At 47.1% G+C, this 70,975-nt stretch overlaps 3 protein-coding genes across 10 annotated transcripts in view; all 3 read left to right on the plus strand.

Annotated features, from left to right (window-relative positions):
* The first annotated feature begins 3,863 nt into the window (after positions 1–3,863).
* LOC133108183 (synaptojanin-1-like) lies at positions 3,864–28,629 on the plus strand. The gene is given in 29 exon segments (XM_061217620.1): positions 3,864–4,137; positions 4,961–5,123; positions 5,870–5,956; positions 6,390–6,657; positions 7,162–7,387; positions 8,047–8,130; positions 8,542–8,603; positions 9,884–9,980; positions 11,250–11,425; positions 12,013–12,094; positions 12,574–12,726; positions 13,454–13,619; positions 14,617–14,808; positions 15,021–15,105; positions 16,012–16,152; positions 16,863–17,055; positions 18,063–18,221; positions 18,515–18,671; positions 18,802–18,898; positions 19,714–19,917; positions 20,555–20,633; positions 21,324–21,495; positions 22,316–22,516; positions 22,705–22,781; positions 22,783–22,828; positions 23,334–23,383; positions 23,580–23,739; positions 23,892–24,499; positions 25,696–28,629. Coding segments are annotated over 28 exon segments (4,890 nt in total). The 5' UTR covers positions 3,864–4,137; positions 4,961–4,999; the 3' UTR covers positions 26,440–28,629.
* Positions 28,630–30,311: 1,682 nt separating this feature from the next.
* Positions 30,312–41,124, plus strand: LOC133108295 (spermatogenesis- and oogenesis-specific basic helix-loop-helix-containing protein 2-like). The gene is made up of 11 exons (XM_061217766.1): positions 30,312–30,583; positions 31,445–31,656; positions 32,413–32,480; positions 32,568–32,666; positions 33,131–33,236; positions 34,653–34,754; positions 37,253–37,397; positions 38,181–38,248; positions 39,242–39,318; positions 39,746–40,647; positions 40,999–41,124. The coding sequence occupies exons 1-11, from the start codon at positions 30,542–30,544 to the stop codon at positions 41,014–41,016; spliced, it is 1,839 nt and encodes a 612-aa protein (XP_061073750.1). The 5' UTR covers positions 30,312–30,541; the 3' UTR covers positions 41,017–41,124.
* A 6,275-nt stretch (positions 41,125–47,399) lies between these two features.
* Positions 47,400–70,975, plus strand: part of dclk1b (doublecortin-like kinase 1b) — a 74,578-nt gene continuing 51,002 nt past the window's right edge. For 3 of the 8 annotated variants that reach the window (XM_061216888.1, XM_061216894.1, XM_061216895.1), the window contains exons 1-4: positions 47,563–47,777; positions 47,939–48,243; positions 48,807–49,199; positions 51,864–52,216. In XM_061216888.1, the coding sequence (XP_061072872.1) occupies positions 48,210–48,243; positions 48,807–49,199; positions 51,864–52,216 (780 nt within the window). In that variant the 5' untranslated portion in view covers positions 47,563–47,777; positions 47,939–48,209. Of the gene's footprint in view, positions 47,531–47,562; positions 47,778–47,938; positions 48,244–48,806; positions 49,200–51,863; positions 52,217–70,975 lie in introns of those variants that run through there. The other 5 variants (XM_061216889.1, XM_061216890.1, XM_061216891.1 and 2 more) reach the window with 5 other exon arrangements.

A 70,975-nucleotide genomic window follows, 5' to 3' on the forward strand; every position in this document is an offset into this window, starting at 1 on the left:
GATATGAATGCACAATGTGTGTTTTGAACAGGCGAACGGGCTGTGTTACAAGTGCTCACCATTTTGAGTGTTGTGTCTAAGGTTTTGAAAATTGGGCGCAAGCTTGTGAAATTAGGGTCGAAGTTCCAGTTACATTTATATTTTAAATAAATGCGCTCCCTTAAATGCACCACAACGCTGTATCAGAAAAGGAAAACAGTGATGTCATTGTGTCAAGTCTCTCTTAGACTGCAGTGAAATGTACTGGCCTGTGCTCTGAAAAGATGCTGTAAACCCAGTCTCTGGACTCTACTGCAGTGCAGACGACAACAGAAAACATGCTGTGTTTATTTCCCCCAATCCTCTGCATGGTGAGAGAAATAGTGTGTTAATGGCACCTCATCACCGTGTTTTTGACCAACAACATTTCTGAACAGCAAAATAGAATCGCTTACTGATATTTCTTGGTGCTTTTCATTTCTCAGTCTCAAACAGTTTTGCCAAAACCACATGTATTTCAAACCACGGCTCGAGAAGAAAAAATGTCGCCTTCATTTTTTGGCTGTTTTTTGTCAGTCGACGAGGGGCTGGGCGGTTTAGCTGTCCGTCTCTTCTCCAGAAACAATGTCCTCAGTTTCCGTAGCCTCTTGGGGGCCTACGGTTCCCCCAGCGCTGCGCACGGATAAGGGTTTGACTGAGTCAGCATCATTTCACACTGATGTGATAATAGGCACCAGAGCATTGAGGAGCAGCCCCTCGCAACAGCAACATTAGCCCGCAGTCGTGGAGGACCTTGCGAGTCTGTGGTCTCCCGGAACAGTCTTCCGCCAAACCGCAGATTGCAGGGGCTGTTTTTGTCAGTTCTGAAGACCCTAAACAGACTAGCGTTTGGAGGAAAAACTAACAAAGCAGAATGCTTGCAATGCAAGCGTGTTCTATTTTTAGGTAAGATTGGACTGTCACTGCTCATTGGTCCTCCACTGAAATCCTGCAACACAGCTCAGGATGCTGAGCACTGACTCCCAACTGTTCAAACATTAGCGGAGCTGTTCTACACAGACCGCGTCTCATATTAACAACTCGACTAGTACACACTGTACACTGTCAGCTATGCTTCTCTATGCCTCCCAGGACTGCACTTTCACCGAGCTGCAGCAGGCAGACTTCAGGCATGTGAAGTGCAGAGGGGGACATCCTGCCAACCGAAACCCTCCCCTCAGGCACTGCTACGGTGTCACCAGCACCTGTATCTCAGCCGCGGCAGACAGAGAGAGGCAGGACACACCACTGCATCAGGAATGAGATCTTCAGAGCTTCCAGCTGGGTGCTTATCAACACCCAGTTCTTTTCTTTACACTTTTATAATGCAGTGTTAATTTTTGCAGGCTTGCAGTGAAATCATTTATGCAAAATGTCACATCAATAAACCCTTAATGCTTTGAAGAGTAGTTTTTTTGGAATGTTTTGAGTTCTAAAAAACTCTATTGCTTTTAATCACCACTAGTGATTGTTACATCAGTTGAGAACATTCTAATTGCATATTTGTGATTTTACACCAGGGTAACTAACTATTTTTTTTAGCTGTAAAAGTGTATGCCGACGTTATAGTGAAATATTTGATTGTTTAAACATTTAGGAAATAATATTATTTTAAAAAGTGTGTTCTGCTATATATACAGTACTGTGCAGAAGTATTAGGCACCCTAGACATTATTATATATATATATGTTTATTTTGTGGTGTGTGTTAGTATAAAAGAACACATTTGAGATTTCCAAATATTCATTTTCCAAAATTACCATTCATTTTTCATTTAATTATTATCTGTACAGAATGTTATACAGGTGCCTAAGACTTTTGCTCAGTACTGTAGATTCAGAGAGGTGGCCTTGTTTCTCATCTTAGAGGTGTGTGTGTGTGTGTGTGGGGGGGGGGTGTCCTGGTAGAGGACAGTGTCTATCACCGCAGTTCAGGATTTTTTCCCACTTTGTACCTATAATTTTGTTGCTATGATTACAGTTTTTTACAATTGCTAAAAACTCAATTTTTCAAAACTCTTCATACAACTCTCTGCATTGCACCTTGACCCCGCTCGAATCGTGACATCACCGTACCCTGACATCATGTATAGCTGTCAATCAGATATCCAGTTGGAAAATTGTTGATGCCCACAAATTTGTCCGTTTAATTTAACGGCTTGTTTTCAATGTAAGCAAACCAGCTGTTACAGATCAATACAAAAGGGAACATGGCCAGCATCTGATTGATTAGAGAATGTAACTTTATGTAAACAAGATGGACACACCTACTCTACTCACTGCAGAACACATTTGGGGAGCCAGGCTGAAACAGCCAGTGCAACTGCTCTTTAAAGAGTTTTAATACACACCATCATCATTTTTTTTAAGCACGTGGAGTGCATTCTATGTATTAACGCTCCAAACAGCAAGGCAAGATCTTAACACAGACAGGGTCGAGAGTCGCTTGCCCCATCAAGGCCATGGAGAGGGGGCAGAGTCATTACATTACATTACATTATTGGCATTTGGCAGACGCTCTTATCCAGAGCGACGTACAGTTGATTAGACTAAGCAGGAGACAATCCTCCCCTGGAGTAATGCAGGGTTAAGGGCCTTGCTCAAGGGCCCAACGGCTGTGCGGATCTTATTGTGGCTACACCGGGGATCGAAACACCGATCTTGCGTGTCCCAGTCATTTACCTTAACCACTACGCTACAGGCCGCCCCCTGCAGCCTGAGTCCTGCAGTCAGCAGGAAGCAGAACCCAGGAAACCAGGACACAGTGGTGGTGTACAGGCTGCTGAAGCCAATCGAGGCCACCCTACACTCCAGACTGGTGACACTGGCAAACAGGGTCCCTGTGGAGAGTGCCAACTGAGGTACCTCTGAGCGCGTCAGTCGGCTAAGACTTCCAGCATTACTGCCCTTTCATGTGTACAACCCCAGGGGTCCTCCAGCATTCTGGATGTAAACAGTCTTTAATAGCCAGTTCATCAGAGATGCAATGGAAAACAGCGAACTGATGTAATTAAATTCACACCACTTTCAAAATGTTTTTTTTATTTATTTATTTTTTAGTTTAATAACACCATCTCAACACTGTGTTTTCTACATTCAAACACAAGCACATTAAAAGCTGTGGGAGCCCTTTGGGTCACTGGCGCACAACATGACCAATGTTTCAATCCCTGATACCATAACTGTCCAGTAAAAACACACCCTGTTTAGGCTTTGAGGTGATCTTTGACATCATGAAGAATAAAACTGGTGTAGGCATCATGGCCAGGACGTTCACACTCACTGGGAAAGGAAAAGCAGGAAAAACATTTTTTTTAAATCCCTGTTCAACAAAGCATTTTTTGTTTAAACAACTTAAAGTGAGCATGGCGCAAATACTGTATTGGATACTGTACTGTTTCAAACTCACACTACAAGATTTAGTGTTGTGTAGGTGAAATGTTCCCTATTGTCCCGCTACTCTGAAATAGCCTATTTAAAGAAAACGCACAATTCGATTATCTTTATTTATTTATTTATATCTTTTATTCATTAATATATGAGTTAACATTGTTCTCCTGTAGCTTCCTGTATCGTCACTCAGCTCAGAAGACAGTTTCACGGTCAGCTGATTTCGCCCACACTGGGTGTTGAATTTTCCTCCAAAATGAAATAGACTAACTTTAGGACCTCTGCGGTGAGAGAGAAACGCGGGGTTGATACGTCGAGTGGGTGGGACGTCCAGTTCTGTGTTATCATTGAAATCCCACGCTGTAGTTAGGTGGTGAGGAGATAAAAAATAAGGGGGTAAGGCGTTTAAAACGTATTACTTTTTGTTTTTTCAGTTTGTTTTAGGAGTCACCCGGTCATGGACATTAAGGCTAGCGGCTTTTAACCGCGATTATGTAACTTATGTAAGAGGACATAGCTAACAGTTAGCTACAGAACTGAATGTGCCCGGACATTGCTAGCTAACTTAACTTAAGTTAACTTAACGTTGGCTATGCTGGCGCTGGTTCAAAGTTTACTGATGCCGGAAGACATTGACTGTTTGGTAGCGTACTTGGCAGCAAGTTTACTAATTGTGTGAAAGTATATTAGCTAACTGATTAGCGATCTACCCGGCCAGCAATCTAGCTAAGTAAGCAAAATGACTTAATTTCGTGGAATTATTTACAGATCTCTATGATAAGCGGTAGCTTGCAAGTTAGCTAGCTAACTAGGCAGGCTAGTTATCTAGTTCATTGATTATTCTCTTTGGCTAACGTTACCTGTGTGTTAGCGAATGTGTAAATCACTGTGACTAGTAACGTTAGCGTTGATATCGTCACTGTAAAGTATTGTTTACACTAGGACTGATTGCATGTAGCTAAGGTAACTTCATGTGCTGTCTAGCTAAGTTGCCTAACTTACTCGTGGTTGTGCCGTTACTAACGTCAGCTAGCTAGACCAATTAACTGCTCTTAACGTATTTTGCAAACGCATGACTACGTTTGAACGTTTGCTCCCTCGATTCCTGTAGCTAACGTTACAGCACAGTGAAGTGTATTCTGCATTTGGGTTGTTATTCTGATTTTTTCAGATGTGGCTAACTCCCACATTTATTGTGTCAGAAGAAGCTTTGTGTACGCTCTCTGAACAGCATCTATTATATTATGTATGCAGTAATGCAACTAAGTTCATTACATGAACTTATCTTAATTATTGGTATCGTGATGAAGACCTTTCACCACAGTTGCAGTGTATGCTTAATTGGGCAACTATTAGGCCATGTCTTGGTACAGTAGCTAGCTAGACCGAGAAAGTCTGTATGCTGTATTCACCTCCCAATTTGAATGAATCACGACAGAAGGGAGCACGATAGCTTTAGTCGTGAATAGTTTGTGATTGTAGACATGCAGACTTAATTTTCACCCCAACTAAACTTTTCATGCACTGACGAGCTGCGCACCTTTTTTTGATAGGCGTGACCTAATTGGTCCAGTCATCCCAGAGGCACAGCAATGGCCTTCAGCAAAGGATATCGCATATACCACAATCTGGACCGTCTCCCTTATAGTGTGATTGTGGAATCAAGGAGCCAAGAAGAATGCCTGCTGTTTGAGTCAGGAGCTGTTGCTGTTCTGTGTAAGAAACAACATTTATTTGTCAAGGGCTTTCAGAAGATGAGGCAACACCAAAAATTGTAGCATGCGTTATTCAAAGTTTTCACGGATTGCAAAACATACAATTTTCTTGAGCTATGCACTACAAAAAAAACAACCTAATACCATTGCAAATCAGATGACTAATTTCACGATTTGCCAATGGAATAAGAATTTCACTTGTCAAGCAAATCTCATTTCAAGTTTGCCGATGAAATAAAAAATAAATAAAAAAGAATCACTTGTCAAGTAAACTTGACAGGTGATTGTTGCCTTGCTGGGATGAGGCATGTGTGACATATTGCCTGCCAGCTGGTTACGTAAAGAGTGATCATCCAGCTGATAACTTCAGTAACCAGCTCCTGGGGGTTGAATGGGATCCTTTGCCAGTGTGTGCAGGAGATGTGTTAATCTGAATCTGTGTGACATCATCCACACAGATAACCTTGAGAAAGGAACAGCAGCCATGCCTGTTGAGAATTCTTGTTCCCCGTGTGTACTTGTTCTGCTTCCCCCCTCTGTCTTTTGCCCGGTTGATCTCCTCACTGGCCAAGTAACCTTTACGTCTTCAGCGCCTTTGGATTTAAACAGTTATGGCGGGGTTTGCTGCCTGTCCTTTCTTAGCCTTGAAATTCAAATGTCAAATCGTTGCGTTGTGTTGCTACTGGCAACGTATAGTGGGCTAACCCTGGTGTCAGCGACTTCTCTTTGACCCCGCTGTTCTTGCAGCTGCTGCAGAGAAAGGGACCATTAAATCCACATACTCTAAAATGTTGGATGCCTATGGTATGCTGGGAGTCCTGCAGCTCAACCTTGGTGAGTAAATGCAGTTAACTGTGTACACAAAACATGTCATTCACTTTAACAGGTGGTGGAATGTCCGCTGTAGAGATTTCTCGCATCAACATGTGATAAGAATGCTGTAGAGGCGCAATACATCCGCTGCCTGATATTTAAAGTTAGGCTGATTGGAGAGTCTAAATTGCCCGTGGGTATGAGTGTGTGAGTGAATGCTGTGTGTGCCCTGCGATGGACTGGCGACCTGTCCAGGGTGTATTCCTGCCTTTCGCCCAATGTATGCTGGGGATACGCTGCAGCCCTCCCTGCGACCCTGTTCAGGATAAGCGGGTTAAGGTAATGGATGGAGTACCTACGGAGCCAGAAGAGTTAAAAGGGACATTTTGGGATCTAATCGAATCTTTCGGTTACCTGTGATAACCGATCTGCAACATCTCCTCCCATCCTGCAGAGGACACTACGCTCCACAGCATGGTGCTGGTGACGGGGTGCAGCTCGGTGGGGAAGGTGCAGGACTCCGAGGTGTTCCGGGTGACCTCCACCGACTTCGTGTCCCTGAGGAACGAGCCCTCGGACGAGGACCGGATTTCGGACGTGCGCAAGGTCCTGAATTCGGGGAACTTCTACTTCGCCTGGTCGTCCGGCGGTGTGAGCCTGGACCTCAGCCTGAACGCCTATCGCAGGACGAAGGAGAACGCCTCAGATAACCGCTTCTTCTGGTGGGTCACGATGTGCAGGAACTTTCCCACTTTTTTGTCTCTTTGTTGAGTTGATAATTTTTTATTTTTTTATCAATATCAAAATGCAAAACCTGAGCTGCAATGTGTCAAACCTGTTCACTTTAAGAATGAACTGTCTTCGATTTATCAGAATACGCAATCAATCAATGTAAAGAATCAATGTCTACCGGACATAAGAAGTACCGTACACAGCAGCTCTATAAAACCTTAGCTGTGTTATCTATGCAGTCTAAAAAAATCTGGGTCATTTATGACTGCAGTAAGCAATACTGTATGTAACTTTGCTTTCTGGGTTGATGACCATTCTGCTTGAAGTCAATCGACTTGAAATGTAGTTTGTGAATTGAAAAGCATGCCCATTGTTCCTTGAGGATTTGTTTTCAACGAATCAGTCGAGTTTCAGTTCATTTCTAGAGTTGACTAGACTGAAATCGGAATTGAGACCAACGCTTTGCTGTCCCGCGGTCTTGTGGCCGGTCGCAGGAACCAGTCGATGCAGCTGCACCTGAAGCACTACGGGGTGAACTGCGACGACTGGCTGCTGCGGCTCATGTGCGGGGGGGTGGAGGTCCGCACCGTCTACGCCGGGCACCAGCAGGCCAAGGCCTGCGTCATCTCGCGCCTCAGCTCCGAGAGGGCCGGCACGCGCTTCAACGTGCGCGGCACCAACGACGACGGCCAGGTCGCCAACTTCGTGGAGACCGAGCAGGTAGCGCCCTTTCCTGATCGTCTGCGACCCGGTCATGACCGAAGGGACGTATTAAGCCTGTGGTTCCCGACCTTTTTTGGCTCGTGACCCCATTTTGACATCACAAATTTCTGGCGACCCCAGAGACTTTTTTTTTTTTTTTTCTAGAATTAGTTCTTGATCATGTTTGTTATACTGTGTTGCAAATACAGAGTAGCCAGATTAGTGCACAAAGTGACATTTTATTTTCCCTGATCAGGAAATGCATGTACAGTTAGGTGAGCCAAAAGGCTCGATTAAAAAAATAAATAAAATAAAAATAAAAAAGAATTTAATCAATTACTACACATTTCAGGCGACCCCATTTGAATTCCACGGGACCCCATGTGGGGTCGCGACCCCAAGGTTGAAAAACACTGTATTAAGCGGTGACAGAGACCGGCTAGCCACTCGCTAATGATGGTTCATTTTGCATTTGCTTGTTTTAGCCAGAAGCGTGTCTTGTGTTCTTGGTCTCTTTTTGGAGTAGTGATTGATTTTATTTCTTCAGTCTTCAGTTTTATTCCATCTCTGTATTTGAGCCTGACTGTTGAACCAAGGCTGGTGCCTGAAAATAATTTTGTGTTTGGCTGCCTCTTTCTCTGCTGAATATTATCTGTGTACTGTTGGTGCATTTGCAGGTCATCTTCCTAGATGACAAGGTCTCGTCTTTCATACAAATCCGTGGATCTATACCTTTGTTCTGGGAGCAGCCTGGTATTCAGGTAAGGTGTGACTTTCTCTTAAAGCTGTCATTATGCAATTTTTGTGCATTTTAGGGAGAGAGCAAGATAATTTTGTGTTGCAAGATAGTTTGTGGTTCGGCAAAGGAAAAGAGTGGATTCTGTTAAATGGGTTCACAGTATATGTCATCTGCCAAATTTCTCAAATGCCATTTGTGAAATTCCCTTGCCTTTTAAATGATTAACATATTGATGTTGCTCTTTCATAATGTGGCAGCAATCTAATTTTTAAAATTTTTTCATTTTATTTCATTGAACATGTGTGTTTTTGAGCACCTGTAATTTAGCTGAACGCTGCATTCGGTGAGGTGAGAGATGTGGGCCCACAATAAAATGAGTTATTTTTTAAAAATGTTTTTTTAATGCCGAGTGGTCTGGATCTTCTCTGCACAGGTTGGCTCCCACCGTGTGAAGCTGTCCCGTGGATTTGAAGCTAACGCACCAGCTTTTGAAAGGTAATTTCGATGAGTATATCCTACCGGTGAGTCAGCCAGGATGGGAGAGGATTACGTTAGATCAGAGAACGCTACCTGCAAAAACACCTTTTCAAGGTGCCTCTTTAACAAAGGACCAGAGCGTACAACCTCCATAGGAAATACCATCAGCATATATATGATGCAAACAGGCCAATCGGCCTGCCTAGACTCATCTTGCACCCGTACGGTCTAGAGACATGCCTGATCTTGATCACCCTGAGGGTCTGTGCCTCGACCACATGATCACTACCTAGTCCCTGTGTGGCTACATTTCCGTGTGTTCTCTTCCATAAGCACTGCATGTATTCTTTACATACAGCTGTGTATTTTACCTAAAGAAATCGGCTCAACAGCACTGCCTCACCGGGGAACTGAGCCTGCACTCCTGAGTTGCCAGATTGTAATGCATGTTTAAAAAAAGAAAAAACACAACCATCACTGTAGAGTAACCTCACATTGTGCAACTAGTTTTTCTCAGTTCTCTAAAAATAAGAAGAGCAAGTGTTAGTAACCGACTGTGTGTGAAGCAAAGCATGCACATCATGCCGTTAGAATTGGATGGAAGACATTGCTATACAGTATACACTCTGAGCACTTTATTAGATAAAGCTGTACACCAGCTTGTTAATGCAAATATTTAAGCCAATCAGCCGTTGGTGCCAGACAGGGTGGTTTGAGTATGCTGATCTCCTGGGATTTTCACACACAACAGTCTAGAGTTCGCTGAGAATGGAGCGAAAAACTAAAACATCCAGTGAGCAGCAAATCTGCAGGCGAAAAACACGTTAATTAGAGAGGTCAAGGGAGAAGGGCCACACTGGTCAAAGCTGACAGGAAGCTGACAGTAACGCAAATAACCACACAGTACTGTGGTATGCAGAAGAACTTCTCTGAACACACAATGTGTCAAACCTGGATAGGCTACAGCAGCGGAAGCCCAATGAGTCTAAAAATAATAAGTCATAAATACCTAATAAAGTGCTTACCGAGTGTGTGTGCGATTTGGATTGCGTTACAGGAAATGCTTACAAATTGGCATACAAATCTGTGACTCATAGTTTGTCACGTATCGCACCCTGTACTTTGCTCTCTCCAGGGCATGCCTGAGATTCGTGTCCGTGCGTGTGCGTTCTTATTTACATGTATCCTCAGCCGTTTGGCTGTACGTCCCGTGACCCCTGCTTGTGACCTCCGAGGGCGTGTCCTTATAAGGCGGGCCCGCGATTTCCTGCGCCTGATCCGATTGGTGCTTTCCACAGGCACTTCAGTGAACTGCGGCGTCTCTACGGCGACCAGCTGATCGTCAACCTGCTGGGGGCGAAGGCGGGGGAACACCTGCTGACCAAGGCCTTCCAGGTGGGACGGGGCCACTTCTCTTTCTGTTGCTCCTGTTGTCAGGCCCGGCGCGTCCGTGCTGTACTGTGAGGGTGGTTAAGTTGGCACCGATGTTTGGCAAGTCCAGTCACTTCCAGAGATGCGCTTTCATAATGATCTGTTGTCTGTTACTTCTTCAAATGAATCATAATATGGTGTCGGCGGGCTTCCTGCTCACTTGCTATTCAAAGCCTCGGCCATTGACCTACATCGTGGTTTAAATTTGTGAGGAACGAAGAAAAGAAACCATCCTTATTATCCGTAACTTCCCTCTAGAAATGGGGACCACTTCTTTAGTTGGAGGTAGGGCGGCCTGTAGCGTAGTGGTTAAGGTAAAGGACTGGGACCTGCAAGGTCGGTGGTTCGATCCCCGGTGTAGCCACAATGAGATCCACACAGCCGTTGGGCCCTTGAGCAAGGCCCTTAACCCTGCATTGCTCCAGGGGAGGATTGTCTCCTGCTTAGTCTCATCAACTGTACGTCGCTCTGGATAAGAGCGTCTGCCAAATGCCAATAATGTAATGTAAGGTACGGGATGGGCACTAACCTGGAAGCCCAGCCTCGTTTGGTGTGTGTGCTCCTCCCACTCTATATTTTCATGCGTTTTCTTTGGCCTGCTAAGCAAGCAAATGCGATCACCCTCTGAGCAGGGCTGCCCAACCCTGTTCCAGGAGACTGTCCTGTGGCTTTTCGTTCACCGTAATTTGGTACGCCTGATTCTACCAATCAACAAGATCTCTCGCTGTATGAGCAGGTTTTTGTCAGGGTTGAAGTGAAAACCTACAGGCCGGTAGATCTCCAGAAACAGGGTTGAGCAGCCCTGCTCAGAGGGTGATCACATTTGCTTGCTTAGAAGGCTAAAGAAAACGCATGAAAATGTAGTGTGGGAGGAGCACTCGGTAGAATGAGCTGCTCTCTTTTAGGGTTGATGTGAAAACCTACAGGCCGGTAGATCTCCAGAAACAGGGTTGAGCAGCCCTGCTCTAGCTGCAGAATGAGGTGTGCTTTGTCAGGGTTGAAGTGAAAACCTATAGGCCGGTAGATCTCCAGGAACAGGGTTGAGCAGCCCTGCTCTAGCTGCAGAATGAGGTGTGCTTTGTCAGGGTTGAAGTGAAAACCTACAGGCCGGTAGATCTCCAGGAACAGGGTTGAGCAGCCCTGCCTTCGAGGCCGAGAGGCAGCGGGCAGCTGCTCATGCGGTGGACGGACCGGGCGCGCGCGTTCCACCGGTGTGACCGTGTTTCCCCGCAGGGCCACCTGAAGACCTCGGTCCACGCCTCGGCGGTCGGCATGGTGAACTTCGACTACCACCAGATGGTGCGCAGCGGCAGGGCGGAGAAACTGCACAGCGTCCTGAAGCCTCAGGTCAACAGGTTCCTGGAGGACTGCGGCGTCTTCTTCTACTCCCAAGAGGGCGGTGTGCAGAGGTGAGGAGGTGCCTGGTACCCCGCTGCCCGTCCGTTCTGACGGGCACGCCAGTGCCTTTGGCTGAAAGCCAAATGCCTGATCCTTCAGTACCCACAGGGCAGAACATCTTTTAACATGGGCCTTTCGTTTTTAAATCCTCTGAGAGCTTATGCTGCATTATTTAGTGATGTTATGATGTCCTTGAGCATAGAGAGAACCCTTCTCCTGTTTGACACAGACTTGCACATGCACGCACACACCCTCACTCACTTGCACACACTCTTACGCACACACACACACTCTCATGCACACACACACACTCTCATGCGCACACGCACGCGCACACACTCTCACGCACACACACACACACTCTCACGCATACACACACACACTCTCACGCACACACACACACACACACACACACTCTCACGCACACACACACACTCACGCGCACACACACACACACACACTCACTCACTCGCACACACACTCTTACGCGCACACACACACTCTCACGCACACACACACTCTCACGCACACACACACACACACACTCTCACGCACACAAACACATTTCCATGTTGTAATGCTGTTCTTCCTTCCTCAGGTGCCAAACCGGTACCATACGTGTCAACTGTCTGGACTGTTTGGACAGAACCAACAGTGTCCAGGCCTTCTTTGCCTTAGAGGTACGAAAAGCCCAAAGCTAGAACCAAAAAAAAGAATACACTTGGGCAGTTTACTCGACCTAATATGGATTGTTGCGTAATGTTTGATAATGCCCATTATGTAGTTATGTAGTATCTGCAATGTAATTTCAAATATCAATAACCCCCCGCTGGCCCCTCCCATCCCTTGCTGTCCACTGCCGGGGCCAGTTCAGGCAGAGCAGGGGCATTCCCTCTAGACTTCTTTATTCACTGTGTTGCTGAAGACCACAGTAGCTAGTATGACAGTGTTTCGCTATGTGGACGTTAGCTTTAGCCTTCTATACGTGCTTTACCGCTAAAGACCACCATAACCTTTAAGACAGCTTTAGCCTTCCTTACTCAACATGGTGCTGCGGACCACAGCTTTAGCTTTAGCATTAGCTTCAGCCTTCTTTACTCAGTAAAACACTACTGCAGCCTGCCTGATGGGTATTTTTTTTCTGCCCCCTGCTGTTCAGATGGTGCCGCAGCAGCTGGCAGACCTGGGGCTGATGGAGAAGTCTCAGCTGCTGGGCCGTTTCCAGGAGGCCTTCCGCACCATGTGGTCCCTGAACGGGGACTCCGTCAGCAAGATCTACGCTGGCACGAGAGTCCTGGAGGGGCGGGCGAAGGTCAGAGCCTGGAAACCCCGCAAACATCTCCTCAACCGGGGAGCACTGACGAGGCTACACCCAGACTGCAGCTAAAAGTGCCGCAATTCTGTGCAACTTGTGACACAGTTCTGTGTAAACCACAAATGACCGCATCCGTTCTGTTCGTGGAAAGCCAAGCCACTTGCATGTAGACTCGCGTGTAGAACCACCAGATCAAAAATGTTTTGGTCACAAGTTTATTTTTAATGGGCTGGAGGTGGGAGCTGTGTTTGTGCAACAGGCTAAAGTGCAGCGGACTTGCGGTTGCAGTTTGTTGCACAAGTCCTGCCAAAAGCCAAGTTTGGCCGGCTCTCGTGGAGCGGCATAATTGGCTCGCTGCTCCAGAGGGAGGGACTTAGCAGGGTTAAGGGATCGCCGTGCACAACAGCACCCCGGGCGCCTCGGAATCACGGTCACGAGCATGAGACGAGACGAGACAGCTTGAAGAAGGCGGGTCGCTCTCCTTCGGGCTGCCGAGGGACGGGGTGTGGGTGGTGTATCCCCCAGCTAACACTAATTGGATTAGATAGGGTACAATTGGCTACCAAATTTGGAGAAAAAGGGATCTGAAAAATCTGAAATAAATAAAATAGAAAAATAAAAAAAGGCCTGGGGATTCACTTGGTCAACATAGGATTGGTACAGAGGGTCACACGCGGGTGTTTAGATGCTCCTGGTTTTAATGTTTCGTGTCCGTTCCCCGCAGGGCGGGAAGCTGAAAGACGGCGCTCGATCGGTCACCAGAACAATCCAGAACAACTTCTTCGACAGCTCCAAGCAGGAGGCCATCGACATCCTGCGCCTGGGAATCACCCTGAACTGCGACCTGGCGGACAAGGCCCGAGCCTTCCTGACCACCAGCACGCCCCACGGTACGCGGGCGGAGGGGCTCCACCTCCGGGACGGCGGGGTTTTCCCTCATGAAGTCTGCGTGGGGCTCAGTGCAGTCACTCGTGGAAATGAAGTGAAATTAACGAGTTGGAAAAAATGCCTTCCGTGTTCTGTTGGCGATGTTTTCGGGGCGAGTAAATCAATTCGATTGATCCTGACGGTGCTTGTGCAATGCTGCCATTTTAATTATTCAGTAACGGGCTCTTCAGGGGCTGCCCAGTTCAGTGTAATAACATCCTGAGTGTTCAGAGTCGTTGCTCTAAGAGCCCGTCTGACCCACTGGCTGTGGAACGTCTGCACTTCTCCCTCTCTGTTCCTCCTCTTGATATTATTCTCTCTGTCTCCTTCCTCTTTCCAATGCTTGCAGCAGTAGTTTCCTAGTTATTGGTGCATTCAGGTAGGTTGCCTTAACTGCTGTCCAGTGCTGTGCTGTGGCGTGTTTTTGTACTCTCCATTTTGATGAAACATTGAGGGCTCTCACTGTCCTTCCGAGACCTTGAAAGAATGTAATTTCAAAAACCTCATGGAAAGGTTATTGAATGTAATCTAATATTTATTTGAAAACGGTACTGGGATACGCTAAGATACTTGGCTAGCAGCCTGACTTTGCTAACATCCTGGCCAGCTCCCTAGCATTCCTAAAATACTGGCTATCTCTTTCATATTGCTAGCATACTGGCCAGCTCCCTGATGTTGCTAAATCTATTGGCTAGCACTCTGACATTGCTAGCATATTGGCGAGCTCCTCTTTACTTACTCCTGTACATTTGAGCATCCCCTCAGAAGCCCTAGGTGCAGTAATGGCCATATTTGCTGAAAATGTTAAACCTAAGTTGTTATTGGATAGGTCATGGAAAAATATGAATATTTTAGTTGGGAACCTTTGTGACTTTTTTTCATATGGACCAATTTAAGACCGTTTTCCCGGGAGTTCTTCTGTTACTGTGATCTGAAAAAGGCCCCTCTCTCCCGCTACAGCGTCTCCCGGGGTACTCCTGGGAATGTGCCAGAACCATCACAGGTACACCCGGCCCAGGCAGGTGAGGGTGTGCGTGGGCACCTGGAACGTCAACGGGGGCAAGCAGATCCGCAGCGTGGACTACCGGAGCCACGCGCTGGACGACTGGCTGCTGGACGCCCCCCGCAAGGCCGGCCTGCCGGCCTCTCAAGGCAAGGACCGGGGCGTCCATTCTGTCAGGTGTAATGTGACATCCGCATTTCCGTAAATTATTGTAGTATGACGGTATGTGAGCTCAATTAAACGCATGTTGATTCCGGAATTTTTTGTTTGTTTTTCGTTCGTTTCTTTTTTTTCTTTCTTTTCTTTTTTCTTTTTTTTTCCTCTCTGCCACATTTAAGATGTTTTTCTGGTTGTTCCGTAGGCAGTAAAGCCAGCCCTGTAGACATCTACGCCGTTGGGTTTGAAGAGATGGTGGAGCTTAATGCTGGTAACATTGTCAGTGCCAGGTGAGAGACTGTTCATTCTGGTGGTTCCTGACCTGCATTGTGTAGAAATTGGAAAGGAATGTTTCAAGAAACATGTATTTTACTCACTTAAATTCTTCTATTTGATTCTGAGAGCCTATGTGGGGCGAAAGCTTCTTCTATTAACCCATTTTAATCAGTATCAGGATGAGGACTGTTTCTGGATATTTCCTCACTATATTTAGAGACTTATTGCATGCTGACTACAATTATGAAATATTATTTGAGTTCTCAACTCAAAGCCCGCCAGTCAAATTTGGTGTCACTTAGAAGGGAGGGCACAAAAAGACATCCTGTTATTCTGTTAAAATGGAAGACTTGGGTTTTTATTTTGCCTTACGTTTTTCCAGTAGTGGAATGGTAATTTGGCAAACTTGGCTAGTTACCTTGATAACTATCTACACATAGACTGGCTTTGAGGTTCTTTCTCTAGCCGTTGACAATAAAAAGACTTGAATGATTGAAGTGTTATTAATTAATTTGTTTTATTAATGTGCGTGGGCATTGAGTACCATTAAATGGTAGACAAATGGTGTGGGTTTTGGTAAACCAGCGATTTGAGTTTCCTTGATCGTTAAAAGCGGTTATTTTGAAATGCGTGTGGATGCATTTAGGGATGGCCTGTAGCGTAGTGGTTAAGGTAAATGGCTGGGACACGCAAGGTCGGAGCTTCTAATCCCGGTGTAGCCACAATAAGATCCGCACAGCTGTTGGCCCTTAACCCTGCATTGCTCCAGGGGAGGATTGTCTCCTGCTTTGTCTAATCAACTGTACGTCGCTCTGGATAAGAACGTCTGCCAAATGCCGATAATTGAATGCATCACACAGAGTGTAGGCAGCGTTCAGACAGCCTGCCTGTGTAAAGCCAGGCTCCTCTGCCACCCGCAGCACCACCAATCAGAAGCTGTGGGAGGAGGAGCTGCGTAAGACGCTGTGCAGGGATTACAGATACGTGCTGCTGGCCTCCGAGCAGCTCGTCGGGGTGTGTCTGTTCGTCTTCGTCAGGCCCCAGCATGCACCATTCATCCGGTATGTCCGCCTAAAAACGCGCCTCTCTCTCTTCTCTCTCTCTCTCTTCCTTTTAGTTCCAGTTTAATTATCTTTCAGTTAAACTGACTTACGTTTCTTTCCGTCTCCAGTCTCGGTCGGACCAGAATGTTCTTTTTAAGAAATGAGTGTCAAAGGGAATTCGCCTGCATTTCACCTGCCGTCTACAGTATAAATGTTGCAGAATATTGACCTGGGCTTGGGAATGCATTTGAGATGGTGTATTTATGGAGCGGGACTTGTCTTCATGAGTGAGATCTGCTGGAATTGGGATTTGAACTGGAGGCCGCAGTGCTGTCTGTGGAATGGTGGTCTGAGCTCATTCATGAATGACCGGGGGGCGACATGGCTCAGGCAGTAAGAGCAGTCGTCTGGCAGTCGGAGGGTTGCCGTTTCGATCCCCTGCCTGGGCTGTGTCGAAGTGTCCCTGAGCAAGACACCTAACCCCCAAATGCTCCTGACGAGCTGGTCGGGGCCTTGCATGGCAACCAATTGCCGTTGGTGTGTGAGTGTATGTATGAATGGGTGAATGGAGAAGCATCAATTGTACAGCGCTTTGGATAAAGGCGCTATATAAATGCCTGCCATTTACCATTTTACCATTCTCTTTGATGCCGTTACAAACACAGCTGACGGGGCCAGGAACAGGAAGTGATGCGAAGCCTGCTGTTTTTTGCGTTGTTGTTTTTCAGAGATATCGCCGTGGATACTGTTAAGACCGGCATGGGCGGAGCCACCGGGAACAAAGGAGGCGTGGCCATCCGCATGCTCTTCCACTCCACCAGCATGTGCTTTGTCTGCTCCCACTTTGCCGCCGGCCAATCACAGGTCAAGGAGAGGAACGACGACTACAGCGAGATCTGCCGCAAACTCAGCTTCCCCATGGTAACTATAGCGTAGCTTCACGTGTGGGACATCTGTGGGACCTGGGCCTGCTAACAGGATGCAAGAAGTTTGAATCCATTACCTTACATTACATTTATGGCATTTGGCAGACGCTCTTATCCAGACCAACGTACGGTTGATTAGACTAAGCAGGCTCCCCTGGAGCAATGCAGGGTTAAGGGCCTTGCTCAAGGGCCCAACGGCTGTGCGGATCTTATTGTGGCTACACCGGGAATTGAACCACCGACCTTGGGTGTCCCAGTCATTTACCTTAACCACTACGCTACAGGCCGCCGAATCCATGGTGGGATAAAAGCCATTGTCCCCTTGAGCAAAGAACTTAACTTGAATTGATTCAGTAAATGGCTGTGATCATTAAGCATTAGCTTAGCTGTGTGGTTTACCCTGGATAGAACACAGACAGGCAAGTTAAATAATCCTGTATGTTCTGACATCTTCCTTTTTCTCCTGGATCTGTTTAACCGGTGCTTTTGTAGATTATTTTTAGAAGGTGTTCCATCAAAGGCCTGAGTACCAAAGTTGAAAGCGGAACCCTTGCAGTTAGCAGAGCTCAAATAGCTCAGCCTTCAGCCTGAAGATGTGAAAGTCTGCTATGTGCTGCTCTTAAATACACAGCTCTTACCTCTTGTGATTTATATCCTGTGTGTGCGTGTTTGTGTGTCTGTGTGTGTGTGTGTGTGTGTGCGTGCACCCTATGTGTATCTGTGTGTACATCTGTGTGTGTGTGTGTGTGTGTGTGTGTGTGCGTTGCGTGTGTGTGTGTGTGTGTGTGTGTGTGTGTGCGCGCGTGTGCGTGCGTGCGTGTGTGTGCGCGCGCATGTGTGTGTATCTGTGTGTACGTCTGTGTGTGTGTGTGTGTGTGTGTGTTTCCTGTCTGTGTCTGTGTGTACATCTGTGTGTCTGTGTGTGTGTGTGTGTGTGTGTGTGTGTGTGTGCGTGTGTGTGTGTCTGTCTGTCTGTCTGTCTGAATCCTCCACTGTCTCCAGGGCAGACAGTTGCAGTCTCATGATTACATCATCTGGTGCGGAGACTTTAACTACCGCGTGAACCTGCACGGCGATGACGTGAAGGAGCTGGTCAAACGGCAGAACTGGGAGGTGCTGACGGCCAAGGACCAGCTCCTGGAGCAGAAGGAGGCGGGAGCGGTGAGATCATAATAATGATTAAAAATGAATAATTATTGACAATCTTTATTTGTATAGCACTTTTCGAAAGTACACTTACACAGAATATGATAAAACAATAATGTGATAAACTACGAAAACAAGAACGTAGAAACCCCCCCCCCCACACACACAAAGGAGTAACTAATGATGGACAGAATAAAAAGTGAGAATAATATAAATAAATAAATACACTCGTACTGGAGCGTCTCCACGCCTGCTCCTACAGTGTACAGCTGCCCTCACTCATCGTTTTCCCGCCCTCGTCTTCTCAGGTGTTCAAAGGTTTCATCGAGGGGCCGATCGACTTCCCGCCCACCTATAAGTACGACTTCATGTCGGACGAGTACGACACCAGCGAGAAGTGTCGAATCCCCGCCTGGACTGACCGGGTGCTCTGGAAGAGAACGCAGTGGAATTTCGAGAATTCCGGTAAGGAACGGGGGGGGGGGCCTTTTACGAGCTGAGCCTGCGTACCCTACGTTTGGGGGTTAACGGAGTGCACTGTGTGAATATCGCTGATGCATGCTTTATTCGGCGAGCGCTTTCGTGTGTCCCGCAGTCGAAGAGGATAATCTGGTGAACACGACCGAGTACGGCGGAAACCCTGGGACCCTGCTGCATTACGGCAGAGCGGAGCTCAAGACCTCCGATCACAGGTGTGAAACCGGATGAGTTACGGAGGTGACACTGGATGAGTTATGATACTGGATGAGTTATGGAGGTTATACAGGATGAGTTAAGGAGATGATACTGGATGAGTTATGGAGATGATACTGGATGAGTTATGGAGATGATACTGGATGAGTTATGGAGGTGACACTAGATGAGTTATGATACTGGATGAGTTATGGAGGTTATACAGGATGAGTTAAGGAGATGATACTGGATGAGTTATGGAGATGATACTGGATGAGTTATGGAGATGATACTGGATGAGTTATGATACTGGATGAGTTATGGAGGTGACACTGGATGAGTGATGATACTGGATGAGTTATAGAGATGATACTGGATGAGTTAAGGAGATGATACTGGATGAGTTATGATACTGGATGAGTTATGGAGGTGACACTGGATGAGTTATGGAGGTGACACTGGATGAGTTATGGAGGTGACACTGGATGAGTGATGATACTGGATGAGTTATAGAGATGATACTGGATGAGTTATGGAGATGATACTGGATGAGTTATGGAGATGATACTGGATGAGTTATGGAGGTGACACTGGATGAGTTATGGAGGTGACACTGGATGAGTTATGGAGGTGACACTGGATGAGTTATAGAGATGATATTGGATGAGTTACGGAGGTGACACTGGATGAGTTGTGGAGGTGATTTCATCGCGTGTCTCCGATGTCTTTTCATATGAAAGTATGTGTGTCCGTGGTTGGTTGGATTGCATATCCGCGCAGTCACAGGGTGTTTGGCGGGTGGCGCGGCGCTGACCTGGGCTCCCCGTCTCCCCAGGCCCGTGGTGGCCATCGTGGACGTGGAGGTGCTGGAGGTAGACCCCGAGGCACGCCGGCAGGTGTACGAGGAGGTGGTGATGGCCCAGGGGCCTCCGGACGGCACCGTCATCGTGTCTCTCTGCGAGGGGGGCGCCATCGACGACGCCCTGATCGACCACCTGCTGGCTGAGTTCGAGTCGTTCGGGGAGGTGGTTCTGATCAGGCGAGTTCTCTTCCGGCCCGACCCAGTGAGCTTTGAGCCGTCAGCAACTTTAACTGCTCCTTTTATGATCTAAGCAAATTTATAAAAACTATTTGTATTTTTTTTTGCATGCTACTTTCCATCAGTGTCTGCAGGTTTCTGTGGCTTCTCTTCTCTTCTTTTAGGATCCTAGTATTAGCACTTTGGAAGCTAAGAGTGAGGACTCAATAAATAATTTAAAGAATACACATAAATGCTGAAATGCCCCAAAGTCCAATACACTCTGTGATGCTCCTGGACTCACTGAAAATGCCAAGAAATAAGTAGATTATGAGGAGCATTTTTGTATTTGGGCATACATTTTATTTCTGCTATTTATTGCTGAATAAAACAAAAAGATGAGACCGTTATGAGACTTATTTCAGGATTTACCAATGTGGTAAGAAGGTGTCACTTGTCAAGAAAGGGTGACTTGAATATTTTCTGCTCGAGAGAAAGAAATAAGATTTGATTACAAGATTAAAACGCTTGTTAATACAGAGTGAGACTTGTTTATTACTGTGCTGGAGTTTTGAGTCCCCTCCTCCACCCCAGTCAGCAGCATAGGCAATGTTTGCCAACCTGGAGTGTGACTCTGGGCTGTTCCCTGGTCCCTCAGGATTGTGGAGGAGAAGATGTTGGTGACGTTTCTAGAAGGTTCCTCCGCTTTGGCTGCCCTGTCGCTCAGTGGGACCACGGTGAGTCTCTGCCTCCGCCAGCAGTAACCAGACATATTTTGAGGGGGGGGGGGGGTGAATGGAATTAATTTAAGGAATGAATAAACAAAATGAGGAAGCTAGTGTGAGGAAGGTTGGAGCAACGATCGGAGGTCAATTTGCTTAAACAATGCTTAACATAAAAGCAGGCTGGACTGGTTTACAACCAAATAAACAAAATGGTGGAGAGAGAAGACATGCCTCTCTCCCTCTCCCTCCTCATCTATCTCTCCCTCTCTCTCCCTCTCTCTCTTTCTTTCCTTCTCCCTCTCTCTCTCTTTCCCTCTCCCTCTCTCTCCCTCTTCCTCTCTCTCTCTCTTTCTCCCTCTCCCTCTCCTCTCTCTCCCCTCTCTCTCCCTCTCCCCCCTCCTCTCTCCCTTCTCTCTCTCTCTCTCTCTCTCTCTCTCTCTCCCTCTCCCTCCTCTCCTCTCTCCCCTCTCTCTCCTTCTCCCTCCCTCTCTCTCTCCCCCTCTCTACCCCTCTCTTCTCCTCTCTCCCCTCTCTCTCCCTCCCTCTCCCCCCCCTCCTCTCTCCCCTCTCTCTCTCTCTCTCCCTCCCTCTCCCCCCCTCCTCTCTCCCCTCTCTCTCTCTCCCTCCCTCTCCCTCCCTCTCCCCCCTCTCCCCCCTCTCCCCCCCCTCCCCTGTCTCTCCCCTCTCTCTCTGCGAGGGCAGGTCCTGGAGAAGAGCATCCAGATCCAGCTGAAGAGCCCCCGCTGGATGGAGAGCCTGGAGCAGGAGATAAGTGCGGACAGCGTGTGCGGAGGAGTCCTCTCCCCCTGCGGCTCTGCCCTGCTGGCCGAGGACACGGAGCTGGTGGAGGAGGAGGACTACGAGGAGGAGGAGGGTACGGAACGAGAGGGCGGGGCGCGGAGCGACGCAGACATTCACAGACCTGGAAGTCAGGTCTCCACACTCCACACTTGCCTGTCTGTGTTCTATCCAGGGTAAACTACACAGCTAAGCTAATGCTTAATGCTCACAGCCATTTACTGAATGAATTCAAGTTAAGTTCTTTGCTCAAGGGGGTGGGCTTTATCCCACCATGGATTCGGCGGCCTGTAGCACAGTGGTTAGGGTACATGACTGGGACCCGCAAGGTCAGTGGTTCGATTCCCGGTGTAGCCGCAATAAGATCCGCACAGCCGTTGGGCCCTTGAGCAAGGCCCTTAACCCTGCATTGCTCCAGGGGAGGATTGTCTCCTGCTTAGTCTAATCAACTGTACATTGCTCTGGATAAGAGCGTTTGCCAAATGCCATTAATGTAACATAATGGAAGTGGAGGTGCAAGGCTGTGTAGCTTTTCCAGTCTCTTGTGAGTTCTGGTTGTTTCCAGAGGTTTCATTGCCATAAGCGGTAGACTGCTGTGGCAGAGCTTCACTAAGAAGGCAATGAATAAACCATCAAATAAAACACAAGAATAAGATTGATTTCATCGACTTAAGTGGGTGAGCTTGTAACATTCCTTGTAGTGTAGAGCAAAGATAAAGCAACGCTTGAAAATAAATCAGTAAAATATTTTTACAATTTTTAAAAAAATAAACAGCCTTCAGTGGAACTTTATTTGGTGATTATTAGGAGTTCCATTTCAGCTGATCCTGCACGTCTCAGTGTGACTGAGGAAATAAGATTGGCCCCAGGTTTTTGAGGTGTGGCTGTGGTTGCAGATGATGTCTATGAGGACCCTGGAGAAGAGGAGGTGGAGGAGTATCTGTCCCCCACCACGCAGCCCGGCCTGGGGAGGGGCCCTGGGTCCTCCCCCGCCTCCTCACCCAGGACCAGCCCCTGCCCCTCGCCCACCCAGGACCCCCCGGCCCCCTCCACCTGGTACATCCCCACACCCATCTCCTCCTCTGGACCTCCACAAGGTGCCATTTTACTATATCAATCATCCCTAAATAGGCGTGTTTTCCTCATGTCGTTGTGTGTTTTGCAGGTTTAGACGGATAAGTCGAACATCTTGTTGGTGCAGTATGTGTTCTGAGAGTTGTAGCTGTAAGCCCTGTGAAATGCATGAGAATCGTCTGACCTGTGGTGTTGTGTGGTTTTGTGTCAGATCGGCCTGCGGACCTCAAGCCTGTCAGCGCCCCCTCTGTTGAGCCCAAACGGCCCCCTCCCCCTCGCCCCAACGCCCCCCCCCGCCCGCCCAGCACCACCCCAAAGGCCCCCGCCTCCCTCAGGTAACAACTGGGTTTTTATCTCCACATTACATGGGTAACGCAATATACACAGCTATTGCAGCTATGAACAACATTTTAATTTACTGGCTAACTGTGAGCGAGCCAGCCCTTTCACATGCAGGAACTGGAATAATTGAGCTAACTTCAGCAAGTTAACTTGTATTCAGAGCAGCAAATTAAAATATTGTTGCCATGGCTACCATGAGACTCCACGTCGCCCGTGGTTACGCTCAACTGCTCAAAGGTATTGATTGAATTTATAGTGAATATGCAGATCACGTTGAACAAAAGCCAGACTGTAGAACTACATTTTGAAAAAGGCCTGTGTGTGTGTGTGTCAGTGTGCGCACGCTGAAAGCCTGTTAAGTCCCAGCTCATGAGTCTCCATCTGCCTGCTCCAGATAAGAAGGCTCCTGCTTGATAACTGACAAGTTTATCTCAGCCCTACCAGTGCTGCTCCTTTGTGTTACGCAGTTGCTAAAGGGCGGACTCTGTTCTGTTTCAGGTTGGGGACAGCCCTCCACAGGGCCTGTTCCAGGAGCAGGGTCGAGATCGGTGAGTCTTCAGGTTTGTCGGGAATCTCCAACACAATGAACTTTTGTGGTTCAGAACTTATTGGCCTTACCAGACCAGAGCCTGGAAATACCCTGTAGATTTTTGTTTATGTTATTCTTGCACTTATGAAAGGTCAGTGAAAGTTAATGTGTGTGTGTGTTTGTACGTGTGTGTACGCATGCGTTTGTTCTTGTAGACCCTTCCCCCACGGCTTGGAGTCACAAGGCCTCAGCCATCAGTCCACCCGGGGGCCCCAAGACCTATCCCTGGGGCCCCGAAACCCATCCCTCAGGTTCATCCTGGGGCTCCACATATCCTCCCGGAACCCCAAACCACCCCAGCAGGGCCTCCACAGGGTGAGTTCACGTTCATAGCCAACTGTTCTCCTCCTCCACACTTAATCCTGTTTAACTGCTAACATGTTCAGTTCTGCACTCTCCACATAGGTCTTGTGTGTGTTTGAAACTGAACCTCAGAGATTCCTAATCCTTTAATGTTTGTGTGACAGAGCTGCCCCTGCTTCCTGAGCCATTGAAGCCTCAAAGACCATCTCCTCAATCCCCCCAAGATCCTATACTCCAACCACCACCACCAAGACCTCTCCAAGATCCTATACTCCTGCCCCCACCCAGACCTCTCCAAGATCCCATACTCAAACCCCCCCCATCTAGACCTCTCCAAGATCCTGTACTCCTGCCCCCACCCAGACCTCTCCAAGATCCTGTACTCCTGCCCCCACCCAGACCTCTCCAAGATCCTAGACTCCAACCCCCACCAAGACCCCTCCAAGATCCTCTACTCCAACCCCCACCAAGACCCCTCCAAGATCCTCTACTCCAACCCCCACCAAGACCCCTCCAAGATCCTCTACTCCAACCCCCACCAAGACCCCTCCAAGATCCTCTCCTCCAACCCCCACCAAGACCCCTCCAAGATCCCATACTGCAACCCGCACCCAGGTCCCTCCCAGACCCAATCCTTCCCGTGCCCCTGGTTCCCTTTCCCGCCCCCCAGGCGGCGTCTCTCCCCCCTGCCCTCGCCCAGACCTCGCTGACCCTCCCCGCTCGCAGTCACCCCTCGTACGCCCTGCCCCCCGACCCCGGCGCCGCGTCCCAGGTGAGTCTCTCCCACACACAGCGACAGGTTCCGCAGTGTCACCCATGCCGTACGTGTCAGGCTGGCGGTGGTGAGCAGGGACTGCACTGCTTCTGCAGGTCTGTAAAGTGTAGTCCCATGTCTCTAAAGCAGCCCGCCGTGCCTGCCAGACATTTGCTTCAGCCTTGCGCTACACCGCCTGGTTTCACTCATTATCTGAACCAAGCGGGTGAAACAGTTGGTGAAATAAGGCGGTGTAGCACACGGTATGAACCAGGACGTGGAAGTTGAGTAGCGCTGCTATTTTTTTTTACAATTTTTGTTGGTAGTATTTGATATCTGTCAGTATTTACCCGTGAGTTCCATTACGCTGGTGTTTTCATAGACCTTCGGTGAGTTTTTTTCCCTTTTGTTTGTTTGTCTCTCTCTTTCAAAAGCAGGAGCAATTCTGAGGGTAGCAGGTATTTAAGACCCATTTTAGCCTGTGTGTTACTTCCTGCTCTACAATGTCTACAGTTTCAGTTAATGGCATGTTCTCTCACTGAAGTAACCTGCATACCAGTATGTTAGCTTACAGTTTCCCTCCTTTTTGATTTTTTGATTTTTATTGTTTTATTGTCTTGGTCTATTTTGCCTCAGACAGCCATATTTTAATACATCCTGCCCTTCCATAAGCTGTTGTGTTCATTGGCTTTTGTGTTTTCCAGTTAACACTCTTGATGGAAACATGACGCTTTCCAGTTCAGTCTTTGTGCAGTCATCGCTACCTGAAACGTCTGTCTTTCTATATGTTTTGACGTAAAACTCCTCTCCCCATAAAAAGACTAAAACGTCTCAAGGTACATTCATGACTGTAGAACTGTGGTAACCAACCCTGTTCCTGGAGATCTACCATCGTGTAGGTTTTTATTTCAGCCCTATTTTGGCACTAATTATTAGCTCAAGAAGATCTCTAGCTGTTTAAGGAGGTGTGTTTTGTTAGCGTTTGAGTGAAAACCTACAGGATGGTAGATCTCCAGGAACAGGGTTGGTTACCACTGGTGTAGCGAGTAATTGGCCCAAACGCACTGTCAATGTGTCTTTCGTGCTTGGGAAAGCTAGCCTTTGCTATTATGGTTCTGGATATGGCCAGTAGGGGGAGCAGAATTGTAAACTGCTAGGCCAAGACGTTACAGTGCTTACAGACACTGTTAACACCAATAATTCTTCTGCCACAGACCAATGGGATGCACAGAAGCCAGAGCGACGCCCAGTTGGGAGCCAACCCTTTCGACACGCTCCCCTTTTCCTGGCACAACACCCAATCGCTGACCAGAGGCTCCTCCCTCAGGCCCTCCCACAGCCCGCCCTTGGCGGCCATTCCGGCCTCCCGGTCTCTGAACTCCACCCCCCTCTCCGCCCTCCAGGGGCTCCCTGCGGTCCCGGAGCCCGCCTGGCTGTCCCAGCTGGAGCCCCCCCCACCCTCCCGCTGCCGGTCCCAGGAGGCCCTGCGCTCCTCGCCCAACCCCTTCCTGTCTGGCAGCCAGCCAATCGGCACCAACCCTTTCACCGGCCAGCCCGCGGTCGCCAAGCAACGCTCGCTCACGCCCGACTTGGCCGCGCAGCAGCGGGCCCTGCCCCCCGCGCCCCTGCTCCAGCCCACCCGGGTAGCGTTCGGCCCGGGTGCCTCCTCATTGGCCGCCCCGCCAGGGCCCGCCCCGGCGGTCCGGCTCCAGCAGTGGGTGACGTTCGACGATGATTCCGACTTCCCCGTGCCCGGGAAGACCACGGCGGCCCTGCCCCCGGCCCTGCCGATCGCCGCCCCCAGGGCGAACCCCAATCCAGCGCAAACGCACGGCGCCTTCCCCGGCTCTGCGCTCGACTCTGCCCTCACCTGGGCACCTGCGCCCACCTCCGCGTTCCCAGGAGCTCCACCTCCTATCCCAGCCAGGGCCAACTCCGGAGACCCCAGGGACCACTGAGCTCTAGCTTATCCTCAAAGGAGTTGACGGAAAGATAGATTTTTATTTTCTATGTAAAGGTATAGGATGTATCTCTACGTATAACTATAACCATGAAATTTGCACACAATCTCGCATCTTCAGAAAGCGGAATCCAGTTTTCTTGGTGAATTAGAAATGGTTGATGATGCATTTGTGATACTGGCTATTGACACACTGAAGGTCCTTTTCTTTTCTCTATGTAAAATCCAGATTTCATGCAAGTTATTAGTTTTAATTGACTTAACTTTTGTCTAGTGGTTTACTCACTACTGTTGATGTATAATTTATTCACATAGGAACCAAGCCCCTAACTATATCTACTGTACGTCTGTATAAATGTTGTTTTTATTTTATTTTTATTTTTTTTGGAACCAATATATACCCGCTTTTTTCCCCCCCCTTATTTTCTTACATTTTGGAATGGCCAGGCATATGGAGGCTGATGTCATAAGCAGCACAGGAAAGCACTGATGTCCTCTGAGTGCTTCAGGCTCACCGTACCGCTGGGCGGGGCTTCAGGGCTGCAGGTTCTCAGCTAACCAGAGGGGGCGCTGTCATGCAATAAGACGCCTGCGACTGAAACCCCGGCCCGGAACTCCGGAACTTTCTCCGCACCGAGAACCTGGGCTTTTCCGGCACAAACGGCTCTCTGCACCTTTACGCATTTTCATCTATGCATATAATGACCATCACAACTGTGTGAGTTAAGTGCAATATGTCATTTGTATGACTTGTGTGCAGGTGCTTCGTATTGCGTATTTACCCAAGTACTCTGTGCCTAAATATCGTCTACCTTCCAGCATCAGTTGCTCGTGAGCTCTGTGCTTAACCCAGTCTTTAAAAAGGCAGGCTTTGCATCCGCTGCACTCTCCAGCTGACATTTTGCTTCGGGATGACGGCTAGTACACTGGGCTCTCTCGATGTTTTTGGGAAGAACAGGTGCATCGGCAACCCGTCGGCTATTCCTCTCCCCCACCCGTTAACCAGCACTGGGATCCTTCACCTGCATTGGCTCCTCAAACCCAGTCTAGGCCCTCAAAGACTTTTTGTGACTCGGCAGATCCGTCAGACCCTGCAGCCTGTTAGGACCAGAGTTGAGGTGCCCTAAACTCAAGGTATCTAAGGAACAGACTTGAGTTCCTTAGATGCCACTAAGGGCTCCAGTAAGGGCTATAGATAAGGCTGCGGGATGCCCGGTTTTGGGGAACAGAATATCCATCTGTGTTCCTCTGGGTCCCCTTTCGTCTCTGGGCGCCCATCGCAGCAGCCTCCGCTCCCCTTTCTGGAGAGTCCACACGCGCACGTGCTCTCCTCCGAAGCACACCATGTCAGTCGCCATTTCTCATCGTACCAGAGTTTACTAAGCAGACTCACACAGACATGGGTCAGTGGAAAGTGCTTCATGTGCAGTTTCACAGGTACACAGTCGACCAGCAGGGGTCGCTGGTCTGCGATCAGGCACCACCATCCCCGCCGCCTGAATCCCTCTCATCTCTGCATGACGCTAGGGCCAATCGTGAGTGGTCCTGGGGGGGGACTTCAGGCCACAGTCGACTCTGGCCTAGTCCAGATACAAGGCTGTGGGGCCCATACATACGTGTGCTGGAACAGTGCCTTAGCAGGATGGGCCACTCGGCCATCCTGTCTTCAGTCTATTTGAATGTGTGTGTTGGATGGGCGTCTCCTGCAGTTGGTAAAGGGTTAAAGGGTTTGAATGTAGGCGAAGCAGGAAGTAACTCAATGCTAACTCAATGCTATTCAGGGATGCATATAGTTGTTCAGCACTGTACGGCTTCTTTTCTTTTTTTTTACACTGGAATTACACATTTTATTACAGGACTCTTGTAGCTGCTGTCTCTCAGAAATGCCTAAGATGTGTGCCTGGTTAATATCCACCTTCCGCTGTTTTCCTTTGTGTGCATAGTAACCTGCCAATATAAATAACGTGTACGCAGATTTTAAGATGGATCTAAGCAGGTTTGAAGGGCTGTCCAGGAAGCCACAGAGATGCTACAGAACATGCCCTCTGTAATATATGAGATTATTTTTTATTGCTTTTATACATATGAATTTAAATTATGCACAAAAGAGGAATAACGCTTTTATAAATGTAGCTGTCTTTAATGGTGTGTGGGTGTGGTGGAATAAACGTCAGAATCCCCTTTCTGATAGCTTTGTGTCCCCTCTGTCTATTATTTCAATATATTGTTATAGTACAATATAAAGATAGCCGTAGAAAACAGGAGGTCTTTGTTCAAGTACTGAATTAGATAATTCTGCAGTTACGGTAAGTTGCCACTGGAGGCACTGGTAAGCAAAGTTGTTGCAGCCATGCATAATTGTGACTATTCAGTTGTTTGTTCAAATTGGATTTATTCTTTCCATACGATAACCTAAGGTGTTACACGTTGAAACACAAAATGGTGGCCAAGTATATTGTGTACAAGTTTCCCAACCTTGCTGCATTGCACGTTAGCTGATGATTTTGTGCCTGAGATGAGTAAGATTGTTCCATTTCACTTTGACTTCAAGCTGGAAGAGGGAAGCGATTTAGCCTGAAGTGAAACCCCATTAGCAGGGGCTTAAGTTAAGCCTTCATGGGGAAAGCAGTACTACCAGATGGCCTCCAGTTTTGTGATTACTTTTTTATTTTCAAAAGAACCCTTACATTCACACACTAAATAGCTGGCTGACATTCACATTCTTACACTTCATTTAAAAATGTACATTTAAAAACGGTATTTGCTACTGCCTACTGCTACACCGCATTGTGGGAAGAGGACTGAAATGTAGCTCAAATTCTCAAAGGGTTTAGTGTGCATTAAGTTTATGGTGTCCTCCAAGTAATGATTCAGATTCTCACTACTTCCATCTTGTCCTCTGGCTTTATAGAATATCTTTGGAATGTAATTTGATGCAGTCTTCAACGTCCCGCCATTATTTGTACTGTATTTTAAATGCATGTTCAGTTGGTTTATTTCCATGTAAGCTGACAATTTACTGTTAATTTAACAATACGTTATAACAAGGAGTAAAGAATAGTTTGCCAGTGTGTTACCTGAACTCATAAGAAAACCACTGGCAGTTCCACTACCACTACAGCCCTTCACCAGAACAAATGACTGAGGTCTTAATGTTTTCTGAGGCACAGGGTGTCAATGGATAAAATGCAAAAATCACATTTTAAAATACCAAAAATAAAATACCAAAAGAATAAACATACTTTACAACATTAAAGGGCAGCTTTCTGGATGAGGCATTTATTACCTTTTTAAAAAGCAATCTTCTATTTGACTTAACGCATGTTACACTTCCTACATGCTTCTGCCGTCTACATTCAGACAGTACCACCTGCAGTCTAGCATTTGCCATTTAAAGCAGAGCTACTCAACGCCAGGTGCAGGCGTTTGCTCCAGCCATACCATACAGCACCCACTTTCACTAATACTTTTACCTCATTGGTTGAGTAGTAACTATAGGTGAAATTTAGTGGATACCCGCAGACGCCACGGGCCTGCATGCACCCACTCCCGATTAGAAATTGCGGAGTGGAAGCGAACACTGTTGCGGTTACACAATTACGTCAGGAGATGGCGCATAAATGTTCCGTTCCGCATGCAAGAGGTTGCTTGAACTATAAGCTTCAATTCTCAAATACATGCTGGCCATATTAAAATGAATACGACATAGTGCATAGCGAAGAACCCGAAAACTACCGTACCAAAATACAAACACAATTTCTTAAAATAATGGCAGAATTTAAAGCAAATTAAAGTAACAATGGACAAGAAAATGTGTTGATACTGACTGACGGAAGCCTGTAGTTCTATATATTCCGATAGGCAATGATATCACGAGAATGTAGCTATATCAAATACAACTTGTCGCTAGCAAGTAGTAGGCACAGTATTCGTGGCGGTATTAGGGTCTATAATCACCTGCAGGTGCGTTCTGCGGACACGGACTGGCAATATGTAGGCAAATCACAGTAATTGAAAAGGGGGAAAGACACGTGCGCTGCCGTGCAGCAACGAAGTTACCTTTCGACAAGCGTGAACCTGCATTTCCACGAGGCGTGAAAATGACCGCTGCTCACGAATCCAAAAAATGTAATTCCAACAAGGTAAGCTGAGCAATTTTTCACGTGTTTCACCCAGTATGCAATTAAGAATAAATAGCGTGTGGGTCTGTTTTCTTAGTTTTAGTTTTTTTTTTTTATACACAAACGTCTGCTTTGTTCATGCTATTTGTCTCTAATATGCAGAGTGGACCTAATGTTGTTTCAGTTATCCACTATGCAACTAGTCTCAAATAAAGTAGAGTACTGGTTTATGTATGGTTTCATTTTGAGGGTTTTGGAATAACACAGGCCTACACGAGATCGTCCACTGAGCGCGCTCGTTATCCCGAATTGATTTCTAGAATATGAAATAAAATTAGCTTTTGGGTCTCAGTGAAGCCATGACGTGTAATGTATAATAAAAAAAATAACTCTGTACGAAATGTTTTGGGAAGCCCCCGTATATTTGTAACAAATGAAAAATAGTTATACCCCCTATCCTGCCCAGGACAAAGTTTCCAATTTTCCCCCAGCCCCCTATCTGCAAGCAACCCTAACCTCGGTCACCAAAATCAGAGGTTCAGAAAATAAAAAGTACTCCCCATTATTTTGTTGCAGTCACCTGGATTTACTTATTGGCACAAATCTTCAGCCAAGAGGTAGAAATATAAAAGAAAGCAGTTAATTGTGTTCATGGGTGGAAGACACTCATGGCAGGAGTTCAATTTCTGACCCCTGGACTTTACACCTCTCACCAAAACATCTCTTTATACGTGTCTACAAAGTGCACATTTGATTGACACATGCAGGCTTTTCCAGTACCCAAAGGTATGTCTAAAAAATAAAAAAAAACATTGAGATATTCAGAGCATTTGATAATCGGTGCCCTGTGAAAAGCCACTGTTGCCATCTTTCCATTCCCAGGTGAGTGTCCTGCTGATCGGAGACGATGATGTGGTGATTAAGACTTCAGGGCTGCTCTGGGAAACTCTGCCCAGGTTTGGAGAGATCCGGGGGGTGAAGCTGGTACCCCTGAGCTCTGTCCCGTTCGTGGACCCCAGCGCCTTCCAGCTGCTCTTCTTCCACCTGAGCAATGCCAGTGAACGTGCAGAGCTCCACGCTTTCCACCAGCTAAGGTCAGCGGGACATCGCTGTTTCAGCGTTGTGTAGTTGTCCTTTCTTCACTGCCTACGGCATTTTAGTAATTAAATGCTTTGGAAACGCTTTTTATATAGTTGTGCCGATTCAATCGTGTTGGGATTTGTTGCCAAAGACACAGAGAAACCAGTGGGTGTTGAAATAATCACACATTTTTTTAAATGCTGTAATATCTTGAGACCGTAGAGCAGAATTTGTGTGGGGGAACGAATCACTGTCATTGTGGTTTGTGATTCATCACCTTGATTACTTATTAAGAAGCAATTATTAATGTCACCGTTTTAATGACTTGCTTTCTCAAACCCCCTTCTCCTAGTTGTGGTTGAGAATTAGATTTTACGAGGCCAAAATTGGGTGGCTGTGTAGACTGCCGATTTCGACCATTCAATCATTTTCTTTAACTTTGGATCTTAATTAAAACAAGCCCATGATTGATAGATCACTGTAGCCCCACCCACTACATAACCTTGTGCTTTGTGAAACCGCACAAGGTCTGTCTCTAGGTGAGTGAGGTTTCACACTCCCAACTGAAGTCGTATCAAACATACCATCACCAACCCCCTGTCATTAACTCACGGCAGCAAGATGTTCTGGTTGATGCATGTATTCTGATTGGCATACGGTGCTGAATGACAGAGTCCTCACCACTAGGCTGTATACATGTTTGTCCAAATGGCAGGGTGGTTTCCTGTGTGCAGATGTGATTACTCAAGCCATGTCGTTCATTACAACAGGGAAAAGAGCAGCGAGCATTCGGGCGAAGCCGTCTGTGTTCTCGTTGTACCAGAGGGAGGAGGTCCAGGTGTGTACAGTACTGTACGTTACCTTGCTGTCCTTGAGGGCCCTCGTGGAGGATGGCTGTCTGAGTTCCGTGTCTGTTGTTGTGAAGATGTTCCAGCCCATGTGGCAGACGTTGTGCTGACCCAGCCAGTCACGGCGGAGACGGTGGAGCAGGTCCTGAGAAGGTGCAGCTTCCTGTCAGAGCAAAGTGAGGACATCTGTACACACACACACATACACACACACACACACACACACACACACACTGTTGGATGTTCTCTTGCAGAACTTGAGACAGTCAGTGTTGCAACATAAACATGCGATATCACCAAGAAGGCACAGAAGTCCCATTTATAAACAACAATAAAAGTAGAGTTAGTTGAACAAATCAATACACGCATGCATACCAAGAATACACCTGCATACCAGCAAAGTCGCACACACACTCACACACACCCACTCTGTCCTGTTTTCAGAATGACTATGCATGTAATCTACCTATTTAGGCAAAGCAGATGATTCCCTGGAGGATCGTATATATGATGCAACAAGGACCTACAATGGCAATTACAGTCAGAAAACCCATTGAAATATGGGGACAAATCTAAATTTGTGATTCAAGATGCATGGAATGGAGCTGAAGTCACCCTGCCTATCTGACGGTCTCCACAGGTCAAAATGACAGCTTCTCCTATGCAAGCCCCAACACCGGGGTAGGACAAAAACACAAACCTGAAGCAGCAGACCAGGCAGAACCAGGAACACCTGCCCAGGAAAGGTATTTAAAGTGTTTATTTATATATTTGACATTTATACGCATACAGTGGCATTCAGTGCAAGGCCTATCAAAGAGAAATCCACAAAAAAAGAACATTCTAATGAATGTTAAGCTGCACGTTCTGTTAATGTTGACTTCATTTAATTTCCTCAAAATTGTTGTAGTGCGAAGTTGGAAGCCAAACCAGGGACATTTCTAAAACTGCTGCACAATCCTGCTTCGTTTCACAATATTATCACAAACAGTTTACTTTAATCTCTTATTCATGTTTATATACCACCCACAACAGGGACTGCATAAACTACTTGAAGATTTAGAAACCGTATTTTGTTGGTTACATAAAACTAACCAAACTTGTATGTGAGTTTACCCCACTATTTATGTCGGTGAGGGTTTGTGGTGGTGATGATTGATATGAGTGTCATGCTGTACGTATGCTGCATTCGATGAACAGTCTCGTAGTTCTCTACAATGCACGAACACTAGATTCTTAGAATATTGATCTAGTTTGGTGTCCATTACTCTGCTCTGACATGCAAGTGTTTTGGACTCAAAAAGGGAAAAGGATATTTTGGCACTGCTTCGCATTCTGATGTTGATTAATGGTTTGTCCTCTGGATGTGAAATGCAATACATCTGAAGCCCTCTTACAGCTGGCCTTTCTGGATTCTGTAATGCACTTCTTCTGACAGCCTAGTCATGAGTCTTATGACGGCTGCCTTTTAACAAAGGCAAGGCCGGTTTAAGGCTTCACTCTGGCTGTGCTTTTATTTGCTTATTTAAAGTGATCCCACATTCTGTGCCAGGTCAGGGCTTGGTAAAGGTGGTTAAGTAAACTGCAATGACAGTGTTTTGCAAATATGCAAGCCCAAACATTTGTCTTGCAAAATGTTCCATCCATATAGTGTATATGCATCCAGCTGGTGCTGAAGTTGCAGCATTGCTTTCAGAAGCAGGGCTGAGTATCTCACATGAGTGTGTCAGTTACTGACAGTGCTGAGGTTGTAGCATTGTTTTCAAAAGCAGGGCTGAGTATTTCACATGAGTGTGTCAGTTACTGATGGTGCTGAAGTTTCAGAAACAAGGCTGAGTATTTTACATGATTGTGTCAGTTACTGACAGTGCTGAAGTTGTAGTATTGCTTTCAGAAGCAGGGCTGAGCATTTCACATGAGTGTGTCAGTTACTGATGGTGCTGAAGTTTCAGAAGCAGGGCTGAGCATTTCACATGAGTGTGTCAGTTACTGACAGTGCTGAGGTTGTAGTATTGTTTTCAGAAGCGGGGCTGAGTATTTCACATGAGTGTGTCAGTTACTGACAGTGCTGAGGTTGTAGCATTGCTTTCAGAAGCAGGGCTGAGTATTTCACATGAGTGTGTCAGTTACTGACAGTGCTGAGGTTGTGGCATTGCTTTCAGAAGTGGGCGTGAGAGAGAGGCCAGTCCGGAGGGCCCCAGCGCCGAGCTCACCGACGGGGACCTGCAGGCCTTCCTGCACGCCAAGAAGGAGCAAAATAGGAGGTGAGGCCCCGTTTGGCTGAGTGTATGGTGTATGGGGGAGTGTATGGTGTATGGTGTATGGGGGTGCGTATGGTGTATGGGGGAGTGTATGGTGTATGGGGGAGCGTATGGTGTATGGTGTATGGGGGAGCGTATGGTGTATGGTGTATGGGGGTGCGTATGGTGTATGGTGTATGGGGAGTGTATGGTGTATGGGGGTGCGTATGGTGTATGGGGGAGTGTATGGTGTATGGGGAGCGTATGGTGTATGGGGGTGCGTATGGTGTATGGGGGTGCGTATGGTGTATGGGGGAGTGTATGGTGTATGGGGGAGTGTATGGTGGATGGGGGTGCGTATGGTGTATGGGAGAGTGTATGGTGTATGGGGGAGTGTATGGTGTATGGGGGTGCGTATGGTGTATGGGGGAGTGTATGGTGTATGGGGGTGCGTATGGTGTATGGGGGAGCGTATGGTGTTTGGGGGAGCGTAGGACGTTGGCGGATGCGTTGTTCTAAGCACCGGAAGGCACCCTGGGACACTGGCGTGTTGTGGGCCCTGGTGTATGGGGGTGCGTGTGGTGTATGGGGGTGTGTGTGGTGTATGGGGGTGTGTGTGGTGTATGGGGAGTGTATGGTGTATGGGGGTGTGTATGGTGTATGGGGGTGTGTATGGTGTATGGGGGTGTGTGTGGTGTATGGGGAGTGTATGGTGTATGGGGGTGTGTGTGGTGTATGGGGAGCGTATGGTGTATGGGGTGTGTGTGGTGTATGGGGAGCGTATGGTGTATGGGGGTGTGTGTGGTGTATGGTGTATGGGGGTGTGTGTGGTGTAGGGGGGAGTGTATGGTGTATGGGGGTGTGTGTGGTGTATGGGGGAGCGTATGGTGTATGGGGAGCGTATGGTGTATGGGGAGCGTATGGTGTATGGGGAGTGTATGGTGTATGGGGGTGCGTATGGTGTATGGGGAGTGTATGGGGGAGCGTATGGGGGTGTGTATGGTGTATGGTGTATGGGGGTGCGTATGGTGTATGGGGGTGCATATGGGGGAGTGTATGGTGTATGGGGGAGTGTATGGGGGAGCGTATGGGGGAGTGTATGGTGTATGGGGGTGCGTATGGTGTATGGGGGTGCATATGGGGGAGTGTATGGTGTATGGGGGAGTGTATGGGGGAGTGTATGGTGTATGGGGGTGCGTATGGTGTATGGGGGAGCGTATGGTGTATGGTGTATGGGGGAGTGTATGGTGTATGGGGGAGTGTATGGTGTATGGTGTATGGGGGAGTGTATGGTGTATGGGGGTGTGTATGGTGTATGGTGTATGGGGGTGTGTATGGTGTATGGGGGAGTGTATGGTGTATGGGGGAGTGTATGGTGTATGGTGTATGGGGGAGTGTATGGTGTATGGTGTATGGGGGTGCGTATGGTGTATGGGGGAGCGTATGGGGGAGTGTATGGTGTATGGGGGTGCGTATGGTGTATGGGGAGTGTATGGGGGAGCGTATGGGGGTGTGTATGGTGTATGGTGTATGGGGGTGCGTATGGTGTATGGGGGTGCATATGGGGGAGTGTATGGTGTATGGGGGAGTGTATGGTGTATGGGGGTGCGTATGGTGTATGGGGGTGCATATGGGGGAGTGTATGGTGTATGGGGGAGTGTATGGGGGAGCGTATGGGGGAGTGTATGGTGTATGGGGGTGCGTATGGTGTATGGGGGTGCATATGGGGGAGTGTATGGTGTATGGGGGAGTGTATGGTGTATGGGGGTGCGTATGGTGTATGGGGGAGCGTATGGTGTGTATGGTGTATGGGGGAGTGTATGGTGTATGGGGGTGTGTATGGTGTATGGGGGAGTGTATGGTGTATGGTGTATGGGGGTGTGTATGGTGTATGGTGTATGGGAGAGTGTATGGTGTATGGGGGAGTGTATGGGGGAGCGTATGGTGTATGATGGTGTGTATGGTGTATAGGGGTGTGTATGGTGTATGGGGAGCGTATGGTGTATGGTGTATGGGGGAGTGTATGGTGTATGGGGGAGTGTATGGTGTATGGGGAGCGTATGGTGTATAGGGGAGTGTATGGTGTATGGGGAGCGTATGGTGTATGATGGTGTGTATGGTGTATAGGGGTGTGTATGGTGTATGGGGGAGTGTATGGTGTATGGGGGAGTGTATGGTGTATGGGGGTGCGTATGGTGTATGGGGGAGCGTATGGTGTATGGTGTATGGGGGAGTGTATGGTGTGTATGGTGTATGGGGGAGTGTATGGTGTATGGGGAGCGTATGGTGTATGGGGAGCGTATGGTGTATAGGGGAGTGTATGGGAGAGTGTATGGTGTATGGGGGAGTGTATGGTGTATGGGGGTGTGTGTGGTGTATGGGGGAGTGTATGGGGGAGCGTATGGTGTATGGGGGTGCGTATGGGGGAGCGTACGGTGTATGGGGAGCGTAGGACGTTGGCGGATGCGTTGTTCTGAGCACCAGAAGGCACCCTGGGACGCTGGCGTGTTGTGGGCCCTCAGGACCCAGATCAGGGCGTGCTGTGAGCGTCTGCGTGAGCTGCTGCCCTTCATCCGGTCCCGCACCGACACGGCCTCCACCCTGGAGCTCACCGTCAAGTACATGGCCTACCTCCGCCAACGCCTGCCCCAGGACGTTCTGGATAAGGTACTCTTTTTTTGGGGGGGGTTTTGGGAGTGTACTTATTAGCTCTCAGGGGTGTCAAAGTCCAGTCCCGGAGGACCACAGTGTCTGCATGTATTTGTGGTTTCCTTTCAATCAGCAGCTAATTAAGGCCTTGAGAACAAGGTGTGTGGACTCTTTAGCCAATGAAAGACTTTGAAATATCTCTCATGCTGACACGCACCGAAAACCAGCAGACACTGCGGCCCTCCGGGACTGGAGTTTGGCACCCCTGCCTTAGCTTTTTGAAGTATTCTTGTCTTATGTTCTTATTAAACATTATTTCACTTATTTTTTGCTGAATTTGACAAAAAGATTTCGAATGAGACGAGACTGCTGTTATAATTGAAAGATTTGCCAATGGGGTAAGAAGGTCAAGCAAAAAGTAAGTTCAAACAAGCTAACATATTGTACTTGAGAGAAAAATTTATATTAATAAATGAATACAAAAAAGATTTTAAGTCTCATTTACAAGACTAAAGCACTTGAGACTTACTAAAAATGTTTTTCCACCTGAGGAAGGTGCACTGCTGATTCTCGACGTGCAGTGCACTTGAGTGGAGTTGTTATGTACAGTACAGCGCTCTCGGAGACTGCAAACTAGCTGCTGTAATGCAAAGTGCTGACGGAGTGCATTTCACAGTGGAAGGCTCATAGGCAAAAAAAAGCTGGTGACTCCATTTGTTTTCTCTGCCTGGAGTGAGACGTCGTGGGTCTGCATTGATCCTGTGGCAGATTTATACTTGTGCATTCTGCTGTCGATTTCAGGTTGTAACCGCTCTGGAAGAGAACGGGCCCGAGACGTGGTTCAAACCAACTAAAGCCCCTAAAAAACGGTACAGTTCTGTGTGTGACTGCTTCTCTGGTATAATAATAATAATGGCTCTGACTGGTAATGCCCCAGTGATCTCTAATGGTTCAGACCTGGGTCAATCGTAATAGTTTTGGATTAAAATACTTTTCTACGACATTTACTGAGCTTATCATGCGTATTGGAACACTATTAAATACGCAAATCCAGCCTTCTGGTCCTCTTGGTTGGCTAAGTTGCACCAGACAAGATCAGTCGAGTACAAAAAAAGTATTTGAATCCAAACCAATGGGTTTGACCAATGTCTGGGGTACATTACAGCCGTGACTGGTGATGACGCGGGGTGTGTTTACATTTAGAAGGCAAGATCAGTCCGCTGGAAGTGAGGTGGCCTGGCCTAGGGGGAGCGGCTGATTAATTTGGGCCTTCATAAAGAGGTCTGAACTTTTACTCCAGAGGACAATTACATTTTGTGTGATGAAAGAGGAGAGTTTTTAGGAAACTTAATATATTTTATATAAGAATATTGGTGAGATTAAAGAAATTACAAATAACGTATTTAGATGGCTAAATTGTGACTCATTTTGTAGTTTTATACTGTTAGTGTTTGTGCATTGATTTAACTAAAAGACATCTGAGAAATGCACACAAATAAGTGTTTGGTAAATTTTTTTGACATAACGTTGTATACAAAACCAAAAACCAAAATATATATATATATATATATATATTTTAGTACATATACTGTGACTTAAAATTGTATTTCTTTTACATTTTTGCTAAATAAGACCAAAATATTGCCAATGAGGTAAGACCGATTTGGCAATGGAATAAGAACATTTCATTTGTCAAGCAAGCGGTGACTTAAAACAAGGTAATATTTTCAATTTGAGAAAAAAAAAAAAAAGATCTTAATTCTTATTAAGAGACTTTAAACATTTTTGCAGTGTCTAGTGTCAATGTTTACATGAAGCAAAGGTTTCTCCTTAACTGACCACACCATGACCTGTTCCCTCAGCAGAGCAACATGCACGGTGAGAAACAAACCACCAGACGTACCAGCAGCAGAGCCGACCGATGCAAGTTTTGCTGATGGTATTGACCGATTTAATTATTTTGACTGTGTTGCGTTGTCCTGTAATGTGTACCTTTTGTGTTCAAGTTTCATTGGTTCTGTTCATCACACCATTGGAGCTGTCTTCTGTCCTCTCAGTTTTTACCTTTCGCAAATAATACTAGCTTTGAGAGGTCTCACCCGGTCATAGAGACATTTGTAGATGACACCATTGGGAATGCCAGCTTACCCCCTATCATCCCCTGGCTAGGCTGAGCCAAGTGGTCCCTTGCCAATGCAGACCTCCACCATCTTTGCATTTGTGGTCATCACTGCCTGTGAGCCTTTGCAGTCTTGGCCCAGCAGTGACTGATGGGAGTCGACGTGTTTGACTGCAGCCATTGGATGCACTGGATCTGGCGGTGCACGATGACCTGTCCTGTTGTAACTCTCTTTCTTCGTCACCAGATTTTATTGCAGCGCACGTTTTGGGGAGACACATTCAGCCCAAGGTGGAGGGCACCCAGCCCAATAGCGTGCTCCCTTCGGCTGTGCTAACGGGCCAGCCCTTCGACCCGCCCCAGCGTCTGTACTCCGATTCGGGACAGGCGTCCGTTCCCTTCGGTCCGACGTTCGCGATGAACCAGGCCTACGGTGAGCAGGCGGCGCTGGACCCCAGCTGCGCCCCGCCCGTGTTCTGGCAGCAAGCTTGCGGCCCAGTGCCGTCCGTGATGCTGAACCAGAACTTCGTCCCGCAGATGGTTCACAACCCGTCTCTGACTCGGGCACTGCTTGTGGAAGAGCCTTCCCTTCCTCCGGTTCAGACGTTGCTGGTTGGCCCACAGTTCCTCCCTCCGATGGGCCTGGACCCAGCATACCCTCCGCCAGCTCAGCCAATGATGATGAGCCAGACTTTTGCTCCACTGAGACCCCTGGATGACCTCTGCCCTCTGAAGCTCAACCTGCCGCCCACGTGTGGCACCGCGTCTGGGGGTGTGTCCGTCTGCAGCCCGAACGTGACTGCAGTTGTGTGGGAAGACCCTTTGCTCACGGAGATCCTTTACGACCCCACCCCCTCCCTGCCCGTCTTAAGCTCCTCCCACAGCACCATCAGGCTGGATGACCTCCAGCAGAGCTCCGCCCTCGAGCCCACGTTCTCCTCCTCTCTGTCTGGCCCACCCCAGTGGGATTTTGGCTATGAGAACGGGCCAGTGTTTCCCCTTCAGCCGTACCTCCTGGAGAGTACACCCGCGCCCTCCAGCTCCCACCAGATCCCAGCCCAGAGTGATCCCGATCCAGGGTCTGTTGATCACTTTTTGGGAGAAGTCTCCACCACGCGACTGTACAGTCAGCACTACCCAGGAGCCTCGGTGAGTCACCTGAAACGTACCAGTAACTGTCCAGATGTATAAGTGGATTATGTGGAAAAATAACTCATCTAAACTCTGAATTAGAGCATCTGCTAAATGCCACAATGTAACTCATCTAAACTCTGAATTAGAGCATCTGCTAAATGCCACAATACAACTCGAGCCTTAGAGCTGATCGTGAGGCAGTCAAAAGTACTAAATAAGTTCTATGTGGTTATATTTTTTTACATTTGGGTTGATTTCAGAAATGCATCACTGCAATATGGAACCATTTGTATATGTGACATTTGTATGTGCTATTTTTAGCAATGTTGGTACTCTGGCAATTTATCATCCTCTTTCCAATTCCAGGAGTTCCAGATAAATTAGAATTCGGGAAATGCAGTTAAAGTTAAAGAAGATTGATGCCATGCTCAGGAAGGTCCACAGAAAAGTAATGTTTTATTTATTTATTTATTTTTAGTATTTATTTTATAATATTTTTAACAGGCCTGTTTCCTCCTTTACATTTTGCTGCCTAACATTGACATGGGTTTGTCATGTACATTCACACAAGGCCTATAAAATGTCTTACTGTTGGTCTTTGTTTAAATGTTAAAGCATGTAAGTTCATTTTTGTTTGTAATAACCTTATTTTCCTGGTTTGCTAATATTTTTTGACAACTGATTGGCTTGAACAAAACAAGTAATATGTTATTGGCTTTGAATCGCTGTTGTATTTACAGACTTGGGGGGGAAATTGTTGTTGGCATATCATTTTTATTGTTGTGTTCCAACATCTGTTTATTCTTTGTACCCTTTCACTGGCAGTAGACATCTACTGCAGAATCAAGATATACTGTATAGACTAGGACCTGGAAAATGTATCACCCCTCTATGCACATTACTGTAACACAACCATTGCAAGATTGTCCTGCCATTGAAAAAATGACTCGAATGAATCACTTGGAGAGAAGTCTGTCTCTGGTTGTCTCTCTGACAAAATGCAGATCGTTCTATGGACTAGATTTAGTGTTTCGTTCTGTGAGGCTTGCTGCCTCTTCTCCAAGGAATATAAATACTCTTCATCTGTGGAGATTGGACCCAGGGCCCCCTTAAAGGTCCGTGTCCATCGTCATCCTAAATTAATTCAGGTATAGATGACTTGCTGCCTTGCATCTTTCTGAACGCATGTGTGATGCAGCTTGCCTTCGTGTTCTAGAATCTTCAGTCACATGACCACTGTGTCTCTCTCTGGCATCTGAAGTACATGCGTTTACCTGCAAGCCAGTGGCTACACACTCTCACTCTCTTTCACTCACACACACACACACACACACACACACACACACACACACACACTGCAAGTCACACAACTTCCAGTTCTATGAGAGAGCTTGAGCAGAATCACTGACAGCAGCTTGGTAGCTGATGGGGTCACTGACACCGTGGCAAACTTAAGGTTGACTTAAAGGGGAATTCCACTCTAAAATGAACTCTTGCTTGACAAAGAGTCCTGATTTTAAAATGACCAGCTGTAGCGAGTGCAGCGACATAGCCCCAAATGCCCTTTTATGTTAAGTGAGCAAAATGTTGTTTTGCAGTGAAATTCCCATTTATGACTACTGTAAATTCAGCTAGTTTTGGCCGCTTTGGGTTTCTAATGATCAGATAATGAAATGACCCAGATTAACATGCACCGAGAGGTTCCAGAGCACCAGTAATCTCACTGAGCCATCTCCATATTATTTTATCACACTGCATTATCTGTGAAATCGAATGTGAACGTTTGTTTTCGAGTGTGTTTTGTGGGAGAAAACCACACCATAGGAGTGGTGAGCGAGATAGGGGAAGAGGGAAAAGTGAGATTTGGCAACACAAAATGGCGGCGAGTCATGAGTATAATCAGCCGACAGATTCCGTGTGGGCAGGTTTTACATAAGTATGAGTCGTGATCAACCCTCCCGTATGCGAGCGCTCTTTTTCTGTCATAGTCTGTTGTCTGCTGTGCAATTTTAGTCTCATTCTCTTTGTGAAAAACAAGAGCTCAACTTAACGTTTTGGAGAATTGCTATATACAGTCCCCTCCAAACGTATTGGAGCCGCAAGGTCAATGCCTTTGTTTTTGCTATACACTGAAGACTTGAGGTCAAAAGATTTACATGAGATGACCGTTCCGAATTTCAGCTTTTATTTCCTGATATTTTTGTCTAGATTTATTAAACAATTTAGAACATATCACCTTCCATATCAGACCACCCAATTTTTATGTGAGCAAATGTATTGAAACAGAGAGCATTTAAGTCATGAAAGTAAATAACACTTAATATTTGGTAGACTGACAGGTGTTTATTGCTGTCCAGATGTGTCCTGTTAGATTGATTGGTTAAACAATAAATAGTTCTGAATATCTACTCTTGGTAAGGGATATGCTACCAAATATTAAGTGTTATTTACTTTCATTTCCTTAAATACTTGCTGTTCCAATACTTTCTCACCTACAAATTGGGTGGTCTGATACCAAAGGTGCTATGTTCTAAGTAGTTTAACACATCTAGGTGTAAATACCAGAAAATAAAAGCAGAAATTCGGAGCGCTTGTCTCGTTTTCATCTTTTCAACCCCAAATGGACCTACAAGTCCTCCTGTTCAGCTGAAGAGTCTTCCTCCTGCTCATGTCTGTGTGAGCAGTGGCAGAGCCGGCTGCTGGAGGAAACGCACTGTCCAAATAAGTTTTCTGTAAGACATGTAATGATAAAGTATAATTATTTATGCGTCTGTGGAAACTGGTTCCTGGACCGTAATCGCTTCCACCAACCCCCAAGCCCCAAACCACCAAGTCCACAGCCGATTCATCCCAAACCACTATAGTTTAGTGCCAACAAAATCATGGCTTCTGTGTGCTCTTCTGAATCTATGACAGAGGCTGTGATGTGCAAAGTGAGCATGACTGGGTTTCCCCAAATGCAGGAGAAAAAGACTGAAAATGATAAATCACTCAAAACAAAATATGTGTCAATATTTGGGCCTTCTTCCCACCGCACACTGAACAGTGCTTGCGGTGTGGATCAGCTTTGAATCACACAGATGGCGAGGATGACGGAGTTCTCACACACCCGTGCGTAGGCCTCACTCCGGCTGGAGTCGAAAATGAAGTCAACGATACGGGGAAGCGGTCCAGGTGGAGAGAAATGTAGGTCAGAATGCTCTTCTCTTTCTTTCTTCTCGTCTCATCCGAAACCCATCTCCGTTCTGTCGCGTGCAGACTCGCTCCCGAAGCACCAGACCCAGCATCAGGCTGTCAACCCATCTGAGACCTTTTACACATCCCAGTCCGCACGTCTAGGGCGAGGCGAAGAGAGCACTCGGCATGTATAATTAATGCCAGGGGTCTGCTGTGGTTCACTCACTCACCTTTAGGGGGTGAAAAACACAGAACCCCCCCCCCCCCCCCCTCCGATTCCTGATGCACCTGTCCTGAATACTAAAAATCTGATGCCGTTCATTTTTTTGTGTCCCCCTATTTCATTTTTGACTCAAAACGGTCTCAACGCGTTTTAGAAGCAGTACGACCCATCTCGAGGCAAACTAACCTTCTGGGGATCATTGCATCGGGTTGGCTATTAAATGTCTCCCTCTTTTATAAGTGCCGGGGTAATGGACTCCTCCTGAACTAAATCACTAATTTAATTCTTTTTTTGATAAGGGTGACTCAGGCTTTCATCACTTCCTGTTTTTCTCGTCGATTTACATTTTGTTAATTGATAATGCCCTTTATTTTTAGTGCTTGTGTTCGATTGGCTTTTGGCCCTGTGCACTGAGGGGGACCAACTTATGATCAACCTAATCATGTTGCAGAATTTCTTTATATATTGCGCAGGCTGCAACATTTGCACTTGTGGAGTACAGAAAACTGCTGCCTGCCTGACCTGGACACATCAGGCCCCACAGGTGTAATATATCAGCTGGCCAGGCTTCCATCAGCTGAAACAATGATTCGTTCCGTTTGAAAATCCAGACCAACTGCTCATCCAGAAATATCTGAAATAAACAAATCAATGATGCGTCTTGGCCTAAATATTAGCAGTGAACGTGTGTGGGGGCCATGCCTTTTCATAGCAGTCAGTCTTAACATAAAAGTGAGTTTATTAATATTAACTTTTATATACATTTATTAATGATCAGTATTCTGTTCCAGTCACCTGGATTGGTAATTAGCACAGTTCTTAAGCTATGTGATTGAACGAATTAGTGAAATTACACTGTTCATAGGTGGAAGAAACATATGGTAGGACTTTTACTTTCTGACCCCTAGACTTTCCACCTCTGCTGGTCGGAAATTACAGCAGTGTCTATACATAGTCCTGCCTATTTCAGGGCATTATAATGTTTGGGTGACAGCAATGTTATGTGAATGAAAGTAGTCATGTTTAGTATTATGTTGCATATCTTTTGCACGTAGTGACTTCCTGATGTCTGTGACCTATCAACATCATCAGAGTCTGGATATCTCACTTTCAGGTTGTCCTACAAGCTATATTAAAACTCTTTGCATTTGAATGGATTTCTATGGGAATTGGGAGTGGGACTAGATTCATCTGTAAATTATGCTGATACCGTATGGAACACATTTTTTGATGGGGGGGGATGTATAAACACTGCTGTCATTTTTACAGGGTGAAACCAAAATGTATAAAAAAAATTCCCTTTATTAAAATCTGGCAATGGGCAATTTAACCACGTGATTTATTTTACAGGTACTGTACAGTGGGGTGCAAAGATCTGGGCACACCTGGTTTAAACGTCTGTGACAATGAATCTGTTTGTGATCAAAAGCAAACCTGGACTCTAAATGTTAGTTAATCAGACCAATTTTTAAAACAAGAATGCTTTTTATTTTTGGTTTTTATTGTTTATAAATTATTTTAAAAGGAAAATGGCCCTGTGCAAAAGTTTGGGAACCATTTTGGATTATTCTTTGTTTAAAAGTTTAGAAAGTTTAAGAGTTTAAAGGCCCAGATGCAGGTGATTTCCTTGTTAGGGCTTCAATGAGTATAACTGCAGGAGTGAACTTTTTATTAAAGTAACTCCATGCCTTCTAAAGTATCCAACTACAGTGGCTGTTCTGTCTGGTGTTAACAACCATGGGTTCCTTTAAACAGTTGTCCAAGGATTTCAGAATGAAGATGGTTTATTTCCACCAAGAAGGAGGCTACAAAAACTCTCAATGTTTCAAACTACCTATTTCCACTCTCAGAAGCATTACTAGAAAATGGGAGATTAATGGAGCAGTTGAAGTGGAAGGCTGGAAGTTTAAAGATAATGATGGACCTGAGACCTGGTGATAAATGCTCAGAAGAACACACGCATCACTGCAAAAGAGCTGCAAAGAGTGGCAAACACAGTTCAACAATACAACATACTTTAAACAACAGAGACCTACATGGCAGACCTTGACACAAAATTAAGCATCTGAAGTATGCAAAAGAAAACATTGTTCCAGAAGGCTTCAGGCTTCTCAATGTGCTTTAGACTGACAAAACCAAAAAAAAACAAAATTTTTGGCCACCACCAAAGGTTTGTTTGGAGAAAAAAGGGTGAATCCTTTGTAGAGAACACCTTGCCAACTTGAATATTATTGGAAATCTGTGGAGAGATCTCAAACATGCACATGCAAGGTGGCCGAAGAGTATTTCTGAGCTAGAGGCGTTCTGCCAGGAAGAAGGTGGAAAAATTCCAAAAGCGAGAATTGAAAGGCTCTTAGCTGGCTACAGGAAGCATTTACAAGCTGTTTGTTGCCAGAGGAGTTACTAACTGACAGGGTTCCCAAACTCTTGCACAGGGCCTTTTTTTTTTTTTTTTTTTAAACTAAGAAATTAAAATAAAAAGTAATCTTGCTTTAAAATCTGAAGAAATGTGTAATTTTTAACGTTGTACCATTTAGAGGTCAGGTTCGTTTCTGTTCACTTGGATATGTTTGCACACTACTGTATATGGCCAAAAGACTTCACACTAAGCACACACGTAATCGCAAACAGATTTTTTTGCTGGATTTTCATAGCCAGTGCCTACCATGCCTACCCTTACCGTAGCTATATCCGTTAGAGGACGCTTTGCTCTCTGCAGGGTGGATAAAATGCAGCGAAGAACGAATAAATGGTAAATTAATACATTGGTGCTCAGACTATCTTTGTGAATATATGCTGCTTGAGCAACTTTCTAGAGCAGCAATGCAACGGTCAGCAACTCGTTCGGTGGCGTAAATTCTTCCCACGGTTGAAGGGCTCGAGCGCCACGAGCCCACGTTCCATCGACTGGTCCGTCACTGTGCAACTGTAATTATTGGCAGTAGCCTAGAATGGTGCGAGGCCTCACGTCACTGGGACGGTGGTTAAAGTAAGAATAAGCCGCACGCGTGCATACGCAAATACATTTATTCATTAATAAATAAATATAGCCCTTCAGAATAGCGGAAATAAGTCGTGTATATAAGTACAATAAAACATCAAGTCACCCTAGATTTTTAACTTTAGGGTTCTTTTTTAAATTAAAAAAAATATATATGTAGCAATTCATTGTCGACGGTTTTGTTGACATTAAATAATCCAAATAATTGTTCACCTCCAAATAGGCCTAATCCGATGGAGATTTATTCATGTATTCATTTATTTACTCACACGGATTAGTTGTAGTGCACCGAATGTATATGCGCTTAATTGGTTTCTACCATTACAAAAGGGATGAAGGGGATCCTGTCGGGTTAGTTCGTGTTCATATTCCCAGGCTCTCGGGGCAGCTATGCTCACGTTTCAGGAAACATTTTTTTTTTTAATACAGGCTTCTTCGGTCCTCACGTGACACCCCGGCGAACTGAATGAAGAATAGGTAACTGCAGCGCGTGAGTGGTGCGCATTTGCTGCAGAGTCCGAATGTTTCACGTCGAAGCACGTGCTTGTGGTTTTGTCCGAGAACCCAGTTGACGTGCGAAAAAGCGCAGTTTACAAATCTTACAATTCTGTCGCTTGAATTTACTGAATGTTAGAAATATGTATAGCCTGTGCCTATACGTTACAACAAGGCGAAAGCCCAAAAAAACGCAGCCCTTCACTTTTCGATGTTTTCTTATCACATTATTCTTAGTGTGCAGCTAAGGTACATAATATAATACGCTGGCAATACTACTGGCGAAATGTATGATAGGTACTGCGTTATTTGATAGGAATGTGTCTGGTGGGAGGTGGGACAGATATGGGGATGGAAAACGGGTGCATTTAAATGAGGAACCAATGCAAATCACTGCAATCGCACCACAGAGGAAGAAAGCAGCCGCAGCCCTGCCTACCGTCGTTCACACAGACGTAGAACCACGGGACAACAAAGAGGGGGTCCAGGTCTGCGCTCTCCATTAACGCCACAATAACCTAGCCCGGCAGTGCTGAAATTTATCACTGAAGTAGGAAGACCATCCTGGGAAATTGAAGATTGACGGGATTTGATACAGATACCAATTAAGGTAAGCGTCCCAAAAGCATTCATCGGTAGAACCAAACGCAGCCAAGCCCACTCTTCAACGAAGAACGATGGATGCCTAAAGGTGTTAGCGATAGATATATTATAGGTTTGTTTAATCTCCCTCACCTGCATGTGATTTCGCTGAATTTTGTTGGATGATGTGTCATATCTGTGTTTGTTTTGTACTGCCTTTATCGTTTATTTAGAAAGTTTTGGAAAAAACGAAACAAAACAAAACCAAAAAAAATATGTCTTAGAAATGACTGATATCTGTGCACTAATGTGGTTTTAATTCAGTAATCGACCAGGCGAACATAACATGTAGCCTAAATGGGGGTGTGTATGCTAACGTTACATTGTGCTAGGTAACCGTGCTTCGTTTGACTGCAAATGTGTGTGAAAATTGCAGCTTGATAAACATGAGTCGTGATAGTGTGGTTTTACAAACACCATGCATGATACAATATTTATCTTTAATTGGCAAGTTGTTTTAGACCTCTTACCGTGCTGTAAATGTATTTATCTGCAGAACATTGATCATGAGTCGTGAAATATTGTTAGTACTTAATGTCTGCTTTTGCTGTTCCCGAACATTTCTTGTCGGATATCCTGAAACGGTACACGCCCATTTGTTTGCCCTTTGTCTTTTTTTTTTTTTTTTTTTTTAAGAGTCTTACATCTGTGTGTCGTCCTTGGGGAAAGACATGGAGTTGGAACATTTTGACGAGCGGGACAAAGCGCAGAGGTACAACCGCGGTAGCTCACGGGCGAACGGGCTGCCCAGTCCAACGCACAGCGCCCACTGCAGTCTCTACCGAACCAGGACCCTCCAGGCGCTGAGCTCGGAGAAGAAGGCGAAGAAGGTCCGGTTCTATCGCAACGGAGACCGCTACTTCAAGGGGATTGTATATGCCATCTCCCAGGATAGGTTCAGGTCTTTCGAGGCTTTACTCGCCGACCTCACCCGCGCTCTGTCTGACAACGTCAACCTGCCACAGGGGGTCCGCATCATCTACAGCATCGATGGCTCCAAGCTCACTGGCTTGGATCAACTGGTGGAAGGTAAGATAACCGTTGTTACCGCAGCCTTTTGAGATGTATGTATCAATACGCTGAGAATTAGAAGTAAGTACATTCGTGATATGAACCCCTTGTAAACGGTGAACATTTGCTTCTGAAAATGTTTTGCTGTCATTGGACAATAAAAGGATAGAAGAGCATTGACAGTTTTCCTGTAAATAACTTTTACCGTTAAGAGCTGCATCTCTTGCAAGTTTATTTTAACTTGCACGCACATTAGGCTTCAATTGCAGATTTGTTGACAGTTGTTTAATTTACAATAGCTTGATCATATCGGTGAATATGGGCTGACTGACACGCCTCAGAATCCTCTTATCCTATTTGCCCAGTCTCAGCGAAGGACAGCTGAAAGATACAATGCCAATGGTGGCTAAACAAGAATATGCTCAAACTTGAAACTGCTCGGTACCTCCTACACACAATGAGTAATTAACAGCCAGTACGCCTACTCCACCGGCTCACTTGGCGTCCTCGCCGGTGCAAACCCTTGAACGGAGAAGCGGCGGAAATGATGTGATTTATTTGAAGAGTTAAGAGTCGTGTCGGGAGCCGAAATTGTAGTCGTAGCGTTTCTACAACCAGTCAGGCTCGGAGAGGCATATGCAGCACGAGAGCTGGATCCACTTCGCATAACGGCTATCAATAATTTAAAGTTCGAATATGGAGCAATTCTTACATCTGTACGTTTGCGTTAGCATGCTGACAGCCGACTAATAGCAAAGACTGTGCCTTGGGCCTTTTACTGCCTATAAGCATACTCTTTCATTGAGGTCTAGTTTTTAGGGCTACAGCTGTGTGATCTTTCCTAAACCATTCAGATTTGCGCACCTGCCCGAATTGGCACATACTACAACATGCTTGGATTCTAACATGGCTATGTTGTAAAGTAGGCATACAATGTTTAAAAACTGTCCATGGATTAAACCTATTGAAAATAGGGCAGTTCACCAACAAAGGAATTAACCTCCTAGTTTTTGTCAGCACTTATCAATCCAATTATAAACCTCTTTCTCAAGTGCTGACTTCAAATCAGCTGTGAAAATTAGGTCCATAGTCGACCTCTGATTAATTATTTGTTCCTTATTTTTTATAGTAATGACATAATGTGATGATGCCACCTGTCACAATTTTTGTTCAAACAGAATGTTGATCCCACGTAACTAATACAGAGGGGGATTTTACTACCCCACTTATAAGTCATATATTTGATCGACGCTTTTGTTACCATTTCACTGGATGGTCAAATATAGGGGTGGACTGTAGCATAGTGTTTAAGGTACATGACCTGCAAGGTCGGTGGTTCGATCCCCGCTGTGGCAACAGTAAGATCCGCACAGCCGTTGGGCCCTTGAGCAAGGCCCTTAACCCTGCATTGCTCCTGGATCTTTGGGCAGGCATAACCATCAGTTCTGTGCACACACAACTGTGGCATGGATGTCGTCTCAATGTTCCAAATATGCTGAATATGCTGAGGTGTATCCATCTCTAAAGCCCTGGTTTTCTGAGCATTTCTCCTTATCTCATTTAGCCATTTTCAAGGTTCTGCAGACCTACATACAAAGCTGGTGTAGCCTCTGTTTAGTATTCCCCTCAAACACATTACTTGTTATTTTGCAAAGTCAGTTCCTGGATGAGCTACTCACCATTTTAAGTGTCAGTTGAGGTTCCACCATGTTTGGTGGTTCACAATGCATTTAATACCACTGGGCCAACTCCTAGTATTTTCTGAAATACTCGTTGAACACTTGTTTTGTATATGATATTTATGGTTTCAAGATTTTCTGGTGGAATATGTGGGATTTAAAAGGGGCAACTTGTCCTGCAAACTTCTGATTGAAACCTTTTCTAGAAGCAAGGCATGAGTTTGTTCTGTTGCTTATTGACCCAACCTCAAAAGGAAACTAAAGCAGACCCCCAGCAATTATTGCATGCCTTTCAAAATCGGGTCTTGGCTGAATTGCATAGTCCTCAGCATTTTGTTACTGCTTGTTGTGTAATGGTGTTCTGCTTTAAGTAGGTTTGTGTGTGTGTGATGCTCTAAGTTTGATTCTTTGAAATGTTGTTGTCACGAGTGGGGTTTTCCCCCTACTTTCCCAGCGCTGTTATATTTAGCCCAATCAAAAAAATTTGATATCCCATCTCCAGAAATGTACTCAAGTTCATGCTTTCAGAGTGGTGGCAGCACATACCTCCGTGCTCACGCAGGGTTGCCGATGCTGCACGTACATGAACAGAATGGGCACGTTCCTCTGGGATGCACAGTTCTGATCACTCTCCCTTCCGCATCCCAAAGCAGAGGAAAGGCTGGCCAGTGTGTGCACCAAGCAGGCTGTGTTTGCTTATGGATCAGTCTGTAAGGCTGCTGGTTGGGACTGTGGTGGCTTGCATTCACGATGATGTAGGCTGGGTGTTCGTCACACATTCTGTGGTTTTTGCCTTTTTTTTTTGTGACTTCACATTTTTACTTCTATTAGTTGTATTGCTTCCTGTGATTTTCAGCAGTTGTGGATGATAACTGAACCTTCACGTAGCCTACAAGTGTTAGGCCTATTTGCAGAGGCGTACTCATTTTCAACAACTGTGCCGTGACCGCTCCGCGACTTTAGCCGGTGTTTAGACGGTGTCCCCGTCCCCCTCTCCCCGCAGGAGAGAGCTACGTGTGCGGCTCCGTGGAGGCCTTCAAGAAGCTGGACTACACCAAGAACGTCAACCCCAACTGGTCGGTGAACGTGAAGACCCTGGCCGCCGCCGCCGCCCGGGGCCCGCCCTCCCTCGGCAGCGCCAAGGCGGGCCCCGCGGAGACCCGCGAGACCAAGGACTTCATCCGGCCCAAGCTGGTGACCATCATCCGCAGCGGCGTGAAGCCGCGCAAGGCCGTGCGCGTGCTGCTCAACAAGAAGACGGCCCACTCCTTCGAGCAGGTGCTCACCGACATCACCGACGCCATCAAGCTCGACTCCGGCGTCGTCAAGAGGCTCTACACCGTCGATGGGAAGCAGGTGAGGGTGGGGGCACACCTGCGTCATGTCCGGAAGGGGTAGGAGCTTGCCAAGTTCCCATCCTTCTTTTTTTGCGGTCTGTGTTTTGCTGGGTTTTTTGTTTCATACTTTTGCTGTAGTCATCATTTCTTCCTAAGAGGATGTCTGATGTGTCGTGACATGAACGGGAATACTGTCTGTTTGCAGAAAAATCATTGTGTGAAATTCTCATGGACAGTGTCGTACGTCTGAATCGTTGTGTTGTCGGAGGAATGATCGTGACGATTATATTAATCATTTCAAAATTGGTCCCTGCGGCCAATTTACTGGATCATAATTCGTTAGGTGGGTTGAGGTTTAACTGGTTTGAGTGGCTGGCTGTTGCCTGCGTATGAGAAAATTAGACTGCTGATTGATCAAATGGCAGCAGTTGTGAAAATGTGTGAATAGGATTGAAATTGCTCTGAATGATTCCAGGCCAATTTCGTCCCGCTGGGTGTAACATTGACGGCACGTTCACAAATTCTCAGCACGTACTGCATTATCAAACCCCCCTTTCAGTGTCTGATCTGTAATATGGCTATATCAATATTGAACAAGCATGGATCAGCTGCTCCCAGAATACAAATGATATACTTTCCCTGACGCGGAGGTCGAGAGGTCGCTCATCCCTTTTGTTAAAGTGGTGTCATTTTCTCATAATCCTATAATGGCCTTGACACATTATCCACCAATTAAATAGACATGAGTCACGGCCCAATTAGCAATCACACAGTTAATGTTTGACTTTTTTTGCGTAGCCGATTGCAGGCCCGATGTGTGTCAGAATTTGCAGTCCCCCTTTCTCCCATCCAGCTGCTGGACTCTGAAGTGTGAAACACGAGAGAATTTCCAGCGTGACGTGTTTTTGTAAACGTTTTCATCGAAGGGGAAATATCGCTGTGGTCTGCGGTGGCATTGTCCCGTTAAACTGCTGCAGTTCTGAGTGCAGCGATGTGCCACACAATCCAGAATTAAAATGAAAAACTGTGGTCATGCTAGCTGTAGCCAGGAGTACCACAGGGACTTCCAAGCTGACATTACAGCACAAATACACCCAAGGGCACCCAGTGTGTTAAAGTACTGTCGCTTCAGATGTTGTCTGCACTCCCTGGATCAATGTCACGTGCCTCTCTCAGTCATCAGCTAATTCACCGTTAATAGAAGTTTGCCGAATATAGGAAGACGTGCCCTTTCAATGATATTGTTACACAAGTGGTACTGTGTGTCGGATGATGCAAGAAAAAGACCACGGATGATGCATGATGGTATTGCTCCATTCTTCACCTGTTTGTCAAACGCGGCAGTTATAACTATGAAGTTCATTTTCTCATTTTCATCATTTACTCATTTTCAAACGGCAGCAAAATCAATATCTTGCCGGTGAAAATGGGCGTTTTGCACCCCTTGACTTGCATGAGCGAGACTAGACTTGTTTATTCATTCGACTGTCCTGCCCCCCACTCCCATGAGGAAGAGTGAGGAGGAGGATGAGGAGGAGGGGGGGGTTGTCCTCCAGCGTCTGTGTGTCTACGTGTATCGCTGCTACAGACGGAAGCCTTAAATAGAAGCAGGTTTCTCTCTCATCGTTCCTCCCACCTCTCTCAGCTCCCTTTCGCAGCTAACCTGCGTTCCTCCCCCGCGCCTGGCTCCGAGCCCGCGGGCACGCCGGCGTCTGGAACACCGCGGGGAGGCAGAGTGAAAACGCTGCCAGAGTACACCGTGCAGTCAAAACTGATTTGTTTGCCTCTGTTTCTCTGAGGTGATCCTCCATGAAATCTGGTGATCCAACACCTTGTTCTTCTCTTGCTGCACGCCGCACGCAACGCCAGGTTTCTGTCTGCGATGTTCTTTGCTCTTTATACACAAAGGTGTCTCTAAACTTGTGTTGTTCAGAGCTCATTCTGGTGCAGCTTGATGGGGTCACACGTAGTGCAGTGTCAAGCTCAATGTGTCACTCCCTCAACTTACTGTCTAGCTGCTTTGTTTTGTGTTAAACTCTCAAGCCGTCATTTGCATTAAATAAATATTATTTTCTTTCTCCTGACCATTTTAAATACTTATTTTCACTTTACCTGAGCCGTGGGTTTATTAGCAGTTTCAGTTTGTTTCATATTTTAACCGGTTTGCTATCGATATGAACTTTCACATCATCAGTTTTATGTATTTTTTGTACTTGGTACTTTTGTACCGGTTGTCTAACCATATACTTGTAAGGATGTGTGAAATATTGAAGGCTAATTGCATGATTACCCTGCTAGTCGATTGGACGTGTTGGTTCACTCCACTCTCCAGGATGGTTGAGGCCTGTCCTCCTCTTCTTTCAGCTGAACATGATGAACCATCAGCTCCATTCCCACATCTTCTCATGCGCTTTCAGCTTTTTCTCTGCTGGAGAACAGATTGTGTACCTCCTGCACCAGATTCCCTGAAACCGCCCCAATCCTGCATCTGCTCAGAAAATCTGTTGTCAGTCAGTCTTTCACCCAAGTTTCACCCAAATGTATCGATGCCCAAACAGCCTTATAATTCCAGCTTTTCTCTTTCACTGGTTTTCTCTGATCAGCCCCTTGCAAGGAAATTTATTTTTCCATGTAGAGAGTTTTTTTTGTGCCATTTTTTCCGTTTCGTTGTTTGTGTCGAGGACAAGTCTGATATTTCTAGAATTAGACTACATATGCCAGTCATGTACAACACTGACTTATTTGAGAGAGTTTTGCTTGAAATTTTGGTGTAGCTCGGATGTACTTTTCATTACGGGTATTTAGCAGACCTGAACGATTCGTGCAGATTTGCATTTTTAATATCTTGTTTATTCACCTGGATACTAAAACCATTTAGCTTAAGTGCAACAGGAGTGGCCAACCTGACTGAAACCTGCGACTCTTAGGCTCCAAGCCCAGTGCCTTACCCATTACCGTCTGGTGCCACCCTCACATTTATCTGAATCGGTATTGCAGTATGGTTTTTTAGTGTCTGACTCATTTGTTTTGTAGGGTAAGGAGCACTCAGGACATCATCCCTGTCCCCAGCAGAGTGCCTGGGCCATCCTGCCAGCTCTCCCTCTCTCTCACTCCTCCCCTGCATGCTGTAGTGTGGAGAAGGGCAGCCGCGTTCTCATTGGCTGTGCTCTACAGGGCGTACAGTGAGGTAGCAGGGCATCGCTGTCCTTTCACATCTCTCCGCTCTTCCCTGTTCCTCGCCAGGTGCTGCCCCGACACGGGACGCGTCTCCAAATACTCCACCCCCTCCCCTACCTCAGCTCCCCCCTAATTCTAACCATCTGGCAGAATCCATCTGCCTGTCCTTCAGTGTCCCATCAGCCCAGCGGCACTTTACCTGTGCTGGAGACGCCTCCCCGAAATCACGCTCCCATGAGAGAGAGAGCAGTGTTAGGGTTGCGTTTGAAGTTGTGTTAGTTATATACCTGGCAGATATGTGCCAGATGATCAGGGGTGGATCTGCAGGTAGATCATTTATAAATCAGCCTGTCCTTTGCTGAAGCATTTCTTGCTCAAAGGAAAGGTTTGGGAGTTCCTAACTTCTACTTCAGTCTCCTAGAAGGAACATTTAAGGGAATGTCCTTAAAGATGGTGGAGCTTGATCGATTTCCGGGTCGGCAGCAAGGAAAGGAGAAAAGAGGGAAAAAATAAAGGATTGGAATGAGCCCTGAGCCTGAACAGAGAGGTGTTGCTTCATCCTCCATTGAAGTTTTAACAGGAGCTGGTGTTAGGTGAGGTGAGTATCAGTGGTATCGGGAAAGTGCTGTGAATGAATGATGAGAACTTGCATTACGTTGCGTTTTTGCAGACTCTTTTCCAGATAGGCTCACAATGTAGGAGCACATTCACTTGATTAATTTGGGCGATGGTGTCAGACCTGGCATACACTCCCAGACAAGTGTGTGTAATTGCAGCATAACTGAAGCCCTAATGCAAATTATCCAAGAGTTATGAATCATGAATATAAACGCGTGCCATCTGTAACCAGCCCCCAGAAGGAATGTAAAACCATAAAAATCCTGCTTGGGGGAGGGGAGGGGAGGGTGACGGTGACGGTGACCTTTCCACAAAGGCCAGCGAGCCGTGGTGTTTTAGAGAGTCCGGGTCTTCTGTCACGCTCGGACTGGCACGTCCTTGGCCTTGTGCCAGCGAGGGAGAGGAGTCGGGGCCGAAGAGGGCAGAGTCTCCGCACAAGTCTGTCGTCCGCTTAAGCTGATACCAGCCCAACGCAGGGCGCTCCCACACACCTTCCTCTTGCCTGGTCTTTGCCTGGGACTTGCTTAATTAATGTCTTCTTCTCTCTGTACATATTCCCTTTACTCCAAGAGGAATGAGGCAGTGCAATCAACCACATCAGATGAAAACCATTTAAGAAAAAAAATTAGAAATGAATTGAAAAGTGGGTTTCTGGAACTGGTCCAGTGCGTGGATCCCCTCGGCGCTGCCCTGCGCCATTAGCCGGGGAATGAGGGCGGTGGGAGACCGGCTCCGATTCCTGTTCACTTCCTCATTCAGCAGAAGACTTTCACACCACTGCAGGTGCCATTGGAAACCAGCGCTTTCAACCTCTTCTGGTCGAGTTAATCCCACCCTGGTTCTAAGGTATCCAGGTGCCCCCACCATCAGTTTAAAAGGGTTCTATTAAAAAACAAAAAAATGGCGAAATTGTATTCCCAAATCTATATGTAGTCATGATGACATATCAAGTCTAGCCTACAGTACCTTAGAGGACCAACCCCCTGTGGGAAAACCCAGGGTTTAAACGAGGGATCATCAAAGACCTGCTGGTCTTCCACCCTCCTTTTTCCTGGGAATCGGGTGTGGAGACGGTTTGCGCACATTGTTGAGTTAATTACCCAGGTGAACGGGGCTAGATTTGCATTTGAGGGCCAGGTTTAATGACTTAATGATCCCTGGGTTAAGCCAGCGAACCCCCGCAGACGGCCATATGGTGTCGTACACTTGTGACACCTGATATCCACCCCGCTGGAGCGGGACCGTCTGTGTCTATAAATAAATACCTGTTCTGTGTTTTTACAGATCGCCGTCCTGTTGAGCCCCAGGCAGGCTCATGCAGCGTTTCACACTAATTAATGCAGATTTCCATCCGAGCATCTATGCGCCTTATCATGGCGATTCATTAAAATGCGAACTGTTGTACAATTTAATTACAAATTTAATGATTTAAGTGCAAAGTGAGTGGTCGGGAAGCAAGAGGCTTGTGCCATAATAACATTCTGAAAGCACTTTCTTATATAAAAAAAAAAAAAAAGATGGCATTTTTTATTACACTTAAACATGCATGTATTGCATGTTTCAGTCTGTTTTGTTACTTTAACTTGTTGGGTTGTCCGGGTGGGTGTGAATGTTGTGTGTAAAGATGACTGTGTGTCAGTGACTGGAACACGGGAACATTCGGGGGAGGTGAACCTGAAGATGGGCCTGAAGAATTCAGTTCATTCAGTTTCATTTCACTTCTTCACCTGCTTACTATTTATAGGCCGTCTCCCCTTCTTAAACACGTGCCATTTTCAAAGAAAATGGGAATTCTTTCCCGCTCACTCCCCTCCCCTCTTCTTTTTTCTTTTTTTCTCGGCCAGTTTCTATGGCAACGTGGTTGCCGGAGCGCTGGTTGCCTAGCAACAGCCTCTGCAGTAGAGCTGTGCAGCGGTGATGTCACTCAGGTTTGTAGTGAGGGGAGATGGTCTACAGGAGGGCCCTTGCTCTTGTCACTGGGAAGTTGCTCAGGGCCCGGGCTTGGCCCAGATTGGCCCAGATTGGCCCGGGCTTGGCCTGGGCTTGGCCCGGGCTGCCATTATCCAGTAAGCTTTTAGAGGATGCACCCACAGCCTGGATGCAGATGTCACTTTACATTAATGGCGTTTGGCAGACGCTCTTATCCAGAGCGATGTACAGTTGATTAGACTAAGCAGTAGACAGTCCTCCCCTGGAGCAATGCCGGGTTAAGGGCCTTGCTCAAGGGCCCAACGGCTGTGCAGATCTTATTGTAGCTACACCAGGGATTGAACCACCGACCTTGCGGGTCCCAGTCATTTACCTTAACCACTACGCTACAGGCCGCCCTTGCTTCATCCAAAATGACTGGACTACTATACTTACGATTGAGTTCTTGAATTCTTGAATTCTGAAAAGCGCCATAGAAATTGAATTGAACTCAGGCAGTGTGTATGTTTTGAGTCGCTGTAGAGATTGACACTATCGAGTCATTTACTGCAGGGGTACTCTGTATGTGCGAATTGGCAGGTTTGTCATTCACGCTGTCACGGGTCGATATCACTATGTCTTGGGGGCGACATGGCTCAGGCAGTAAGAGCAGTCGTCTGGCAGTCGGAGGGTTGCCGGTTCGATCCCCCGCCCGGGCTGTGTCGAAGTGTCCCTGAGCAAGACACCTAACCCCTAAAATGCTCCTGACGAGCTGGTCGGCGCCTTGCATGGCAGCCAATTGCCGTCGGTGTGTGAGTGTGTGTATAAATGGGTGAATGAGAAGCATGGATAAAGGCGCTATATAAAGGCCTACCATTTACCATTTACCATTTGTTTAGTGCCTGTATTCAGGCTGTGCTGCAACGTGACTTTGGAAAGTGTTTTGCCCGTGCCCGCCGGATGACTCTTCGTCCCGGACACGTAGCTCTCGGCGTTGGCGGGCGTCTGAGCGCTGGCTTCGCTTGCGGTCGCGGTGTGACTCCGTATGCCCTCGGACTCTGAACCGCGTCCGGCTGGCACAGGACCGCGCCGTTCACGGTCGTTTTACCGGCCGTTTAGTGAGCTCGCCAAACCGCCCTCGCCCCCGAGTGGGCAAGCAATCGGGTGTGCGTTTTCAGGGGCAGTTAAAAATAATAAATTGTAATCTGGGGTTAAATCTGCTCCAGCCATGTTTGCAGCCCGAAACTGTGTTCGTGAAACTGTGTTAGTGCTTCAGGCTCTCTGGGCCAGTCTCTTGGAAAAGAGAATTTTCAGGTGGTTCAGAATATTCAACTCGATCACCTGGTAAAAGAAAGGACAAACAAAATGAATAAACACAGCTACCGTTTTTCTTTTACTTGATGTTGTTCCTCTGTTAGACCGAGATTTATTGTCAGTGAATTGGGCCTTGATTGGCTGCCATGGTGTTGTGAGGTGGCAGGTTGGGCCTGACCTGTGATCGTGGGGCTGCTGGGTGCTGGCGGTAAGTCACTGCGCTGTGTGTGCGCGTGGAGTCACAGTGCTGAGTCACTGCACTGTGTGTGTGGAGTCACAGTGCTGAGTCACTGCGCTGTGTGTGTGTGGAGTCACAGTGCTGAGTCACTGCGCTGTGTGTGCGCGTGGAGTCACAGTGCTGAGTCACTGCACTGTGTGTGTGGAGTCACAGTGCTGAGTCACTGCGCTGTGTGTGTGGAGTCACAGTGCTGAGTCACTGCACTGTGTGTGCGGAGTCACATGAGTAGAGTCGCCGTGGCGACCGGGCGGAGCAGCCTGTGGAGCCAGGGCACTTTAGAGCTGATGGGCTTGAGTGGCTGTAAACGCCACTCTCTCACGATGGAGTGCCCCGTCCCTCTCACCTCCTCTTGCTCTGTGTTTTACTCCCTCCCTCTCTTTTTCTTGTGCGCTCTCTCACTCTTGCTCTGTCTTTCTCCCGCTCTTTCACCATCTCATTTTCTCTCTTTCTCTTGCGCCCTTGCTGTCTTTCTTGCTGTCCGTTGCTCTTTCTCGCACTCTCCCGCTTTCCCTCATTCTCTCTCTCTCACACGCCTCTCTATCCCACTCCCACTATCTCTCACCGTCTCATTCTCTTTATCCCTCTCTCTCTCTCTCTCTCTCCCTCCCTTTCACACTCTCTCGCTCTCCTCATTCTTTCTGTGTCTCTGTCCTGAGCTGTGCTGCTCTGGGGCATCAGTCTGTCACACTGAGGAGAGGGAGAGCGGATACGCTCAGCTCTCCTGCACGGCTGAGTGAACCGAGGTCTTGCCCACGGGGGCTTCCCATCCCCCGCTGTGCCAGAGCCGCCTCGGTAATCATTTAATAAACACCAGAACCTTCCATCTGGTGAGTGAGGTACCTTGAATCAGGCCTCACTGTTCAGCTGCGTTCCTGTATCCGCCGGTATTCTGCACCACTGGGGGAGCGAAGAAGGCTTGGCTCTTTTACTGAATTTAGAGGAGGTTATTTTAGCTGTAATCGTGTTTGTATAACTGCGTTTAATCAATGCAATTATTTCAATATTTCTGAAATGATATCAGTTTGATAAATGCTTTTTGCACTCCCCTCTGGTACCCATCTGGGTACCATTTAGATGAGATCTTGTTTGAAAATCTTTGAGATCTTGGCCACCAAATTCTCCACCAAACGGTTCATCTTCAAAGTCAAAGCCAGCCGTTACGGATCAATTCTGCATGGAACATTGCCGGCACCTGATTGGTTAGAGAACACGTTATGCAAATGCAATGGACATATCTACTCCAGTCGAAGGAGCGACGCTGAAACAGTGAGAGCAGTTACTCTTGAATGATCCTGGTACAGCTGAGTACAGTGAGAGCAGTTACTCTTGAATGATCCTGGTATAGCTGAGTACAGTGGGTCAGCTTCCTCTACAGCTTACACTCTAGCCCCCTATACTGTACCGTCCTGCTCAGCTGGGGATGTCTGCTTTTCAATCCATTTGTACAGGCTTGGCTTTTGGTTCCGACTGGACAATATGTTGTCTGAGTACCTGAATTCAAAAAAGGTCATTGTTCGGTCGTAATAAATTCACGTCTCAACCGCCCCTGGTTTGTGATCCGTTCAGAGAGCTACCGGTCATCGATGGCAGTCGCAACCACAACCGCCACCCCCGCCCAGTACTGAACTGGTTCAAGCGACTCCCTACTTCCACGATTAAGATTCCAGCTGTACGCGTTGTCCGGTTTTGACTAATTGTAAACCTGACGGCCCTAGCTCAGCATGCGGTGCTGTTGCTCTCCTGGTAGCGCTCGAGCTGCCCTGTTTGACAGACTACAGATGGCGCTACGCGGGCCTAGCCCGTTATCATCTCTGTGACCTTGACTGGCCCGTTTGTCGGGGGACACAGTCCTGGGCTGTCCCGCGTGATCAATCTCCATTTCCTAACCGCAGATCACCCGGAAGGCACATTAGTGTCACAGGGGCCCTGATGCATTTCTGATCCGCTGATCCGTTCTCCCACACCCCCTCCCCCCTCTTGGCACGAGGCTGTCGTTTGACTTTCATCAATTAATGTTTTTGTCGTTTTTAATCTTCTCTACCTTTGGTAACCGGCTGAGGAATGTGCCTCGGCTCTGCCAGGCGATGCGGACTCCACACATCATTCCCTGACATAACAATGGCTCATCCCCACAGCAATAAGTCGGCTTTAGTATCTTAGTTCACTGGAAACTAAGACGTTGTCCTAAGCCGCATACAGCCCTACTTAATGTCTTAATAAAAAGGCCGCGTGTGTTTCGGAGAGAAGTTCAGTGCGGTCGCTGTGCGTGTGCGTGGGTGTGCCTTCCTCCACTCGCTCTGTAATTACGGCCTTCGTTTTGCCTCAATCACTCTGAAGTCTCCCTTCCCATCTCCTAATGAACCCACTTAGCGCCTAGCACAACACAGCCTGTGGCAGTGTGGGGCTAGCGCTGGTACGCTAATTGCTGTTTACCTCCCTCCCTGCCTTTCAGGGCAGGCCTGTGCTTTCAGAGAGAACCCAACTGACACTTAGAGGGGCTGTTACCCCGCCCCCCTCCTGCTGTTACCCCTGCCACTGTTACCCCCTCTGCTGTTACCCAAGCCCCTTTCATCTGTGACATTTGTTTTCCCCCTGAATGTGAATAATTAGACTTTGCTGCCACTGTAATGTGCGCTTGTATCTGATGCACAGAGAAGCTGGGCTGCCGTCGCTGGTGAGACGGGCGTTAATGTCTGAGTCCTCGGCCTGGTTGCACACTGCCGGCTCATTTCCTGCACGAGGTGGAGCAGGGAGGAAACTCTCCTCCTTTGAGAAAGGTCTGCGCTGTCTCGGGAGTGACATTATGAGGTTTGGAGGAAGATCTGTTCAGTCATAAAATGGCTAAAGGCTTTATTTTTTATTTTTTATAATTTACTAAAGTATAAATAAAGTGGGCGCCGAATGCATGACTCACCATTTATGCCCACTCTACAGGGCATTAAGATTTACTCAGGATGAATTGCTTATTGTAGGCTGTTTTCTGCTCAGCCCATCACCCTAGTGCTGTCTGTGTACATATTTTGTATCGATTCTGTTCCCGGGCTGATGTAGGCTTCCCACAAACACTCTGGGCCGGGCACAGTGCTGCCGAGGGCAGGGCAGCTTGCGGTGAGGAGTGTATTTGTGAATGGGTTGTAATGGGGAACAGAGAGAGGTCCTAGTCTTCACTGCTCCGCTCATCTCCGGGTTGAGTTCTCCGGTTCTGGTGGTTAGTGGGCCCGGGAGGGGGGGAGGGGGGCAGTGAGAAATGGATGGAGCAGGAAGTGGGAGGGAGGTGGGAGTAGCTTGTGGGAGTAGCTTGTGGGAGTGGCTTGTGGGAGTGGCTTGTGGGAGTGGCTTGTGGGAGTGGCTTGTGGGAGTAGCTTGTGGGAGTAGCTTGTGGGAGAGATGTGGAAGAAGGGATGGTGTGTAGATGTTCATCGGGAGGGAGGCTGTGAGGAAGAGAGGGAACGAGGGATGAACTGCGTACACAGAGTGAAGGAAAGAGGAAAGCAAAAACGGAAAGCTTGCTTATCAAGGTTTACACCGTCTAATTCACATGGTGGGAGTGGTAGTTACTCGCCGCTACCCTCTGCCCCTGCCTGTCTGATCTGTGCATGCGGAGTCATTAACTCCCCGTTTCAGCTACACTCACATGGCCAGTGAGTGAAGTCCTGCTTCCTGCTTCTTATAAACCTTTTCTTTCAGATGCACACCCTGATGTCCTCCGCTCTTCTCCAAATCCGAGGTTAGACCGTGTTCTTACATCCGTGTTCCTGCAGGCCTGCTGTGCCCTGCAGAGCTTTCAGTGCATACCTGTGACCTGTGCCTGTCAACATAGATCATTCTCTAACAGCCAAATGCCATTTTATGTATATCATGGCAGTGCCCTCCACGAGCAAACCTACAGCTTCCTGTGTTGTGAGCCCAGTTCCCTCACGGTTCTGCTACACTGCCGTCTACGGCACAGCGTCCCAGACCCGAGTCTGCCTTTTCCTGACTCAGCGTTACGACGGGGTGGCTTTTGGCCCATGCAGTGACTCATTTGGGGACTCTAGAGTTTCGCCGCCTGGCTCCACTTCCTGCAAAGCGTACTTATGCAACCTGATAAATGTCATTGTGTGACCTGGATACATTCAGTTGATGTTGCAGCCTTGAAGTTATGTAACGGGCTGAACTGAGCGAAGTGTAATGAATTATTCTCTGAGGGAGAAATATGCATGAGTTTGGTTTTTGAGGTTAATTAAATGCCTGCTTTTAGGTTAAAACTGTGTTTGTTTGTGAGTGATGTTTGTTTTTGCCTTTTTAGTTGTCAGTTTTCACATGTTGTGAATTCAGTTATGGAATATTTGTATATTTGAAGTTTGAACCTACTGTTTGAGGGGCCTTGGGGACATGCCCAGTGAGAAGATATTTTCCATGTCCTTCCTACTGAGAGTTTGGCTGAACTGTCCCTCTGGTGTATTTAGAAGCAGGCTCTGTGCAGTTGTCCATGACAGACTGAGAGAATTGAGGAGTCCAAGTAGAAGCCGCTTTCTGCCCGGTGTGTGAAACTTGTTGAGTGATGTTCGGGGGTAAATCTCTGGGGGGCAGTAAACTTGAAGTGCTCTTGGTTGGAAGGAAACCTAAATTGATTGTTGCTGTTTTGGGGATTCCATGAGCTCATCCCACTGGCCTGCGGTAGTGATAACTGATACTTTAATTCATATTTTGGACTCTGTGAAGACCAGCAGAAATATACACGCACACACACACACTCACACTCACATGCATGCACATTCACATGTGCACACACACACACATATACACACGCACACACACACACATACACATGTGCACACACACACACACACATATACACACGCACACATACACACACACACACACACACACACACACACGATAATTTTACAGGATTAGCATTACTTCCCCCCAGTAGCTGCTGATACTGTGGGTAGCATGCGTTTCTGAACTCTGGCCCTTATCCCAAGCCAGCAGTGCAGTCGCCTTCTGCACACATGACTTTCAGGGGCAGCTGGGTTTTATCTGATGCTGCCGCCTCTGTGTTCAGAAACGGCCGCGTCCTCGTGGCCGATATGCTTGGTAATGCCGGGTAAACATTGTCTGGATAAACATTGACCTTGTGTGAAGCCGGAGACCGCTCTGGAAGCTGGCTTTACGAGATAAGGCTATCCCTCCGCTACGAGAACCCCCATTCGAAAAGGACGGGCCCCCTGACGGTTGGACTACTGCGGGAGATATCCCCCACGCCCCAGCGGAAAGTCAGTAGTAATGAGTGCCCTCTCATGAGGATTGGGCTGTAAAAACTCTCAATAATGGATGACTGTGCGGGCATCCATGCGCTGGTTAATAAAGTCCCTACACGAGTGGTCCTCACTCCTGGTCCTGGAGAGCAGCAGGGTGTGCTGGTTTTTGTTTTCACCTTAAAACATGCAACTGATTCAGACCCGAGAAACCAGGTGAGGTGAGGTAACAGTGTAATTGACTGCTTTAATTGATCGATTAAGTGCTGAGTAACAACAAAAGCCAGCACACCCTGCAGCTCTCCAGTACCAGGAGTGAGGACCACTGCCCTATATCATAGTAAGATGAGGGGTGGGGGGCCCAGTGTAAGCCAAAAGCCCTGAAACGAACAGGGTGTTAAACACAGTACTATGAATCTGACCTTTTCACCTACTATCGTAATTAAGTTGAATCAATGCTGAATTATTTGCTGTAATTTCAGATTACAAATTAATACAATTCTGCAAAGTGGGCTTTGGAGCTGCAGGAGAACTGAGATGTTCAGCACCACGGACAGCACCATACAGTACATGGTACATCAGAAGCCTGTTGGCTGCTTTACCTACAACTGAATGCTGTTTTGTGCAGTGAGAACTAATCTCCTCACTGCTGGGGCCTGGTCATTCCCTCCTGAGGTAGAAACAGAAAATCCTGGCTGAGCTCTGCACTCGAGGCAGCACTGGGACTGGGACTGACAGAGAGAGAGAGGTGGACAGACAGACAGAATGTGAGAGGGAGAGAGAGAGACAGAATGGGAGAGAGGGAGAGAGAGACAGAATGTGAGAGGGAAAGAGACAGAATGTGAGAGGGAAAGAGACAGAATGTGAGAGGGAGAGAGAGACAGAATGTGAGAGGGAGAGAGAGACAGAATGTGAGAGGGCAAGAGATAATGTGAGAGGGAGAGAGGGAGAGACGGACAGAATGTGAGAGGGAGCAGGAGACAGAATGTGAGAGGGAGAGGGAGAGGGAGCTGCTTTGTCACCGAGGTGAGCAAAATCGATATGGAGCCAGGAGGGCCTGTTCTCTCTCATTTTCTTTCTCTCTCCTTTCCCTCTTTTAATTTCCTCCGCACATCTCCCTTTCTCCTCCCCTCCCTCCTCTGCATCACCGTTTCTGTTCCGTCTCGTATATCACCGGGAGAGCGTCAGATTTACTGCACGGTGGAGTGGTCTCGCGCGCAGGACACGCCTGGGTCAGGATCGTTCTGTTTATCCTGTATTATTTATCACCCTGAACATGAGGCGGACGGCTTGGGAAGAAAGTACAGGACATGCTTTGGGTTTCTCTGGCACTGTCAAACAGCTGAGCGGCCATCTGGTCTCCTAGGTAACCCTTCTGCCAATGGGCTCCCCTGGTCTCGGCTGGTCAGTTGTCATGTTTGAGTTGACATCTCGTAGAATTGTTTCGTGCATATTTAAATTGATTTAACCGGAGGAGACCAGGGTTTAGGCTAGTTTTACCCCCTTGTTTCAGTTTCTCTCTTTGTGCTCCTCACCCCAAACTTTCATGTTTGAGCGTGTGTGCTCTGCTCAGTGATGTCTGCCACTGATTCTTTCTCTCCGCACGTAAGGTCATTGAGCTCGTGGACTCTACATGTGTAGCTTGTTCAGGTGGGCTACAGGTGACCAGTGTTCTTTACTGGACATGGACGTCCCACAAACTGGGAACTCTCCTTACCTTAGTGATGCTAAGCCGAATTATGTGCTGCCCTGTGAGGCTGCTAGCCACAGCCTGTGCTAGCATGGTCTGGATGTGATCCCAGACCACGGGGCCCATTCACAACACTGAAACAGGGTATTAACAGGGTGAGCCCCCCAACAGCCTCTGTAATGATCAGTATGTAGCATTAATTCATTTCATCAGAACCATTTTTAACATGCGTCTCAAAGGAAGCGTCTCATCAATTAGCTGCACCGGCAGCTGCGTTGTGTGCCTTGCACTGTGTTTTCCCATCCCCGACATTCACTCCAGGGAATGTTCTGGAAAAGAATGGATGGCTTTGTTCTGCGGTATTCCACGTGCCGCTCTGTCTCTCTGACAGATGCAGGTCATGCGTTGGCGGCGCAGGTAGATTTATTTTTACGCGCCAGACGATCTGTCTGAGGGACTGAGACTTGTTTCACACCTCCAGAAAGCCTTACTACTACTGCCTTCCGAAAGCTGTGATCGCATTTGTTGAATAAATCTACCGACACTGGGATCTTGTATCGGGTTGTTTCTTGTTGGCTTTTAATTTGAGAGCTAGCGCAATGCTAGGACAGTGTAAGAAAGCGGCGTGTGGTAAATTGAATTGAGTTATTGAGTGTTCCACGTGCAGAGCTTAAGAGCTGGAAACTGAGCTGCCTTCTACATCTCTGGCTTACCCTACACTTCCTGACGGCCGTGTGACCTCTAGGTCTTTGTTCACCTTAATTTAATTTATTTAAGTTAATGCTGTCGGGTTCATTCCCTGACCTCACTTAATGTCAGGTTAAGTCCCTGAAGGCGTGCACGTTAATTGTGTTCCTGGTATTTTATTATTTGAATCTATGAGGTTGAGGAGCCTAGCCCTTTCCCTGTGGCAGTGTTGGTGTGATGTGTTGTACATAGTTTTTCATGCTTCGTTTCTGGGTGCCAATCACGGTGTTAATGTTTGTCTGACCGTGTGCTACACAACCAGAGGAGCTATCCAAGGGACTTCAGGAGAGTAATAGCTTATGAGACTGCTTCTCACATTTTCTCCACTGTGTGCACACTACTTTTAAAACCATCCCTTCAACCTCCAGACTGGCCCATGTAGTCCAGTTTGCTGGTGTTGAAGGCACAGTTATGCCTTTTTGCCCGCCATGATCAGGAGTTGGGAGTTGAGACCGAGGTCTCTGATTGGTGCATTTTCGCTGGTGCGCTGTGAGGTCAGCAGTAGGGATGGTAGTTATGATTGTGTGTGGTTGATGTTTGGTGAGGTCGGTGCGCTCTCCCATAGTGATGGTAGTTATGATTGTGTGTGGTGGATGTTTGGTGAGGTCGGTGCGCTCTCCTTTTGGGATGGTAGTTGGTGATTGTGTGTGAATGTTTGGTGAGGTGCGGTCTCCCATAGTGATGGTAGTTATGATTGTGTGTGGTGGATGTTTTGTGAGGTCGGTGCGCTCTCCCATAGGGATGGTAGTTATGATTGTTTGTGGTTGATGTTTGGTGAGGTGTGCTCTCCCATAGGGATGGTAGTTGGTGATTGTGTGTGGTTGATGTTTGGTGAGGTGCACTCTCCCATAGGGATGGTAGTTATGATTGTTTGTGGTTGATGTTTGGTAAGGTGCACTCTCCCATAGCGATGCTGGTTTCAGTGAGGGCGGTGGTTCTTCCACAGGTGCAGGCAGCAGTGACTCTGGGGGCCTGGCGTAGGTTCGGCATTGGGGGAGCGTAACGGACGGGTGGTGGGAGGAGTGTTCTAAAAACAGCCCGCCATCCCTAGGTTATGAATCTTGTGCGGTTGTCCTAGTTTTAGCCAAGGTGAGACGCAGAAGGTACATTTGCTGTGCTTTGTATAGTAAACAGGGCAAGGCCAAGCATCAGTACGGAGCCGTGGCCCTTTAATAAACAGCGCTGTGAACCCCTCCATTTTTCCCCCTCACAGATGCGGCCTCTCGCTGCCTTCTCTGGAGGAAAACCACAGCCTTGAGAGTCCTAAGCATAGCAAGGGTCTGCTGTGTCAAAATACATTCCCATCCTCTGAGCCCGGAAAACTTTCCCTAAAAATATCAAAATAAGTCTCCAGGAGCCTTTGCCTCCCGTGAGTTCAGTAACGAGTCGGGTCCAATTCCCTGGGTTCTGCTTCCACACGCTACGCCTCGTGTGCTCAAGCGTGCGTCTGCCGGACCGGCTCCTCCGTTCGAGCCGCACAAACACACCCAGAGCAGCGTGGTGCGGAGGCGATGGGCCGGATACATAATTCTTCATCCGTTTCCGCTGCGCAGATCCATGCCTCAGACAAAGTGTCTGGTTAATTATGTAGCCGGGGAGGCGGGTCTGCCGGGGGTCACGGGGCGTTCCGCGAGGAGGTGCGTCTCGCCCGCGTTTCCCATGATTCCACATGCCGGTTACCGGAGCCGAATTTAGCACTGGCCCCATTTACTGGCGGGAGCAGGTTTGGAGCGTGGTGTCAGCGCCCTGCTATGGTGGCCCCGGACGCTCCCCGCGGACCTGGCCTATCTGCTGCCTGTGAAGAGCGGTGGAACTGGCCCGTCTGAGGGGGAACGGGCCACGGGACTCTGCTCTGAATCCGTGTCTCTGCTGGGGTGTGGCGGGGAGGTGGGGGAGGTGTCTGTGAGCCGGGTGCACACTCTCTCTCTCTAATTAGATGAATTTGCCTGCAGCTCTGACAGCAGATGCTTCCCTGTCACCGGTCTCTGCAGTCACTTAGCTGTGCCCACACGTCTTTGAGAAGTGCCCAAATGAAGTGTATTTTGGAGGGAAGTTGTCACAAGATTGGTTTATTTATCTGTGGGAGATGTGCGTAAATGAGCTGAAATGAGACCTGCAGACACCAGCTGTTATATCGCGCCTCACTTCTTCTAGTTTGACGTGCCATACTTACTAACTTGGTCTATATTTTTTCCAGGCGAACTAGACTTGATGTTCATGGCTGTGGACTACTGAGACGTTATGTGAATTGTACCTTATCCGAACCTGTGTTCTGTAGTTCTTCCAATGACGCTCGATACGCAGTTATTAATACGCCACTTTTGTAATGCTGAATTCTATCACCTGTCCATGCCAGTCCATTGCTATCCAGAGCGGCACACGGTAACGTATCTCCCGTCCTCCTGCTGAGACTGCCTGGGCGTCTCACTGATGAAGACCTCCGTGCTTTCAGTGTGACTTCAGCCTCTCGCTCCCGGTGAGAGAGAGACAGAGAAAGGATTTCCAGTCCCGACTGCGGTATTCTGGTTACGCCCACCACGCTGGTTTATACCGATCAACGCTGCCCTCCTGTGGCTGAGAGAGGATGTGTGGCTTCAAGGACTGCGATTAGTCTTCTGTCCCCTTTGCCCTCTTAGAGATGCCTGCACGTGCACTTCCTGGTTTTAATGGATAGCAGTTACACTGTGTGGGAATTCCGGAGATCAGATGTAGGGGACAATTACTTGGGCATTTATACTGAACGTTTTGGGGAATTTGACAATGACACAACTCGATTTAAAAAAATTTGTTCTAGGGGCCCCTCATCGCACTTTGAGCAGTAATTACATTTTCCTCAGAACACCCACATCCAAGTCCAGCCCTGCTTAGCTTGAGCATTTGAGAAGGTTCCAGTAGCAGGGCTGCCTGAAATCTGTAGTTCTTTATGTGAGCACTAGATGGTGTTTGGGGGGGAAAAAATAGCTGTGTAATTTGTCAATGATCCACTAGATGGCAATCAGCACATATACTGAGCTCAACCTCCCTACCGACCCACCACTCAGCTGCATGCATCTGCACCCCCCCCCCCTACACACACACGCGCACGCACACACACACACACACACACACACACACGCACGCACACGCACGCGCACGCACACACACACACACACACATACGCAAACGCCTTGCTTTATTAAAATAACAACGCTACCTTGATTCCTTCATTTCTCAACCTCTCACAGTAATGACTTCAATAACCATACACTGAGTAACCCAGCTGTAGCATATACAGTGTATTGGAGGATTATATATTTTTTTATATAATATATATGAGTTTTGAAATTCCCAATCTGTTTTCATCTGCGTTCATTGCCACAGCCTCCTGTGTCAAGTAGTGCAGACCATCATGTACTCTCCCCCAGACCTGGGTTAATTATTCAAAAACTTTTCTGTGCTTGTTTAACCTTGCCTGGTGCAATTGGGCCAACCAAGAGGACCAGAAGGCTGCGTGTGCCCTTTCAGAGAGCATTTCTTGGTTTCTAATAAACCAGGCTACTTCAGTTAAATAGAAAAGTATTTTAATTAAAAGCTTATGTGCATTTGCTTACCTCTGGAGCTTGTAATGGTAGCCGCCACAGTTATCACAGTGTCGTTTGTGAGGTGTGTTCCCACAGGCACGAAGCGGATGAGGACACTTCCTGTGTAACTCCAGTCCTGGAGGGGCCGCAGTGTCTGCTGGTATTTGTGCTTTCCTTTCAATTAGCAGCCAATTAAGGCATTAAGGACAAGGTGTGTGGACTGTTTAGCAAATTAATTACTTAAATTCATCACTTGTGCTGACACACCCAAAACTCACAAAAA

This window comes from Conger conger, chromosome 13, assembly GCF_963514075.1.
Source record: "Conger conger chromosome 13, fConCon1.1, whole genome shotgun sequence".
In the NCBI taxonomy this organism is placed as follows: domain Eukaryota; kingdom Metazoa; phylum Chordata; class Actinopteri; order Anguilliformes; family Congridae; genus Conger; species Conger conger.

What these genes read in the sequence shown, in the direction of transcription:
- LOC133108295 (XM_061217766.1), top strand. Translation starts at nt 30,542, where the DNA reads ATGACCGCTGCTCACGAATCCAAAAAATGTAATTCCAACAAG. An exon ending in CAGCTTCCTGTCAGAGCAAA is followed by an intron (nt 32,667 to 33,130) that starts GTGAGGACATCT and finishes CGGTCTCCACAG; the next exon opens with GTCAAAATGACAGCTTCTCC. An exon ending in CCCAGGACGTTCTGGATAAG is followed by an intron (nt 37,398 to 38,180) that starts GTACTCTTTTTT and finishes TGTCGATTTCAG; the next exon opens with GTTGTAACCGCTCTGGAAGA.